The following is a 71,466-nucleotide window of genomic DNA, read 5'->3' as shown; positions in this document are numbered from 1 at the left end:
TATAATAGACGCTATTAAAGTTGTTAAGAGGAGATATGAACACAAAAACGTTTCATGAAGATCTTAATTGTTGGCTGCCAGAGCATTTGGCTGGAAAGAAACGAACACAACTTTGAGCATATTCCACTCAATATTAATTCATGCATTGAATACTTCAAAGTTTATTTTACTTTTTTTGAGAAGAAAGTTTCTTTTACTTGGTTATGCATATTGCTAGATCCAACTTTAGAGGAGGCATGCAATCTTGTGTTGACTCTTTGTAATTATTTATGGAGTTTGTCTCTATCTGTACATCACCACCATCATTTATAAGAAAGACACGATAGGGGTTTCCCTACTGTTTTTGCTATAGGAAGTGAGATTATGATGGCTATGGTACCAATGTTAACACATCATCTTAGGATTACCATTAAATATGCACTTAATCTTGTGATTAGAACACACCTTATGTGAAAGAATATGGACAAACCAAAATTATCAGAAAATATTAGGGAACAACCCATTGCGGAGACCATAGGTCATCGACAGTAATGATTTTATTGGTTTAGACGTGTAAGGTGTGACCAACACTAACTTGGAAGTGGCGGACATTGGTGAACAGTCTTATCTTGCATCGACACCTCTTTAGGATCGATAGTTAGGGGTGAAACCTACCTTACCGCTTAGATCGTTAGATCAAAATGAGATGGGGTCTAATTCCTTACACATCATGTGCTTAGGAGTCGAGGCGAAACGAAGTCATTGGTTTGGTGCCCCTAGACATGTGTCTGTGTGTGGTCATGCCCCCTAGACAACCCCTTTTGGCAGAACTCCGCCATAAGAGCTATAATCTAGCCACTTATATGTGATTGCAAGAATACCCAATGAGCCACCAAGCCATAGCAACCTCTTGGGGGATTTACAAGCACCACATTGCAAATGCACGAGATCAAATAAATCTAGCGAAGCTATGGATGGTTTAAACTTCACAACTTAACTAAAATGCTCAAATGGATCTCAAAATGTGGCACTCGGCCTCTATACATTATATATCTTGCTGCTATCACTTGCACATACTATTTCATTTGTTATTTTTTCAACTAATCTAAAAAGTGATCGTGTCATTTCGGACATATTAGTTTGACAAATTGGACAAAGATAGAGCATCCACTGTTAGCTCAAGGAACAAGTAGAGCTTCAAGACTTGGAGAAATCATCATTTGGTTTCATGATTGAGAAAGACTGACATTATGATTTTGGGATTAGTGTTTCGCCAAATGGAGAATTTGCGGATTTACTCTAGGGTTTAATAAAGTTGTATGTGATGTTCCTCCTTCATGCTAACTGGCTCAATTAGCTAAAATACATTAATTCTAGTGCTAACCATAAAAACAGAGAGTTCATTGGACTCAAATTATGTTAATAGGAGTTGACTAAAACTAATAGAGTTTACCATACAATTACCTAAAGAAATTAAGCACATGGCCATTTGCATCAACATAAAACCTTTAGGGATTAATCATAACCAACATAACATTATTAGCATTAGCTGAACACATTTAGCATTAAACATGTTCACCGGGTTCTAATGGAATCACTTTAGATCCTAATCATGAACAATTAGCACCAATGAGCGATTAATATTAAAACATGGGCTAATTGGGGTACTAACCGAGATTATGTGATAGAATCAATACCAATGGACTACTTTTGAAGAAAATTTCCACCCAAATGCTTCATGTTGTATCTGATGTGATGATTGCCATGTTGAGGATGTTCAACATCAGTTTCTTGAATGTTCCTTTAGTCAAGGATTTTTGTGGGGAATTGGCATTGACTAGAACAATGGTTTGAATATAATGGACACTATTGAGGATGCTAAGAGGAGATATGAACACAACCATTTCATGGAGATCTTAATTGTTGGCTGCTGGAGCATTTGGCTGGAAAGGAACAAACATATCATTGAGCATGTTCAGCTCAATATTAACTCATCCATTGAATCCTTCAAAGTTTCTTTTACTTTGATTATGCATATAGCTAGACCTAGGCTTAGAGAAGGCATGGATCTTGGCTTGACTCTGTAACTATTTATGGAGTTTGTCTCTATATGTACATTACCACCATCATTTACAAAAAAAATACACAATAGGGTTTTCCGTGCTGTTTTTGCTAAAAAAATGAGATCATGATGGCTCCGGTACCAATGTTAACCCATTTTCTTAGGATTAACACTAAACATGCTCTTAATCTCATGATTAGAACACATTTTATGCAGAATATTTTTGACTAACCCGGAATTATCAGAAAACATTGGTAATGAGTGGTCAGATGCGTAAGATATGACCAGCACTTACCTGGATCAAGGTGATGGGTGGTGGTGAAGGGTCTAGCTTGCTTCAACACCTCTTTAGGATCCATAGTTAGGGGGTGAAACCTACCTTACGGTGTACTCCCTCCGTTCCGAATTACTTGTGTTGGATTTGTCTAGATACGGATGTATCTAGCACTAGTGCTAGATACATCCGTATCTAGACAAATCCAACACAAGTAATTCGGAACGGAGGGAGTAGATCTTTAGATCAAAACGGGATGAAGCCTAATTCCTCCTTTTCTCTCAATTTACGGTGCTCAGGAGTCTGGGAGATGTTGCTCCTCCTTTTCTCTCAATTTGTTAGAACCAAAGATAAAAAATACGGATATGAAATGTACGATGTGGTCTGAATGAAAATGAAACTATATGGCAACTGGGTGTACTGTAGCGCTAGTGCTGCTCTGATTGAAGAATGAAGAAACGGTTTCTTGCTGCTGAGAAGTGGAGGCACTACCCTTCATCGATCGCACATCCGAGCAGCTCCTCGAGGTAGTCCGCTCCCAGGTCCTCCAGTTCCAGCACGCACGAAGCCGATGCAGCAGCTGAACCCTGCAGGCCCTGCTTCCTCGCTGCAACAGGCGCGCTCGTCTGGTTCTTCTTCTTGGGTTTGCGCTTCCTGATGCAGTGCCGGCGCTTGAGCGCTAGGGCAGGCGAGTCCCCCGCGGCGGCGGAGGTGGCGCCCAAGCCCAGCACGTCGAGCGACTCCTGCACGCGGTTGACAGGGAAGTTGAGCACGGCGGCGGGGCCGCGCAAGGCCAATGCGGCCTGGTCGTACGCGAGCGCGGCGGCTTGCGGGGTGTCAAAGGTTCCGAGCCAGACGCGGGCGCCGTTGCGCGTGGAGTCCCGGATCTCCGCCGCGTACTTGCCCCACGGCCGCTTGCGCACTCCGATGAGTGGATCCTGCTCCACCGCGCCGCCGCCGCTCGGCTCAACTGCCGTCACAGCACAACGATGCGTCATGGGCTCGCCGCCGCGCTGGTTGTTGGTGACGTCCTGCTCCTCCCATCCGGTGTTTGTTGTTGGTGCAGCAGAGGCGGCTAGATGCATGACGGCGCTGAGCTGGTCCATGTCATAATCATGGTAGTCAATGCCGCCGCCGCCGCCGAAACGAAGCTGCTGCTGGTGCGCGAAAGAGGAGGAGGACGGCTGGTCGCCGTAGTTGCACGACGGCGAGTAGGTTGACTGGTCATGATAGTGCGAAAGAGGATGTGGCTGAGGGAGGGTGAGGCTGCCGTACTGCTGTGGTGTATAGGTCAAGTCGTTGTAGGTGTAGTCGTAGTGAGGCTCCATGGAGTACGTACTGCACAACCTAGCAAATAAGAAGTATGGTAGGCCGGCCGGCGCTCTAGATCCTTATAATACAGTGGCGCGGCGCGGCGCAGGAGATCGATGGAAGGAAAAGTCGCCGGTCGTTACAAGTACTGAGGGCGTCTCCAACGGGGGACCTCAAATTTCCTATCGCATCTGTCCACGAATAGAGAGGGCCGCGGACACGAATACAGGAGGCTGTTATCTAATGTGAATTTTCATATAAACCGGATTAGGTTCATGCAAACATGAGAGATTTCATATAAACATGACGAAATTCATTACATTTGGCACATATTGCAACTAAAAAGAAGCTCGTCGGGCTCTAGAGTTATATACCTAAATTAAATGATCACCGGCACCCGTTCCCCATGTCCAGCACGGACGAGGAGGGGTGTGTCGGCTCGTCGCCGGCCGCATACTACATTTGGACATTGTTGTTCTCTAGCTGCCCACCGGCAATGGAAACCATCTCCTTCTTCTGCTCTGGCGTTAGCCCATCCCAGAGAAAGCTTTGGCACGAGAGGAATCCATGATGGAAGTGGTGCGGAGATGAGAAAGATATCGGAAGCGGATGACTACGGGTATGGCCGGGACAACAGTTTATATAACAATGGTGGACAATAGAGAGACGGACAGGTGGCGTGGGAGTAGCCACCTTGGCAACTGCTTGTCATTATTGTGAGTGGTAGACGGACGGACGGACGTCCGTTGTGTCGTTTCGGATGGAAAAGGCGCATGGGCGAGGAAGGGGGTTTGGATGGGTCAGGGCGGTCAGACGCGGGCGTGACTCAAGATGGCAATGGTACCCCGAAACCCGCGTCCCCGTGGGTTTTTACCCTATTAGGGGACGGGGATAGGCATCTTTTCATCCCCGCGGGGCTGTTGTTGGGCACATTATACAACCCGACACGTTTCATGGGTTTACACTCGTTTCGGTAGTCCCCGAACCCGAAACCCGGCAATACCCGCGAAATTACATTATTTTTTTTACCACCGTAGTCATCTTACCCCTGAAATCTTAGAGGCCCTGATGTGTTCACAAGATTGGATTAGAAACAAATATAAAGGTGTGTCTTTCTTTACATATCAATATAAAGTTTATCATTATCATGTTGCAATATTTCATAAGATGTTCATTACTACTTATCTGATTCTCATAGATGCTGACAATGAATAAGGACAAAGCTTTTGGAGTTGTCTTCAAGACATTCAAGAGGGAATGCAGGTGAAGTACAGGTACTTGCAAATTTCATATACTAATCTGCATATTTTTCTCATGTTTAACTTTAGCTTGAGCGAATTTTGATCTTCCCTAGGACTTGGCACTTTGATTTTGCATTGGAAGATTTGAAGATGGTCGTTTGGAGGCTTGGAGATGTGAAAGATGCCATGATGATTCCAACTTTAAAGTGATTTGTGAACTATAAGTTTTATTTTAGAACTTATATAGCTGTTGAACCATCTACTATTGTTTTTTGTTGAAATTTACTCAAGTTATGCAGCTGAAATGTTCTTGTTTTGCTTTTGAAATGTTATTCTTTGTCGTCACTATGTTTGTTTAAATATTTTGATTTTATCGCGGGTTCCTTGTGGGTTCCCCAAAACCCGATGGGTTTAGGGGACGGGCAAAAAAACTAGCCCCGCACACGGTGATGGGGACGGGGACGGGTTTGCAATTTTCTCGTGGGGATGGGTTTGAGAAGGCAAAGCCCGATGGGTTTCGTCCCCGTTGCCATCTTGAGGCGTGACAGTGGTCCAGACGCTCGCAAAGCCTTATGTTTATTTTTGATTTACGGGAAAAAGTACGTTCAAACCATTATACGAATAAATACAAGATCATATTGGTGATTTTTACGGTCCCAACAACGCGATCCATAGTATACGGGCGGTTTGAGATGGCCCTGAGCTCCATCAGGTTTCTTTTCTGTTTCCTCAATGTTATCTAGCTGTAGGATCTAGCGCTGCCCTGCGTGGATGGGAAATTGGGAACACTCCAGCTATGCGCACACATGCATTGACGCTCCCCTCTCCCCCCGTCTCTCTGTCCGCAGATAGAAAATAATTGCAGGTATAAATGGGCGCATGACGTAGGGCGGCTGAATACGACAAACCTGCCAGACGTCATCAAATTACTGCACCTATATACTCCTATAGTACACCGAGTGGTTCTTGTTCTGGGTTTACCAATGACGACGGAATCATACCAAAAGGTGTTTTTTGGCCTTATTGTCTTCCATCTTACTCTCTCTCCGTTTTCACAATTATAAGATGATCTAATTATAAAATGAGTATTCAAAACTATGTAAACGCATTTTAGTATGTTTGTTCACTCATTTTAGTACGTAGTTTATATTGTAATATTCAAAACATCTTATATTTGTGAAAGGAAGGAGTACTTGCTAATGTGATGGTTTTGTACATCCATGGATGCAAAGCCTCATAGGATTAACGTTCCTTTCAAAACATACCGCGTTGAAAATCGTGGCCAATTGACTTGGTGGTACATTAGCATAGGTTTCTCCCATAAATAAAACAAAAACTATGTCCATCGGAATCGGTTATTTTATAAAAATCATAGTCATTGCCTTGGGAAAATTCCATAACAGCTACCACCACTATTTCCACATTTGCTCTCTTTTACTTAATTTCAACTTTAAATTTCGTAAGTACATACTCCCACCGCTCCATAATATAAGTGCATTTTTTACATTACATTAGAGTCAAAAACACTCTTATATTATGGAACCATGGGAGTAGCTTTTATTTACTTTTTACTTGTTGCACACTATCTCTTTGCACTTGCAAATTATCTTTTGTTATAGAATTTAGGTAAAGCAAATGTTTGATGTACACAAGGTTGTATCATTGTGATACGTCTTCCACGTATCTATTATGATTGTCATGTTCATTCTATTTCTATAGTACTATCTTTTATACATACTTTAGGCACCCTTTTAGGGGGAGTGAGCCTAGCTTCACTGGTTATGGGAGTGGATGTACAAACCGAATACTTGGGGTTCAAATCCTCACGAAGGCAAATTTAGATTCCTATTTATTCTTGAGGACCAAACTTTCCTGGTACTCACGCATTTATCCTTGAGGACCAGGCTTGGTGCATAACCAAAATTAAAAATCGTAGTAACTCATACTTAAAAGACTATGTGCATCCCTAGTTGGTGCAGAGGCTGGGGAATTAAAAATTGTAGCAAGTGCCGCATGTAATTAAATTGCAGAAGATAAGATTCATGCAGCACATGTATTCCAAATCAGGACATCCAGACGTTTGAGCATTATGAGGGTGATCTTTCCAAGTTGTAGCGAGCTGCTTGTTGATAGCTAGGTAGTTTTCCCCCTTCCCCTCCCCCTCCCCCTCCCCCTCCCCCTCCCCCTCCCCCTCCCGAGTCGCCCCGCGTGCGACCGGGAGGAACCCCTAGCCGCCGCCAGCCGGGTCCCCCCTCCCCCCTCGCTACCGCCAGAGGGCCCAGCTAGGCGAAGCCTGGTCGGCGGCGGCGGGGAGTCCTTGTCCCCTTGTGTGTCAATCTTGGGGCGGGCCGGGGCAGACGGGTCGGGGGTGCCACGCTTGACGGCGGGCATGGCAGCGCGGCGGAGCGTCGGCGTGACGGGCGTCGTGCAGAGGGGCGTGCCTAGGAATGGGATGCAGTGGCGGCTCGACCGGATCTGGCCCTCCAGGCGGCGCGGACTGTAGGCGGCTGCCTCTACCGTGGCCATCCTGGCTGGTGGAGGTGGTGGCGCAAGTGTGGTGGTGTCACGGCGGGCTGCCAGGGCGTGTTGGTCTGGTTCTGGTCCGGACCCTCTAGTTGCCGCTTCCAGACAATGGCGGGTGGCGCGGGAAGACCCTCCGATGAGCTTTCCTGGTTGTTGGTTTTGGGTTTGTTTGGTGTCCCTCACTACAGGAATCAGCTACTTTGCCGTCCGCCACGGCGGAGACGGCAAAGGCATGAACGGCGGACGGCAAAGGCCTTTGCCGTCAGCCGCGGACGGCAAAAGGCTCTGGCAAAGTAGGCTTCGGTAAACAGCTACTTTGCCGTCTGCTACTGATGGCAAAGTCTTTGCCGTCCGCCGCAGACGACAAAGAGAGCGCGGCAGACGGCAAAGAAGGTGGACGGCAATAATTGCGCTGTCAGTCCGTTAAGTGGCTAACGGCAGGCCTTTGCCGTCCGCCGCTGACGGCAAACTTTCTAGTGTCTTTGCCGTCCGCCGTATGATGTCATCTACACGTCACTACATGGCAGGTTCTTTGCCGTCTGCCACTGATGTTAGATACTGCCTCTTTGCCGTCCGCCCCTCTTTGTCGTCCGCCCTTTTGCCTCTTTGCCGTCCGCTGGCAGACGGCAAAGAGGTGGGCCGTTAAGTTTTTCCCAAACGGGCGGGGGGTGGGGGCCACCTCTCTCTTTGTCGTCTGCCAGCTGACGGCAAAGATTCTTTGCCGTCTGCTGGCGGACGGCAAAGATCTGGCGGACGGCAAAGATCTGGCGGACGGCAAAGAGCTTCTTTGCCGTCAGCCTGATCTTTGCCGTCTGCTTTTTGGTAGCTGATGGCAAAGAGCTTCTTTGCCGTCAGCTAGCAGACGGCAAAGAGCTGGCAGATGGCAAATTAGCTGATTCCAGTAGTGCCTCGTCGATGGGTGCGCGGTTGCTGGTGGCTTCGCGTCACTCTGCTCCAGCTACCGTGGTGAGGCGACACGAGGTATGTGTCAAGTAGGAAGGTTGGTGGAGGGATGAGAGGTGCCGACGTGGTCGGGCCACCCGTCGCCGGCACGGGGGTTTACCGGCCGTTGATGCTTCCGCTCACCAGTCTCCCTAATTCCTCGCTGGAGTGCAGGCTAGGGCCGATCTGACATTGTTCTGGACATAGCGACTACCGGTAGCTTCGTCAGTCGCGGGCTGCCGGTCGGTCCAAAGCCATGGCCTTTGGCTGGTCCGGAGGGTGTCTGGTGCAGGGGCGGCGGCCCTAGCGGCGGGAGACACGTTGCTTGTGGGTGGGGAGCGTGCCTTGGGTGCGGGCGGGCAAGCATGGCCACGCGGGTGGCGTGGTTGTTGGTGTTCGGCAGAGCATGGAGGAGGGGTATGAGTTCTAGGGTTCATTACCTGTCTGGCTGTTGCCTGGCCGATGGTGGTGGCGTCCACGGGCGTGGACTCCTTCCTGAAGGCTCCATCGCGGCCTCTCCTCCTCTCCGTGTTGCTCCGGGTAAGTGTCGGTGTCAAAACCGGCGGATCTCGGGTAGGGGGTCCCAAACTGTGCGTCTAAGGTCGATGATAACAGGAGACAGGGGATACGATGTTTACCTAGGTTCGGGCCCTCTCTATGGAGATAATACCCTACTTCCTGCTTGATTGATCTTGATGTATATGGGTATTACAAGAGTTGATCTACCACGAGATCGTAATGGCTAAACCCTAGAATTCTAGCATGTATGACTATGGTAATGAGTATCTGTCCTTTCCGGACTAAGTCCTCCAGTTTATATAAGCATCGGGAGGATCTAGGGTTACACAAGGTCGGTTACAAAGGGAAGGAATCTACATATTCGGTCGCCCAGCTTGCCTTCCACGCCAAGGAGAGTCCCATCCGGACACGGGTGCAGTCTGTTGTTTTAGCATCTTCACAACCCATCAGTCCGGCCCATGGTTAACAGGCCGTACGTCCGAGGACCCCTTAGTCCAGGACTCCCTCAGTAAGAACTTGATCTTCGCGATCGGGCGGTGGCAGCACCTTGGTGTCATGTCCTTCTTGGAGGCACCGTCGAGGAGCCCATGCTTCATCCTTGTCCGGCTTCACTTCTTCACGGTGACTTGTGTTCCATGGAGGTCTCCGACGACTTCAAAGGGTCTTAGTTAGCTTGATTGTAGTTCGGTTGGTGTGTCGGTGTTCGGCACCTTTGTATATGTCTTGGGTGCGTGTGTTATGTGCGGTGTTGTGTGTTTGTATCGGCTTGCTCAGAATTAATGTGGTATTGGTTGCTTTATGTATAAAGCGGGAACCCTTTTTCGTCATAGCTAGGTAGTTTTGGTCCCTAATTGTTCAGCATGGAGCATGACGACGAGATGGCATAGAGACTGTCCTTGGCAGAGCTAGTAGAGAATTTTCACTACTAGGAAAAGGGCTATAGATAGGATTAACACTAATGGCGCACTAGGGAAATAGTGCGCCACTACTATATACTAATGGCGCACCAGTTGGTGATCTAGAAAACTGATGCGCCACTAGTGATACTTTTTTTTTCATTTTTACATACATATTAATGGCGCATCCTACCTCTGGTGCGCCATTACTAGTTCTAACTAGTAATGACGCACCAGATATGAAGTGCGCCAATACTGAATTTTTTTATTCTTTTTTTGCAAAACTACTAATGGCGCACCGCCTCACAGTGCGCCATTACTAGTTTTAAACTACTAATGGCGCACCCTGTAGAAGTGCGCCATTAGTATATATTTTGATATCATGAATATTTTTAAATATCATGGGCACTTTTTGATATCATGAATATTTTTAAATTTTATGGGCACTTTTTGAATTCATGAATATTTTTTCAAATTTGATGATATTTTTTTATATTAAATATGATAAAATATTGAATATTCATGAGGACACTCGATCTCGATCCCCCTCCATCTCGATCTCGATTCCCCCTCCATCTCGATCTCGATCCCACCCACGCCTCCTCTCCCCTCTTCATTTTTTAAAAAATAATAATAAAAAAGTGTAGACTACAATTGTTGTTAAACAATAATTATTACTGTTTTTATAAAAAAATATTACTGTTTCATATTCATATTCATTTTCTAAAAAATTATTACATGCAACAAAAAAATTACTTATGGCGCACCTCTGGCTGGTGCGTCATTGCTATATATAAAAAAAAGATTACTAATGGCGCACCTCTGCCCGATGCGCTATTGCTATGTAAAAAAAAGATTACTAATGGCGCACCGACCGCTTGTGCGCCATTAGTAAGATTCCCCCTAGCTAATTCCCTCCCTCTCGCCAGATCCCCTTCATCCCTCTCCCTCGCCCCCTAGCTAATTCCCCCCGCTGCCCCGACCCACGCCTTCGCCGACGACCCCCCGCACCCTCCCCCGCTCCACCGCCGCCGACGACCCACTGCACCCTCCCCCGCTCCACCGCCGCCGCCAACCCCCCGCTCCACCGCCGCCGCCGACCCCCTGCACCCTCCCCCGGCCCGCTCCACCGCGGCCGCCGACACCCCGCACCCTCCCCCGCTTTTTGATAATATTTTCAAATAACAAATTTGATGATATTTTCAAATAACAAATTTGATGATATTTTCAATTAAAAATAAAAACAAATTTGATGATATTAAAAAAAACAAATTTGATGATATTTGATGATATATTTTGTTCTAGTCCTCATGAAAATAACAAATTTGATAAAAAAAACAAATTATTAGATGCAACAAGAAATAATGAAAAAAAGAAGTTACTAATGGCGCACCAGAGGAGGGTGCGCCATTGCTATCAGAAAAAAAAGTTACTAATGGCACACCAGAGAATGGTGTGTCATTGCTATGAGTGTTTTTATGGCGCACCCCTCGACGGTGCGCCATTACTAACATTCCCCCCTCTATAGCTGGATACCCGGCCCTTCGCCCGATACCTCCTTCCCTCCCCCTCGCCAGATCCCCTTCCATCCCTCGCCACACCCGCTCCGGCTCCCCCGCGCCGCCGCCCCCGCGCCCCCGACCCGCGAAGCACGTGGCCGCTGGCCTCCCCACGACCAACCGAGGCGCCCAGGAGGACCGCCGTCGTCTTGCTCTTCGACTACGAGGACCCGGACGAGCTCGGACGCCCTCGAGCCACCCCTTCGACGCCGCCGCCGACCCCGACCCCTCCGGCGACTGGCCACGCCCGCCCAGGTACCTCTCCTCCTTCCTCCCTCTCCACCCTTCCTCCCCATTCCCTCCCTCCCTAGTTCTTCTTGCTATATGGATCAGAACATATGGAGCATTACTATTGCTATATGGAGCATTACTATTGTTCTTCTCTGAACCATTACCATTCCCTCCCTCCCTAGTTCTTCCTCCCCATTAATTTGCAGGATCAGAACAAGTTTGTAACAGGATGCTCTACGATGTTGATTAGGTGCATTACTATTGCTATATGGAGCAGCAATTTACTATTGCTATATGCTCTAGTTTGTATCAATGTGATTGTAGTTTTTCTTGTCATCAAGTTTAGTTGATGTTTATTTAAATATAGCTTATATGATCAGCCACTCTATGTATGATTGTGGCTTAAAGGTTCTGGAAGAACGTTTTTCCTTCAAATTCTATCTGGTGGCATTGTCCTAGACTCCCTAGTTGTGTTGTTAATTGTGCTTCTATTAAAATAATTGGGAGTTACTCACTGTACTAGAACTCTGTAGGTTGAATTTTGGTTAACTAATACTGACGTTATGAGAATGTAAGCACCTATTATTGCTACTGATATCATTGGCTCATTGCTGCCTTTGTGCAATGCAGAACTGTTAAGAGTGATTTGGAGGATTCAAGATTCTGTGAAGCTCTTTTGACATTTAAAACTCAGAACTGAAGGTACTTAATAAACTCAAAAGCATTGATGATAACTCTTGTTGCCTAGAAATAGAGGTAGTTTACATATTGCATTGCTGGTGTTTGTTTATGTTCAGAGTTTAAGCATGTGTAGTGTAGTGTAGTGTAGTGAGCTTGTTCTAGTGTAGTGAGGTCTGAACCATTGCACGATGTAGTGTAGTGTAGTGAGCTCTGAACCATGTTTAGTGTTGAGTACTTCAAGTTTACTAAACCTATTCATTTTTGTGGACTTAGTGAACATGATAAGACAAGCCAGATGCTCTATTTTTAATTAACAGTAATCCATGATCAGCAACAGTTTCTTTCACTAATTTTCAGTTAACAGCAATCCATGATTTTTTTTCAGCTAAAACTATTCATGATTTTTTGTTGGGTGACCTATTAGATCTGGAATGGAAGCTCACATAAGTTGAGCTGATTTTTGTCCATATGAAAGCAGAGGACCATATGGTCTGTGGCCTTTTCATCCATATGAAAGTAGAGGCACATTGTGGTGCTAGTTTGCTGGGTTTTGTCTCCGACCATCGTGTCATGATGATTTTGCAGGTACCCCGAGAGGCCCTTGAGTTTGCCGGAATGTCGATTAACTTCCGTTCCAGAAAATTCGGTTACTCCATATGTCTTATTTTCAGCAAAGGTCATGCTGAAATTTTCCGTGAATTTTAGCATGACTTTGCTAAAAATCGGACATATGGGGTACTTGCTACTAATGCATGGGCCGGGGTATCTTAGTACTTAATTAAGTAGGATCAACTGCCCCGCCATTCTTGCTGCATTAAACCATAGGTGGCAATAGAGCTAAGTGATTAGGCCCAACTTAGAATTCTCGTTAGCATCGATAAACCCTAGATGATAAACCCAACATAGGTGGCAATAGAGCCAAGTGATTAGTGCCAAGTGATTAGGCCCAACCTAGGGTGCCTCGGCATCGATAAACCCTAAATGATGAAAACTTAACTTCGCTTCTATAGGGTGCCTCGGTGTCGATGAGAACCTAAATGATGTACGCTTAGGCTTTTAGGGTGCCTCGACGTCGACAAAACCTAAATGATGAAAGCTTAGGCTTTTAGGGTGCCTCGACATCGACAAACCCTAAATGATAAAACCTTGGCTTTTAGGGTGCCTCGGTGTCGATAAGAACCTAAATGATGAAAGCTTAGGCTTTTAGGGTGCCTCAGCGTCGACAAACCCTAAATGATAAAAGCTTAGCTTTTAGGATGCCTCGGTGTCAACAAACGCTAAATGATGTAGTTTTGAATTATGAACGTAGGATATGTCATCATCATCATCGGACGACGAAAGGGACGACGAAAGTCTCCCGGCGGAGTGCGACTGGTGCCACGACGATCGAGGTCTGTGCGACATGCCTCACCTGGACGACGATTGGCGCTTCAGCATTAAGCTCGAGGAGACCTTCGAAGTTGAAACGGTACACAACGACAACAAGTGTTATTTTCATAATTAAGCATGACTTCAACTATTTCAACGTGTAATTTTCATCTTGTACAATTCGAGTATAGCTTATCCCATGCCATGCAAGACGCTATGTCTTGGAGAGGATGGATTTTAAAGACCATAAAATTTCTGAAACAAAGAAAATTCACCTAAGGACTCATCACGATGTGGACTTTGAAGTAAATCTATATAATTCTGAGAGCGTAACCCATTTTGGTTGCAAAAATTGGGAAGCATTTTGCAAGATGTATGGTTTTGAAGAGGGTATGCTTATCACCATGGATCTTGGTAATCCTGACATCAACCAAGACAATATGGACATTTGGGTCCTTGTTGATACGCCTCCAGTTCTACCGCTATGTGAGTTTCTCAAATATAGTTATTAGCTAATTTATATTGTTTATTTCAAAATAGTTGACATCTTATTTCCATTGACAGCTTATTTTATTGTTCAAAGAATGTGCGGGAGATGGTAGACAAAACCCACTACACCGATGGCTCCGAATTAACAACTTACAAGGAGAAAAATCATTTGGTCGGATTTTGTACTGACATTGAGAATTACAATATCTACAATCAAACTCCTCAATATTATGGTAAATACATGCCACTAGTGCATGTGTTCAACTACGGTAACTACCATGGAGATACCCTGGTAAGATTTTTACTATTACGACATTCGTGCATCTTTTGCATACTTCTAAAACTAGTACATCATTGCTAACTATGAAGTTATTACTATGTTTTTCAACAGATAATCCCAGAGAATTGTGTGCCTCATATGATGTATCTGAAAGGTAGTGTTAATGTTTTGAACATACAGCCAGGTCGTCCTACGAATCTCAACTGTCCATACGAGATTTCTAAAAGAAGTGGAGACATGAAAATCAAAGGATGGAAAAATGTATGGACAGTCGTAAGGAGCTTCTTGGAAGCAAAAGGAAGCGAAACGCAAGAATTGGAGACAGGATGATCTCCATTCTCCATAATGGAGAGTCAGGGTCTATATTGTTTTATGCTATTTTAGCTTAAATAGGGTATTTAGGTCCTGCCTAATACTGATGATCATGTGCTAAGAACAATTAAGTAGGGTTGGTTCGAAGACTATCAAGATGATGATCGTATGACTTGTTATGAATAACGAGTAGAAGTTGTATGATGATGATTAGTAGGACTTGTTAGGATTAGTATTACTTCCGACAAACTCGATACTCGTGGTCTCGAGACTTGTAATGTTTTATCTTTGTTCGGTCTTTTGAATTCGGAGACTAATATGATGAATTGTATTCGGAGACTAATCTTCTATTGTATTCGATGAATCTGCTGTTGCTGTGTGCTACTGTCTATATTCTGTCAAATAATATATTTTATAACATGTGCAAAAATCAGAAAAGTAAAAAAATAAAACCTAATATTCATACTAATGGCGCATCACTACAGAGTGCGCCATTAGTATGCCAAGTATACTAATGGCGCATCCATCCGCAGTGCGCCATTAGTGTGCCAAAGCACATGGTTAAATATGGCCCCTGGGAGGCACACTAATGGCGCACTGGATGGTGCACCATTAGTATACCAGATACTAATGGCGCACCAGTGGTGCGCCATTAGTAAAAATTACTAGTGGCGTGCTACTAATGGCGCACCGGTGATGCGCCATTAGTAGGCAAAACCGGTGCGCCATTAGTAGGCCTTTTTCTAATAGTGTTTATTGATGCTAATCGACCATGCGGATAGGTAATCTCAACACACTGGATGGTAGCTACCTTACCGCATCTCTAAAGTAGACTCTCAAACCATCCGCATTCATCTTAACTGACTTGTCTGAACATAGTCTTACATCCAACATGATACCCCATCGGTTCGTCGATGCATCAGGATGTCCGTTTCCCCGCAAACCGGAAGTAAACCAAGGGGCTTTGCGGGAGTCAGGACATCCACTGATCCACATGACGAATAAAAATCCACCACGTACCCCTCTCCTCTCGGTCAGATGGCGGAAGGCTGCTGATGCGGTTTGATGGAGGGATTAGCATGGTTGGCATTTGGCGGAAGCCACTAATCATTTTGTTTCAAAAAAAAATCCTTCCTTTTTTTTTCTTGAAATGCTCATTTGGCGGAAGCAACCAGGCTGGCTACTAGTTCATTTGGTGGAAGCTACTTGCTTCATTTGGCGGAAGCTAGTTAAAATGCTTAAGCAAGCTACTAGTTCGTGCTTCATTTGGCGGAACCTACTTGCTTCATTTGGTGGAAGCTAGTTCAAATGTTGAAGTACTTGACGGAAGCTGTGCTAGCACATGGATTAGTAGTCTTCCGCCAGACAAAAGGCTACTAATTATCGTTGTTATTTTTTAAGAGAATCACATGGTTATTTTCACATGTTTGGCAAAAGATATTTGGCGAAAGGTTATTTAGCCGAGCATGGATTAGGTTTAATAGAAGCGGATATTTGAGGTACAAGGTTGGATGACCGGTTTCCGTATCAGTGTTCGTGGACTGGTCCTCACCTGTCTGCAAACAGATGCAGTGTCCGATTTGAAGGTCAGCGTTGGAGATGCCCTTATGCTTAATTTGATTTCGGACTGGGTGTCATAAGTAACAAAGGGGATCCGTCTCATCTATCAATTATCCTGAATGATTTGACCATGTTTGCGAGTTAAAGTAAATCCTATGGTGTTGTAAAGAAACCATTTAATACTTACATCATTATCTTGTTATCACATGATTTGCATGGGCAAGTGGTCTTCATAACTTTTCGCTTATGAACCTCATATTTTATTGAAATTAGTGCAGGAGACAAGCATAGGCTTGGGCCCAATGATTCCAACAGAAACACCGCCAACTATTTATGGTGGTGAACCCGTGATTGAAGCAAGTTGCCAGGAATGTTTTTACTCCACATGGACGGCGTGATTCTGCGGGTTGGCCCTCCCCAACCGACGTCTTAGCATAGTTTTGTGTCTTCCGTGACTTCACTAATTCTTGATGCATATTGTTGTGTATGTGTGCGTCTCTGATGGTTGTGTGCATCTTAATTATACAGAGATCAAGTGTGTGCTTATTATGTTTGCATTATCTTGGGGTGACATTATGAGTCAATGTCATTTAAGAAAAATAGCAGCAGCATCCCCTGCACTAAACCATCATTTTGGTGTAAAGAGGTCATCTTATTTTCTTTCTCTTACTACCTAGCCCTATAGTGATAAAATGGGAAGTCAAAACATCGTTTTTGAGGAACACAATTATCTCTTGAAATATGCTTTATCTCACTTTATAAATAAAGCAGCCACTGCATCAGTACAAGAGGTGTTGTGCCGGGGTGCCAATATCGAGGCCGAGCTTTCGCAACGTGAGGGGGGTTATCCTAGGCAGATCTAGATAGTGGATGTGGCGTCTGTCTTACCGCTGAGGAGTGGCTTCAACGCTACGCTCCTACAAGGGCGAGTATGTATTTTGGTGGTAGCGAACTCGCGAGAAGTGCTAACATTGCCTACTTCCATACCATGGAGAATGGATGACGACCGAAGTGCTATATACCGTGTGTGTCTATGGGAAGGGGAGGTTGTTTTGCGGGATGCGAGGAACACAATTACATACGAGTACTATTATTCAGCTTTGAGGGACGAGGCGGCTTCCTCTTGTGCATTGTTATTGACAAGTGGTTACAACACCCAAAATTATGCGGATTAATGCTCGAGTCCACGGGTCGTCGCCGGTCCTTTGATCTTGTCGTCGTCGATGCATGCTTGCCGTGAGTGGTTTCCGCCTTGTTTCGCGCCTTGGCTCGTCGTACATATGCGTCATATCCTGAGGTTTTGATTTAGTTAGTACTAGTAGCGAGTACGGTCTAGTACTACTAATATGATGTACGCTAGCTTATTCAATTTAGGTGCCGAATAACATGATGTATCGAGGCAGGTTTCGACCCACTCCACTTGATACTACCACCACGAGGGCAAGTTGGCGAGTGGGCATTAGGTATACCCACTTGATCACGGATGCAGTTATTCATATACCACGAGCTTGCGTTACCTGATGTACGTGCCCTCTATAAAAGGTGAGGCCAACGTGCTGCTCATCACATCCATTGCTACTTCTCCAAACATCAGCAACCACCACCTAGAGCTACCGCGACCTAGCGAGCATGGCGCAGCTCGTCATGACGGCCACCCTCCTGCCCAAGCTGGCCAGCCTGCTCTCGCCGGAGTACAGCCTCCACCGGGCAGCCAGGGGCGAGATCATGTTCCTCAAAGTCGAGATGGAGAGCATGCAGGCGGCCCTCGTCAAGGTCTCGCAGGCGCCAATCGACCAGCCGCCGGACGTCCAGGTCAAGCTCTGGGCCAAGGAGGTGCGGGACCTGTCGCACGATCTCGAGGAAAGCGTCGACAAGTTCATGGTGCGTATACGCACCGACGGGCTAGACAAATCGCACACCTTCATGGGCTTCATCGATAGGAGCCTCAACCTCTTGACGAAAGCCAAGATCCGCCACACGATACTCACCGATGTCAGGGACATCAAGAGCCGCGTCAAGGAGGTCAGTAAACGGCATGAGACATACAAGGTCGACACAGTTCCTGCTAGGCCAACCACCACAACCACCGATAGCCTTCGCCAATTAGCCTTATACAAAAAGGCTACTGAGCTCATTGGCACCGAAGAGAAGAGCAATGAGCTGGTGGAGATGTTGAGAAAGGGCGATGAGGCGTCGGCCAAGCAACTCAAGATGGTCTCCGTCGTCGGTTTCGGAGGATTGGGCAAGACAACTCTTGCAAATGCGGTGTATCAGAAGCTTAAAGGGGATTTTGATTGTGGAGCTTTTGTCTCGGTGTCTTTTACTCCTAATATTGAGAAGATCTTGAAGAGCTTACTCCATCAACTTGACAAGAACTGGTATCATAATATCAACGAGTCAAACTGGGGAGAAGCAGAACTCATTACTGAAATCAGAGAATACCTTCGGAACAAGAGGTATGTGTTTATCATGCTCCTTGGATTTTTTATATGTTCTTCGTGAGTTCTAATTACCTCCTTAAATTGATGTTTGTGGTTAAAACGTAAGCTAGTATCCTAACCAACATTTCCTCGGTTACTTACAACTAATTGTGAGCATGTTCCTCGTAAGGCTAGATGTTTAAGAAATCAAATAAACAGCACGGGTAGTTAAGACTAATGGCCTATATGTAATCATGGTCGTTTGTATCATTGGCCGCAATATTATTCGTATTAGTCTTTCAGGCCAAACCGATATGAGCCTACTAACGTCTATTTTGAACCTTTGTGTGTGCTAGGCTAACTGTAACAAACATTGTGAGAACATAATTTACATAACTATGTACTTCTTATTTTTGCTAAAACCATTAGTATTGATTTAACAATTGTATTATATTGTTCTTTTAAACACTTTTAGATAATTCTTTTCTAGTTCATCCATTTCCTGCCCCTGTGATCATCTTTTTTTTAATATAATATCATATCCATAACTCCAAAGCAAGTAATCTTTGTACACTAGTTCTTGTAGAATTGTAATATAAAAGTAACCTAACTGTTTGAATTTCTACATTGTATTTAATGAATGCTTTCAGAAAGAGAAAAATTAAATTCCCTAAATATTGTGAAATCTTCAAAATTGAAACAATGTAGGCATAATTTATAATATTGTCATGTATTTTCGAATTTTAGGGACAAGTCTCGCTCAAGTCTAGGCTAGAATTGAATACATGTGCTTCTGTTTCTCAACACTTAACATAATTCATTGATTTTATTCTGGTATGTCATGATGTGTTATTAAATTTTACCAAGTGGATCTTAGATGTGTCAAGATGAAAAAAACGGTTCAATAGGTAAATGTAGGAGAATGAGCTACTTAGATTGTAAAAGACTAAATTAAAGTTTAAAATGGGTTATCTATAGCACGTCAGCAACAAAATTACAGGGTAAAATTAGTCACTTGGAACAAGGCTCTTATTGCGTGCCTTGCTAGCCTGACACTTCTAAACCGCACGAATAAAAAAGAATACACTCCATGTCCATAGTACATTGATATTTTTCTCTTCTGTGGTGAAAGCCATTTGTGAACAAATTTTTGATTCATATAGGTGGTACCGTCACTAAAGTCCTAATTGCACCCTTTTGTATTAACATGTTTTGCTTAAAATATCTCAATGGTGTTCAAATAACGAGAACATATAAAAATACAACCACTAATATATATGATCATTTGGTATTTTCTCATAGGTACATCATTGTTATAGACGACATATGGGATAAATCAGCCTGGAAAAATATTAGATGTGCTTTGATTGAGAATGAGTGTGGAAGTAGAGTAATCACCACAACCCGCATTCTAGATGTTGCCAAAGAAGATGGTGATGTTTATGAGATGAAACCTCTTTCTATTACGGACTCAAAAATATTATTCTACCAAATAATATTTGGAAAGGAATATGAAAGCCCTCATAAACAGTTGATCGAAGTATCAGAGAAAATTTTAATGAAATGTGGTGGAGTACCATTAGCTATCATTACGATATCCAGCTTGTTGGCAGAAAGACATGACAGTGCACACTGGTCCAAAGTGTACCAGTCAATGGGCACCGGGCTGGAAAATAATCCAGATGTGAATGGCATGAGAAGGATATTATATGTTAGCTACTATGATCTGCCTGCTCCTCTCAAGATTTGCTTATTATATCTAAGTTTGTATCCAGAGGATTGCATATTCAAGAGAAAATATTTAATATGGAAGTGGGTGGGTGAAGGTTTTATTCAGCCAAAACAAGGGGAGAGCTTGTATGAAGTAGGAGAGCAATATTTCGATGAACTTATTAACAAAAGCTTGATCCAGACAATGAATAGTAAATGGTATGGTGGTTTTGGTTTTTCAAAAAAGAAGGCAAGTCATTGTCGTGTACATGACATGGTTCTTGATCTCATCACTTGTTTGTCACAAGAAGAGAATTTTATGACAACATTAGGTGGTCATCAGTATGAGTCTTTGCCAGTAAAGGTCCGCCGACTATCCCTCCATACCAGCAAGCAAGAAGATGCCAAGGTGCTCTCTACAATGAATATGTCCCATGTGAGGTCACTTACAGTGTTCAAAAAATCATTTTCTTTGCTGCCACCACTTTCAAGCTTTCCACTCTTAAGTGCATTGGATTTAACCAACTGTAAGCAGGTGGATGATCACCACTCTATGCTTATATGCAGTATGTTTCACCTGAGGTACTTGTGGCTATATGGAACCTATATCACCGAGATCCCAAGAGAGATTGCAAATCTTCAACTTTTGCAGGTATTGGACATAGGCGAGACTGAAATAGAGGAGTTGCCATCAACTTTTGAACAGTTGTGTCATCTGGTGTACCTGCGTGTTAATAGTTGGATAAGAGTACCATATGGCTCTAAGAATCTGAAATCTCTACAAGAGTTGAAATCGGTGATTGTCATGTCTCCATCTGTCCTGATTGATCTGTCTGGGCTGACCGAGCTAAGGTGCCTTGATATGAAAGTCATTGGATGGAACAAGAGTTTTGAGGAGCCCTTCCGTCGCTGTCTATCTGGCCTCATCAATCTCCAAAGCTTAAAAGTAAATGGTCGTCGTATCACCGAGGATCCTGAATGTGGAAATTTATTGCTACCAGGACCTCAACAGCTTCGTCGCTTCATTGCACCGTATTGCAGGGCTTCTTCGGTTCCAAGATGGATGTCCTCACTCTCCTGTCTTTCATACATTGTAATCGTGTTGAACACACTGGGCGAGGAGGACCTTCATGTCCTTGGTTGCTTACCATCCCTCCGTCATCTCAACATGGATGTGTGCAGACACACACCACGACAGAGACAAGCATGGCCAGTCATCGGTGCTACCGGCTATCCGTTCAGGTGTCTAACAGAGTTGAGGTACGTTCAACACGCGGAGGTGGTTTTTGCACCGGGAGCCATGCAGAAGCTCCAGATTCTCGAGCTGCATCTCGGAACGCCGGATACCTTGCATCAGTCTGGGTATTTCGATTTGGGCTTGGAGAACCTCTCTTCGCTTCAACAGATAACTATCATGTTGAGTTTTTCTAAGGATCGGATGGGGGAGATGGAGGCTGCGGAGGCTACGCTTCGTAAAGCTCTCGACATGAATCCCAACAAGCCCACGCTGAATAAGGTAACTCAAACTACTACTGGACATCGAATTTTTTGAACTACTACTTAATTTGATCGAACTCTAAATTTTTTTTTAAAGAGCTCTAGTTAATTACCTTATGGTTAACTACTAATTGCTTTGAAAAATTTCAAAGTAATACTGTTTTACATTCCGTATACATCAACTTATAGTTCATGTAAGTACATACACTGGCAGTTTAGGTTGAAGCATGACACAGCTAAGTCAGTTGATTACTACAGTATAATGTTATTTCTCTACCATTTCGCTTTATTAGGTCACCGGTTGATTACTCATCCTTCAAATACCTTGTCTTTTTTTCCTTCAGTGGTAGTGTCCCTTTGCATAGCGTTGTCGATTCATTTCGAGCTACAACTATCACCGAGGTGTGCAATTTTGGATTTGGCATCGCGCGCAAAGTGTTGCCATTGTTGCTTGAAAGGGTCGTGGTGACGTAGTCAGATCTCCTGGCGATGGTCGTGCGAAGCTGGGTGGTGGTGGTGGTGGTCCGTTGCTGCTCACGGGGGCGTAGTGCTGGTTATTTCCTGGGATTTGATATGTTTGATGTTTTCACCTGTAATAAGTAGTGACCTTGAGCTTTTATCCAATGCTAGCAGGTTTTTGCCCCGTAGGAAATGTTCGAATTTGGGCATCTCCAGCGGGTTTCCTGCTAGTGCACCAACTTGTTTTTCGCCGGCTCGGGTTGAAACTGATGCCGACGGATCCAGACCGAACCCGGCGCCCTGCGGGGCGCCTGGAGGCGCCGGCACAAGAGAAAGGTCGCGTGGGTCCGCCCTTTCGGCGAGTCGAGCGTCTCTTCCCGCCGTTTCATCCCGCTTTTCCCCCACTTCTCTCCCATTCTCTTCATTCCTTCCGCCAATCTCCCACCCGCCTCCGCCGCCATGCCACCGAAGAAGTACGTCGCCCCCCGCGTCGCGGCAACCGTGACCGCCCCCGTCGCCCAACCGAAGCAGAGGAAGCCGAGGGCACCGCCATCCAAGCCACCGAGTATGACGAACGTCGAGTGGAGGGTGGAAGTTCAGCGACGAGAGGCGGTCATCGCCGACCAGCGGAACCGGGCGATCGCCAAGAAGGCCCATGACAACGCGGCGTGGGCGGCGGCGGCGGCTTCGGCGGACCAAGCCGAGGCCGACGCGACTCGCGCGGGGATGAGGAACCCACCCGGCAACCACGCCCAGTACGCGCCCTGGGGCCAGCAAGGCGTTGGTTCTCCGTCGCCGCAGCCATGGGGATGAACGCCCTCACCGGGCTACGCCGATGAGGATGCGCACGGTGGGTTCAACCCCAACGTCACCTTCCCCATGGACACCCGGCCCAGCGGACGCCCACGCCCGCCTTCACCGGCGTGCAGTACCCTCCATACAACTACTCGCCGCCCGCCTACGCGTCCTCCCCGACGCCCCCTCTCCGCCGTGGCGCGCTGCCCTTCTCGCACCTCGGCGACACCTACGAGACCGAGACCGACATGGATGACATCATCGCGACAAGCTCGGCCGCGGCCGCCGCGTCTCCCGGGTTCGCCACCCCGGACGACACCGTGGATCTGAGCAGCGGCATGGAAGACGAGCTCGGCTACGTCTACGGCGAGGAGGAGCAGGAGGAGCAGGAGGAGGAGGACGAGGAGGAGGAGGAGGAGGAGCCAGCGACTGTTCCGGCGAGGAGGAGCAAGAAGAAGAAGCGCGCGGCCAGGTCCGGCGAGCCGTGCATCAAGTGGGCGTCCAAGGAGGAGGAATGCCTTGCCGAAGCATGGAAAGTCGTCTGCCTCGACCCGACCACCGGCACAAACCAGAGCATCGAGACGTACTGGGAGCGCATCAAGACCGAGTTCGACGAGCGCCAGCTCATCGACCCCTACTTCAAAGGCGTCTACATGCAGCGCGGGTCGAAGGCGATGGCAAACCATTGGGGGCGTATCCAGGGGGCGTGCAACAAATGGCATGGGATCGCCGAGGAGGTCGCGGCTCGCCCGGAGAGCGGCGCCAGCGTTGAGGATCAGGTATGCCACGCCGGTCTTCCGCCTCTCCTCGCCGTGTGCGCCCGCCAACTGTTTGTTCCTCCGCGCATTTGCTGCGCATGTTCGCCTTGTATCGGCAAGGCAACAACGACGCCGAATTCAAGTACCTCTACGTCTACAAGCGCATAGACATGTGCGAGAAGTGGGCGGAAGTCCGGCGCACCCTCGACAAGGCCAAGGAGACCTGTAAGCCGGACGCGCCGACTGTGGACGCGTCAGAAGGGCGGCCGGGCGGCAACAAAGGTGCCAAGAAGGGGAAACACGCCGACGCGGCCACGCTCTCGAGTGCAGGAGTCCATCGAGCACTGCCTCGCCGACGCGCAAGCCCGGGCTGTCCTTCGTGAAGAGAAGACTGAGGCGCGGTGGTCGGCGTTGATGTCAAGCAGCGCCATCAAGCTCGACCTACTCCGGACCAACGTCACCATAAAGAAGAGAAACACCGACCTGGCTTTCCTGCTGGGCGGGGCGGACATACTCCAGAGCACCGACGAGGCGGTCAAGGCGTGGTACTTGACGGAGCGGGGCCTCATCCTGAACCAGCTTCCATCGACGACGCCGCCCACGCCGACGCCGACGCCAAGCCCGACTGATGATGAGGCCGCCGAGAACACCCGCAGCACAGAAGCCACGCCGACGCCGTCCAGCGCAGAGACCCCGCCAAGCCCGCGCACGCTGACGCCGCCGACGCCGGAGGCCGACCTCGCCGTCTGATGCGCATGCGCGTCCTTTCTGTTTGTTGTACGCCAAACTTGTGGCCGCGTGATCGCCGGATTTGTGGCGTCTATTTTGTGAGCGGGAATGATCTATGTTTAAATTTGCCGCGGCTGGGGGGGGGGGAGGGGGGGGCGGCGCCTGGGGGTGTGGCTGGGAGCTAGGTCACCCCCAGGGGCCAACCTAGCGCCGATTCGCTCCCAGGCCGCTCTTTTTCTGCGCCCTGGGGGGCTGAACGGTTGGAGATGCTCTAAGTGTGCAATCAGACAAACATCGGAATATTTCATAGCAAGCAACCATCGGCTTCAAGGTAATGTGACTGGCAGTCTGGCACCATCTTAGTAGTAAGTGGTGTGGGACTGTGAGTGCCATGTACACCGATCGGATGAATTCCTTTTGCAGATAGGGTGCTCAATTTGCCCACTATAATACCGAGAGTTGATTTTCGCTATCCGGCTCCATGGAGCCTGAAATTTTCAAAAAATCAACTACTTAAATTTCATAAAAATCTGAGAATAAATACACATATACTTATAGATGTATATTACATGTGCATAAATTTCATCACAAAATATGTTTTGATGTGAACTGTGCAAAAACAAATCATGTGTATAATATACTCCATGTAGCTCGAGCTCCATTAGCAATTTCATAAGCTGTTGGAAATTGATCAGGCTCGGCAGAGGTAGAAGAGGTGGTAATCATGGTATCATGTGATGATGCATGTGGGGTCAATGGATGACGGTCGTTAGCAGAAGATGTTGTTGTCTGGAGTTGAATGTACACTGACGCCATTTTTTGTTCCCAACAGTGCATCCTATTTTGACGAGGCCACATCAGGTAATGCCACGCTAGCTAGCATTCAGCTGCTGCTGTCTGCTCCTCTGTTTCTTCAGTTCAGAGTTCTCCACGGTTCCCACTGCGATGTACTCAAGAAAAAACATAGCGCGCTATAAAAAATGGGTCCGCCCCTTAAATTATGCTATTAGTAAAACATTTGTACACTAATTTATTTAACAAGACAATTCTCTACACATTATAACATGCTATTAACCGCGCTATAGCGCGTTATTTTTCTTTCAATGGATGTACTCCCTTCGTCTCAAATGCTTGTCTTAGATTTGTGAGGTAATACCATGGAAACCAATATCCCTCTAACTGGAACGACCAAGGAAAATACGACGCGCGCGCACATCGTACTCACCCAATGTTCACGTTTGAAAAAATGCTGGCATGGCATGCTCCGTCAGAGTCAGACCAACAGGCAACAGCCATGTTCCATTTATATCTGATTACGCGCAAGTACTCTGACTGGTGTGTGTGATCGAGCTGCGTGTCAATCGCAAGCTTGTGAGACAGAGACAACGGAAGATGTGATGAATGTATCTGTGACATGCAACCTGCAGAAGATAAGATTCCTAGCTACGTACTTAGCTAGACAGGCACCAAATCAGGTCAAGACGTCTGCATTATTAGCTGGGGAGATCTTGACAAGTGTTGACAGCGAGCTTATGTAGCCTAACTGTGACATACCAACTGCCAAGTCCTCTCCCGTTATGATCTGCAGGTGGGTACGTAGGATAGCCTTGGGCAGTTAAGGATGCTGTGAGCAAAGCTCAGTTCCTGCTCTATTTTTTATTTTCCTTTGTATTTGGTCTCTGACCTTCTCTATGTACTTGGCCGTTCTTCTTCAATGGAGTCATGCAGTCATCCTGCTGTCTTTAGCCACAATGGAAGTAACTTTAGCAATAACTTCAAGTCCAACTCAACAAATTTGTGTATGTGGCAATGAGTTAATGAAGAGAGAGGTAGTTGTAGTAACTTAGCTAGTTACTGTAACATCACATGTCCCAATGCAGTATGAGTCTATAACCTAATAAATGAAGCTTTGCATGACACCACACCTATGTTACTACTCACTATGAAGGCAGTAACATAGTCTAGGAATATGTGTATGTTACTAGTGTATGTTACTTGGACAAGATGAGGAGCGGGCAGATTCTGCCTAGCTTTGCCAATCGATCGAGCATGCTGACGAGATCCCAGAGCTACGCTATGCCGGCAGGAATGATGCACACATCTCTCTAGAGATCGACCGTTGCAGTTGCAGACGATGACCTCTCGCTGATCCTGAGTTTCTGATCCCATGACGAGACACCCATGGCATCCACCACGCACAACCAAAATTTTGGAGCAAACTGACCCTCACACAAGCATATCAAGAGCGGGTAGATAGTTTTGGGCCCAAGCTGTTGAGCATGGAACATGAGGACGAGAGTCCTTGGCAAAGCAATTAGCATGCATGAGGATCCCAACATGTGAAAGTATTCCGCAGGATCGAACATTTCACTTCCAACTAGTGCTATCACATAGAGCTGTGTCCTCCTTTGGTCCACAAATAATTCTGATTTGTTTCTCTCTTTATTCCTACTGCGTTCTTCTTTTCCAAGATCTATATCTTTCGCTTTATGATCAACTTTTCGTTGCCTATGTAAGCAGACTGCAGATTGGATTGGATAACAAAGAAAATGAGATCATGCATAAACCTTTCTCCGAGAAACAAGATGCGTGTGGACCGTTGAGAAGCGGATACTCCAGAAGAAGTGCATAACACGGATATAAATACTTCGCCGACTTTTGCATGCCAAGACACCTTCTGGCCAAAGGTAATCCAACTCGTTGGGAAGATAATCTAGCTGAATAGACACCACCGCCAAGAAGAGGCATTATATATAGTGGACCGTGAGATGCTCCTTTACGTTGCTTGATTACCCAAGATATGTTGTTTTCGAGAATGATTACCTAGGATATATGACCCTTGTCTTCCTTGTGTTCGGCCTTAAGTGAAGTTGCGCATGCACGTAGTTTTCATGACCTAACCTTGCCTCAAATGCTATTCCACGGCCGGACCGGTCATCAGTGAGCTTATAGCTTTATCACGATTCTTGTTTAAGCAAACATTGGGGGAGGGTAGGCTCCCCACCTGAATGTACATTACTTTGAAAGAATGTTAGGTTTACAATTACGGATGGCTTATTTGGCGTGAGGACAGGTAATCTTGACACTGGGTGATAGCTATCTTATGCTTAATTCAATTTCGGACCTTGTGCCATAAGTAGCAAGGGGGAGGGGGTCATCTACCAGTTCACATGAATGATTTGACATTGTTTGCAAGTTAAGTTAATAAATCCTATGGTGTTGTAAAAAATTATTGAACACTTCCGTCGTTGTCATCTTTTCACATGTTTTTCATGGGCAAGCCGTCTTCATAACTTTTGGCTTCTCGCCATTTAGTAGAGACTCCCACATTTTACAAAAATTGGCCTCAGGAGTCAAGAGAACGATGCTCCATTACGCTTGCAGATTTTGGTAGTGCGGTTCTCTTATGTTGGTCGATATGGTTGTGTAGAAATGTCGTCTTTGCTACCTATTTTTAATTAGCATGCATGAATAGGCTAAAATTGTGCACTTTACTATACTGCAGTAGTACATGAAGAGGGGGAAGGCTTTCTTTTACTTTGAACATAGCATGGGTTCCCCCCAAGAAAATGAAACAAGGAAAAAACTTTGCTTTCTCATTAATTAAGGAGTAAAATGCATAAGCAAAGGCCCAAGCCAGAATACAACTACTCTCTCCAATCAGAACCCCTGAATGCTTTGCCTCAGTGGTAAATCACAAACTTGCCTCCGTTTTAATGTTGTGAAGGATAATCCCGCTTCCGAAAGACTCGAGCATTACGGCCGTTCAAATTTCTCATGTTACAAGCATGAGAAGCGAAGTCATTGCCTTCTTAACACCTTCATTTAGGTTAACCATTTCGATCCACCAAGAAGCATGGAGTTGACCTCATGGGAACCATGTTCCGGAGCACCCCTCCCACCCACAACAAATGTATTTTACCAGTCAAGGAAAACCCTCAGATGATCTCTTTTTTTTTTTTGCGGGTGTAGAAATCGAACCCAAGACCAACATTTCGAACACTACATGGTTTGGGGTCATTTCATTCTTCTAAAATATATCGATCGAATTCAGAATTCAACGTGATTAAGTAGGCGGCACTAATGTAAACCCTGGTTAAATATGTCACGCCAAAGCGCTGGGTGTGTGGAAACAAAACAGCCTCCATTTTTTTCTTCCTTTTGCACATACGAGTATATGCTGGGTTTAGCCTCCCGGGTCGCTTCGAGCGAACTCCGGAGGCGCCGCCGCAGCTACCTTCGGAGGCCCTTCCACGCAGCCCCGTTTACCTTGCCGCCGCCGGAGGAGGCCGGCCGCCCGGCGGACGGCGGCGGCGGGGTGTCCCAGACCGTTTTTTTCTATTCTTTCCCCGGGTGATTGCCTTCCGATCTGGCTGTCGTTGTCCCATGCCGCTCGCTTCCTGATTTGTCCATGGCATGGTGTCTCCCGATCTGGCCGTCGTCGTCCCATGTTGCTAGTTTCCCGATCTTTTCAGATCTGGCAGCTAACTGGTGATTCAGGCTGCGATCTGGATGATCTCTGTGGCTTGGAGTATGATAAGGGGAAGCACACGGGGCTGGTTCATGGAGGCATATGCATACACATGCGTGGACATGCATGCACATGATCGGCGGCCGCCCAGGTTGCCGGCTAGCTACAACCCATGGTGCTGGCTGTTGGTGTCCACCTAGGACTATGTCATGGGAGATTGGATCTGGGACAGCGGCGGCCTCGCCATGGATTATGGCCTCCATCAAAAGTTTATGAGAGTTTCATCTCTGCAGATGTGATGGCTGACTTCGGCGGCGAAATGCAAATTGTGGACGATGTCTTGATGCAGAGGGATTGTTGTGCGGTGGCGGCGGGCATATCGCCTGTAGCTACTGGGATCGTGGAAAAGTGGTGGCGACAACACATGAATGACCTCGACGGTGGTGCTACTTGAGCACCCAGTCTAGAGCTCCGGGGTGAAAGCCTTGGTCTCGCCCGTGGTGGGTATACCTGACAATGGCGATGTTTTTACATCGTTACCCTGTTGAAGGCATTGTTCGGAATGCTCAGACTGATTCTTCAGGGTGAAAACCTAGATTCTAGTCTTGGATGGCTGGATCCGGTGACGGTGACACTTGAGTGTCGCTCCCTTCCTTAAGGTGTTGCTGTTGAAGAACGTCGTCGTCCGCGTGGTGTCATGAGATTGTCGGTGCAGATATGGTCATTGTTATAGTTTGCCGTTCGTGATTTGATCGCTTGGGGGCTTTTTTCTTTTTTCCTCGCCTACGCATAGCTTTGGTCTAGTATGACTTCGCTATTTGTCGGTTTGTTTTGTGTGCGTGCGTTTGTGTTGGTTGTGTGCATTTTAGCTATGCAGAGGTCGGGTGTGTACTCATTTATTTGTATCCTCTTGATGCTTCACTTTGAGTCAATAAAGTCCACCCTTTATCGAAAAAATATGCTGGGTTTTACCGGAAAGGAATGCATACTTTGAACAAAAGGGGCCGGAACACTCCCTTTGGACAAATCTTAACCGAACAAGAAATCAAAGGTCACATGACCACACCATTTGTCGACTGAGACGCACAAGAATGGTGTCCTTTCCTGCCGGCAATGGCCGAGGCAGCATCGACGGGCAGATCAAAATAAATACATATCATTTTCTCCTGCAGCAACGCATCATCTCCAGCGTCACCAACCACAGCACGCTCCGCCCCAAGCTCTGTGACCATGCGTGAGGAGAATAATATGCCGGCTCCTGGAACCATTATTTAACATCAGTAAAATGCATATCACGCCGTCGCGCACCGAGAAGAAGCAGAGAATCAGGGTTAGTATTCCTATGCGAAGATGGATGGTCAAAGCATGCAGGGCTGGTGGGTGATGGTGTGTGTCTGATCCTGCTCAATCATGCATGCAATAATAGACGTAATTCTTTAGCTTCGGGAGTCTTAAGTCTTAACTAAACATTCATGCGTACTCCGTATTATATAGTTCTCGTAATCCTAACTGGCCGCTTCAACATACGGAGGTATATATGTAGTGTATGTACTGGATGTTAATCGCCAAGGAAGTTCACCGTCACTTTCACGTGAACAAGCTAGCAGGTTCAGTGTTCCCTTGTGCAACGTCCGTAACAAGATGAAGCAGGATGGAGCACCCAGCTGATACTCCGCTTGCAGCTCTGGCGGAGCACACGGAGATTATAGTTGACCAGCGGAGTATAGTGTTCTGTTCTGACCTACACAGTTGCACTACGTTCCGTCTGAAGTTACCGAAAAGAAATGGCGCACGCTTCCAACGAGACGACTGCGCATAGCCGCCAGAGCTACTACCTGCTGAACCTGTCGAGATCACCACGGTGTAACAGTCGATCTCCGAGCCAACACGTTGCTGTCAGAGCTCTTACGCCAGGAGATCAGTCATACGATTTGTTGTCATTTGGCGGGCACCAACGCTTTGTCCTTCCCGAGGACCCTGTGTGTCAGCGCCCACAAGGACAAAGCCAGTCATCCAGAAGCGCGAGGTGACGAGGACTCGACTCATGGGCCAGCAGCCTCGCGGCCCACTCGCGATCGACGACTTTCCCAGTGGCTTGCAGGCCTAAACTGGGCCCGTTAAGGGTGTACGCTGATATATGCGGTGTGTGTGCGTTGCGTGTGGATTGGGAAAGGAGTTGGTGGCTTCGGCCATGGCTAGCATGTGGCGTGCGTGAGCTTGTGCATACATTCATGATGAATTAGCCACAGATCTGAGATCAAATACAAGTTATATCCTCACATCTGGTATCAGAGCCGTTCTACCCTGGAGATTCCCCACCACCCACACTGCACCAGATTCAGCGAATTGCGACGGCGGCAGGCCATGGAGGGGTTGTCGGCAGAGGGGCGCAACATCCACGAGCTCGTCAAATCCGCCATCTCTGATGATCTTGATCAGCGCCTCAAGGTACACAGCGAATACCTCCTCAAATCCATGACCAAATTGCTCCAGGAATCGACCAAAACCTTGGATGGCCTTATCACGGCACGCGTTGATGGTGCCCGCTCCGAGCTCCTCCTCGACATCGACCAGATCCGCGTGGAATTGGAGCGAGGGGACAAGGCCGACGGTGACGGCCGGATTGGAAGGCCCCCCTCATCAAGCAGAGATGCCGGAGAAGGCCGGGACACGTTCCTTCCTGGAAGGCCCCCCTCATCAAGCAGAGACGCCGGAGAAGGTCGGGACACGCTTCTTCCTGATTCTCATGGAGCTGGCAGGTTCAATAAGTCCAAGGCCCATAGCATCTACATTCCACCTCCGGCCAGGAACAGGCGTGAATTACCTTCTCCTTGGGAGTTTCAGTCTCCTCGTGATCTCATTACACTGGATCAGGGTGAGCAGTACAGTTCAGGGCCGAGAGTTGAGCTGCCGCGTTTCGATGGCTCGAATCCCAGATTGTGGCAAGCGAGATGCGAGGACTATTTCAAGCTATGGGGCACGCACCATAGCCGGTGGATTTCGTATGCCACAGCTCAATTCGAGGGGGCAGCTGCTCGTTGGTTGGAGTCTATACAGAGGAGAACAGCGGGGTTATAGTGGACTGAATTTTGCAATCTCCTGCAATCGAGATTTGGCCGCAACCAACACCAGAATTTGCTGAGGAAAATGTTCAGAATCGGTCAGACTGGTACTGTCGAAGAATATGTAGATCAATTCTCTGAACTGTATGACCAACTCACTGCTTATGAGATCAATCTCGACCCACTGCATTATACCACCAGGTTTATTGATGGGTTGAAACCAGGAGTCTGTATGGCCATTGCAATGCAAAAACCCAGAGATTTGGACACTGCATATGAACTAGCTCTGCTACACGAAGAGTTGGGAGAAGTGTCATACCACCAAGCCAATCCTATGACAAGGAGGAGTTCTGCATCAGCCGGACAGTGTGCTTATAAGTCCAAGAATGCAGAAGAGCGACGGCCATCAGATACTCACAGACCAGCAACAACTGAAGATAAGTGGGTATCCTTGAGGAACTTCAGGAAAGCAAAAGGGTTGTGTTTCATTTGTGGTGAAAAATGGTCCAAGGACCATCAGTGCAAGTCTACTGCACAGTTACAAGTTGTTCAAGAACTCATTGAGCAACTACAAAGCCCTGCTACCTCTCTGGATGAATCTGACAGTGATACTGATAATTTGATGATGCTATCAGCAGCTGCTGTAAGTAACAGTGCGTCGAAGTTGTCCCTCACCTTACCAGTACTTCTACAAGGTGTTGAGCTCAGGTTCCTAGTTTACTCTGGAAGCACTCACTCATTCTTGGACAGTTCTCATCAGCATGTGCTTCCAACAGTAACTGCAATTAAGGCTATCTCTGTCAACATTGCAGGAGGAGGGAAGTTGAGCTGTACACAGCAAGCTAAACACTGCCAGTGGAGTTGTCAGAGTCAAAACTATGTGCATGATTTCAGAATCCTAACTCTTGGGGGCTATGATGGTATTCTGGGCCTCGACTGGCTAGCCAAGCATAGCCCAATGTACATCGATTGGGAACAGAAATGGCTCTCCTTCCAGTATAAAGGCACTACTGTTACCCTACAAGGTGAATTACCTGAAGAGTGTGCATTCACTGTCATGGCAATTTCCCAAAACAGCACTGCTGGGAACAGGGAGCAGTTACCAGAGATACAAGCTCTATTGGACAAGTATGCTGAGGTTTTTGTTCCACCAACTAGTTTACCTCCCAAAAGACAATATGACCACAATATTCCCCTGATACCTGGAGCTCAGCCAGTGTCCATTCGGCCATACAGAATTGCTCCTCACCTGAAGGTTGAAATGGAAAAACAGGTAGCAGAAATGTTGCAGGGAGGGTTAATTCAAGTGAGTAACAGCCCTTTCTCTTCTCCAGCACTAATGGTCAAAAAGAAGGAAGAAGGAGCTTGGAGGTTGGTCATAGACTTCAGACATGTCAATGCACTCACAGTGAAAAGCAAATACCCTATCCCTGTTATTGATGAGCTCCTAGATCAACTTGTTGGTGCTTGTTGGTTTTCTAAATTGGACCTCAGAGCAGGATACCATCAGATCAGACTTGCACCAGGAGAAGAGTTTAAAACTACCTTCCAGACACACACTGGTCACTATGAATTCACTGTTGTGGCCATGAGGCTGACTGGAGCTCCTAATACATTCCAAGGGGCAATGAACACAGATCTAGCTCCAGTCCTGAGAGGTGAGGATCCCTGTGCTGTATGTTTCTTTGATGATATCCTAGTTTTCAGCAAAACTCTCAAGCAACATCTCATACACTTGGACAAGGTCTTGGGTATTCTGCTAGAGAAACAATGGAAGGTGAAACTCATTAAGTGTGATTTTGCCAAACAAGAGATTGCTTACCTTGGTCATATCATAAGTGACAAGGGGGTTTCCACTGATGCCAGTAAAATCACAGCTGTTAAGAACTGGCCAACTCCTACTGATGTGAAGCAGGTCAGAGGATTCTTGGGATTAACTGGGTACTACAGAAAGTTTATCAAAAACTATGGTGTGATTAGCAGACCCCTGACTGAATTGTTGAAAAGGGGCGCTATATTTGTGTGGACTCCTGCTACTGAATTAGCTTTTCAAACACTGAAGCAAGCTATGATTCATGCTCCTGTATTAGCTCTTCCAGATTACTCCAAGCAGTTTGTGATGGAAACAGATGCATGTGAAGTGGGTATTGGGGCTGTTCTCATGCAGCAGGATCATCCAATTGCATTTGTTAGCAGAGCCCTAGGTCCTAAGAACAGAGGTCTTTCTGTATATGAGAAGGAATACATGGCAATATTACTAGCTATTGAACAGTGGAGACCATACTTGCAATTTCAGGAGTTCATTATTAAGACAGATCAAAAGAGTTTGGTTAATCTGTCTGATCAAAGATTACACACCCCTTGGCAGCAAAAAGCACTCACCAAAATGATGGGCCTCAACTATAAGATCGTGTATAAGAAAGGATCTGACAATTCAGCAGCGGATGCTCTTTCTAGAAGGCCTCATGCAGATTCTCTGCTGCTAGCAATATCATGTGCTCAACCCAGTTGGATAGATGAAGTTGTTAGGAGTTACACAAATGATCCTAAAGCACAAGAGTTACGGTGCCAACTGACCCTGCAACCGGGCTCCAAAGATAAATTTCAGCTGGTCAATGGGTTAATAAAGTACAAAGGTTGCATCTGGGTGGGTAATGACAGCACCTTGCATATCAGAATTTGTCAAGCTTTTCATAACACACCTTTGGGAGGGCACTCTGGTTTCCCAGTTACGTATAAGAGAATTCGTGCTCTCTTTAAGTGGGTTGGTATGAAGAAGGTTATTCAGCAGTTTGTGCTATCTTGCTTAGTGTGTCAGCAAGCGAAACCTGAGTGTGTGGCCTACCCGGGACTGCTATCACCATTGCCAGTACCTGCCAAGGCCTGGGCAACAGTGACAATGGACTTTATCTCAGGATTACCTCCTGCAGGCCAGTTTGAGTGCATTATGGTCATCATCGACAAATTTACAAAGTATGGCCACTTTGTTCCTGTCAAACACCCTTACACGGCCCAGAAAATTGCCGATCTCTTCCTGGACAATGTCTATAAGCTTCATGGCATGCCGCTGTACATTGTGTCAGACCGGGACCCTATCTTTACCAGCAATTTTTGGCAAATTTTGGTCAAGAAAACTGGAGATGTACTTAACATGAGCATTGCATACCATCCGGAGACTGACGGCCAAACCAAGCGAGTGAATCAACAGGTTGAGTGTTTCCGGAGATGCTTTATCAGTGCCCACCCCAGCAAGTGGTCCAAGTGGCTTCCCCTGTGTGAGTTCTGGTACAATACTAACTGGCATTCAGCTCTCAACAAATCGCCGTTTGAAGTTCTTTATGGACATAGCCCCAGGTATTTTGGGATATCAGCTTCAGATACGGTTGCTCCAATTGATTTGCATCAGTGGTTGGAAGCCAGGGAGGTTGTGCAACAATCAGTTCGTCAACACTTGTTGCGTGTTCAGCAGCGAATGAAATGCCAGGCTGACAAACATCGCACGGAGAGGACATTTGAGGTGGGTGACAAGGTGTTTCTCAAGCTCCAGTCTATGTGCAATCGTCAGTGGCGCACTGGGCGAATCATAAACTTGCATTCAAATACTTTGGGCCTTTCCTCATCCTGGAGAAAATTGGAGAGGTGGCTTACCGGTTGCAATTGCCAGCAGCTAGTAGGATCCACCCCGTCTTTCATGTCTCACAACTGAAGCGCTTTGTGCAACCACAGTATGAGGTACTTGATTCGCTCCCTTGTGCTGATGCTCATCTCCAAGTTCCTGTTAAGATCCTGCAGGAGCACATTCGGCGATCGGACAATCGTTTCGTGGCTCAAGCCTTGATCCAGTGGAGTGGTGGAGATGCATCGACAGCAACCTGGGAGGACAAGGACTCGCTTCGCCAGTTGTTTCCACGTGCCCCGGCTTGGGGTCAAGCCGGTTCTGAAGGAGAGGGGGATGTCAGCGCCCACAAGGACAGAGCCAATCATCCAGAAGCGCGAGGTGACGAGGACTCGACTCGTGGGCCAGCAGCCTCGCGGCCCACTCGCGATCGATGACTTCCCCAGTGGCTTGCAGGCCCAGACTGGGCCCGTTAAGGGTGTACGCTGATATATGCGGTGTGTGTGCGTTGCGTGTGGATTGCGAAAGGAGTTGGTGGCTTCGGCCATGGCTAGTGTGTGGCGTGCGTGAGCTTGTGCATAAATTCATAATGAATTAGCCACAGATCTGAGATCAAATACAAGTTATATCCTCACACTGTGTCCTGTCCTCTTGGTTTTCCTTTTAATCATTTGTCATTTTGGTTGTCTATTTGACAGGAGAGGAGGCGATCTCAAGGTGTACTAAAAATTAACATAGTAGCTGTACACAAGTTGATTGGATTATTAATTTGGGTAAATCGATTTTGTTGGAGAAGTAACAGCTGGAGGAGGAAGAAAGGAGGGTTGTTGGAACCTAACCTAAATGGCACAAAAAATTGACTTACCCAAAATAATTTGGTCCCAAGTTGTTTAGCATGGAACATGACGACGAGATGGCATAGAAACTGTGTCCTTGGCAGAGCAGGTAGCATGGACCATCAGAAATTGAGATGCTAATCGACCATGCATGTTAAATTATGCGTGCAAAAGTTGGCCCAACCAACCATGGAGATGCCAACATGTGTATGTATTCCGTGGGAGGGATCGAACATTCACTCGCAAACACTACACCACATATAGCTTGTGTCCTGTTTTGGTCCACCAATAATTCCGAAAATTTCTCACTTTGTTCCTTTCCAAGATCCGTCTCTTACTTTATTATCATTAACCTTTTCTCCCATGTAAGCAGAGTGCAGATTAGACTGGATAACAAAGAAAATGGGATCATGCACGGAGAAATGGCAAACTTTTCTTCAACAAGCATGATGCGTGTGGCGCATCGAGAGGCTGAAGAAGTGCATCCCATGGATATAAATACTTCACGGATTTTTGCATGAAAGATCTTGTGGCTGAAGCAATCTAACTCGTTGGGAAAGATAATCTAACTACACACCACCACAAAAAGGATGCATTATGTATAGTGGACCATGACATGCTCCTTTACGGCCGGTGCTTGATTACCTAGGATATATGACCCTCTGTCTTTCTTGTGTTCGACCTTAAGTGAAGTTGCGCATGCATGCACGTCGTTTTCTTGGCCTAACATTTCCTCATATGCCAACCGATCGGCACCCATATCGGTCATCGATGAGCTAGCTTGATTAATTGTGATTTTGGACCGAGTTTAATATTCCCTCCATCTCAAAATAAATGTCTCAACTTTGTACTAACATTAGTACAAATTTATACTAAGCTTGAGACACTTATTTTAAAACTAGGGAATAAGTAACAAAGGGGTACAAATTCTCATGAATGTTGTAATCCTTTTCAAAAATTATAAGCTAATATAAAAAGAATGATTTAAGACTTACGACTCGTCTTCTACTCACATGTTGTGCGTGAGCGCGTGGTCTTCATAACTTTTGGCATCTCACCGTTCGTGGCTTCTTTCACATTTTATGAAAATTGATTGCCAAAAGTTATTGGTGGTCGATTTTAGTAGGTGTGGTTATTGGTGGTCGATTTAGGTTTGTATTTTAATTTGCAGCCGGGTTTAATTCTTATATATTAATTGGTTACAGTATACAGCAATCAGAGAAGGGGGGAGGGGTTTTATTGTTACTTGGATGATAATATTTGGTTGCCGCCCAATGGCCACATTTCTGAGCATCCCTGGTAAGTGGACTATTGGGCCCGAATATTCTAATGACTTTGGAACAGTTTGAGTCGTACACATACTCAATTAGGGCATTTTCATAGCCAATACTCAAACCGCCCGCATATATTGGATCGTGTGATCCAGACTTATTGTGTCATTCAACGCGGGCTTGTATCGGTCCGTCGAGCGGTTTGGACGCACTTTCTCCCGTAAATTGGAGACAAAATGGGGGAAGAGGGAGCTTTTCGGGAGTCCGGACAGCAGCCATGTAGGACTCCAACACCCGAGGCCCACTATATCACCCCGACTCAAACTTGATTGCCAAAGGTTATTGGTGGTCGTTTTTGTAGGTGAGGTTATTGTTGTCGATTTTAGTAGATGAGGTTATTGGTGGTTGATTTAGCTTCGTGGGGTTATTGTTATTTGGATAAAATATTTGGTTGCCGCCTAATGGCTGCATTTCTGAGCCTCCATGTTAAGTGGACTATCGGGTATAGATATTCTAATGACCTTGGAACAGTTTGAGTCGTGCACATATTCAGTTAGGAGGGTATCTCCAAAGCCAATTCTCAAACCGCTCACATATGTTTAGATCACACAGGTCAGACATGGTGTGACATTCCAAGCGGGCTTGTATCTGAACGCACTTTCTCCCGTAAATTGAAAACAAAGTGGGGGGAGGGGGGGGGGGGGTTGCGGGCCACGTAGGACTCCAACACCCGAGGCCCACTAAATCCACGAATTTCATATGCAGGAGTGGAGGGAGGGATCTTCTGGCAGCAAGTGCATGAATCGTTTCAGGCATGAAAGCACATTGTGCCCTACGACAGGCACATCATCCATGAACGCAATGTGAGGTCGTTGGTGTATCGATGGTACGCCATCCAACCTCTGTCACCAAGTTTTGTGACGTTGTTGGTCAGCTGGAGGCAAGATTGCCATTGTGCGCGGCAGAGGTGGAGATCGTAAGTTTTGCTTCTTCTTGCTCAACTTGTTTAAATCATTCATTCACTCAATATTGCTCTACACATTGTGTAGCCTGTACGTGTTGTCGTGATGTACCACGGGAAAGAGGGGCAGCCATTTACGTACACGCTGTTGGATGAAGCTGAAAGGGCAGTATGTGTGGGATGACATGATCCGTTCATGAAAAAATTGTTAGACATCCGGTTAAATCTCGTAGAATTTGGGACATTGTTGTACTTGCATGCTATGTATGGTTGATTTGTGCTATTTCCTATCCGAATTTTGATTATCGACCGGTTTGCATTAATTCTGGCCGCTTAGTTGAAACCTGTCTTGAAATGCATGTGGGTAGTGTTTGATGGCCGTCTTCGGCATCTGTGTCCGCGGACGGATTCTCCCTGTCCATGAACGGATGCAGAAAATTTGTGAGCCAGTGTTGGAGATGCTCTTAAGACATAAATGCAATTTCTATCATTTTTTATGCTTCTTATATGCTGTCATGAGAGATGGTAAATAGATCCTAAATTCCTGGAAAAAAGAAAGAAAGAAAAGTATGCCGCCCCAAACCAGCCGGCGCCGGCGCGTGAAACGGTGAAAGCAAACGCCCTTCGGATTAAACTGGTCCCTTTTTGCACATGCCCGGTATATACTTTGAACCAAAAAAGGGTCCCTATCTACACTCTGAAAAATGCTGAGCGAACAAGAAATCCAAAGGCCACTTTGAGCCGCGCGTGTATGCCTGACCATTCCGTCTATCAGCTGAGCTGAGCGAGATGCACGAGGACGCGTGCGTGCATGGCGTCGTTTCCTGCCGGCAATGGCCGTGGCAGCAAGAGAAGAATGCATCACCTCACCTCCAGCGTCACCAACCACAGGACGCTCCGCCGGTCCGGCGCCCCCTCACCTCATGACCATATGCGAGCGGCACCGGTTGCATCGTCCTGAAAGCAACAAAAATGCATGCCACGCGCGCAGCAAGAAGAAAGAAAGCAGAGGATCGGGCTAGCATTTCTGTGCACGGTCACGTACTGTATGTGCGCCAGGTGATGACGATACTAATTGGTGATCGATCTTGTGTCTGATCCTGCTCAATCATGCACTTGTCGATAAGCATAAAGTAGTAGTTACATCCTCTGTTTCTAAATATAAGACGTTCTGGCGGACTTGGAGATTCTTGCCTCCTCTCTCTCTCTCTCCAAGCAGGGGCGGATCCAGTATTGATCATGGGTGTACATCAATTTTTTCTGCCAAAAAAATCATATATATATAGGAGTATGACAAAAATCGTAGCCTACGTGCTTGAGATACGATATGTAGTAGCCCACTTGTGGCCGACAAGCAAATAGCCCATCGGCAACATGCCTAGCAGTCCACGAGCATAACCAGCCCCTTGAGCCCACAAACTACTTCGCTCGGTCTTTGCCTAAAAAAAACTATTGTGCCCGGTCCAAGCCAGGCGAGGGTGAGAGTTCAACAAAGCCGCCGACACCGGACGGGATGGATCCGTGCAGTGCCATGCCCGCCGCTGCAGATGGGATGCTACAGGATAGACAGTTCGCACGGTGGGGATCGATGAGCGGCGCGGCGGCCGCCGCCGAGGTCGTTGAGGGCCGGGGATCATGGGGCACGTCTCGGTCTTGTTCCAGCTGCCAACAAACTCAATATCCAACCCTAAGGTGATTAGGTGAAGCCCCTCCAAAGTTTCATTCTGAAATTGCATTTGTTGACCTGTACATGTGTAGCTTCTGTTTGGATTTAGAGAAAGATAGCTTTGTACATGTCATTTTGCTGATCTGATTGATTTCATTAGTCGACCTTCGAATTGAGTAACAGAATGAGGCCACTGTCTTTGAATTGTAGGCAATATAGCATCAGAAAACAAGGGGAAGGCCATTGATTTGAAAACTTTATATTGCCATGAACCATTGGCTTCACTGCTAGGGTGGGATTTTTGTTTTTTGAACATCCAATGTTCAATTTCTGGATCCGCCAATGTCTCCAAGCAGAGGTTCTGAAAGCTATACTGATAGCATGCATGAATACTGTATGGGCTCTGCTTGCATTCATGGGTTAAAATTAGTTTCGGTTAGTTTGGACTCAGCTAACCCAAAAATATCCAAACATGAGGGTTAATTTGGGTTAGATGCATCCAAAAAATCTAACCCACTCAAGAGATGCTTATTTGGGTTAGTTCTTCTCGGGACACTAAAAAACACATTTTTCTCTCGCTCTTCCCGCCAACAAATCCCTCCCCACTTCCTCGAAGCTTCTTGTCCTCTTCCTCCCTCCCTCTCGCACCGCCCGTGAAGACGCCTTGCCGTATCCGCGCTCCATCTAACCCTGTCATCCAAACACCTCTTTTGCTAGAGTTAGTTCAGGGTTAGAATATAACTCTAACCTCTAACTGAGTTGGAGTATTCAAACAAGGCCATGGTTGTAGAGGAGAAAAATATACTGATACTAGCTCTTGGTTGTAATGCGGCTCCCTGATCGATCGGCTGGCGCTCCGCCTGCAACGCAACGCATGCAATGCAACAGCAATGGCAAGCTAAGGTGGGCCTTCCGATGAAGATTTACGCGGGAGCTGTCGGTCCGTGCCGCTGTTTCTGGGCTACATGTGTATCCTTCGTTTAGCTGGCCTGGCATGGCAGCGACAAGCAAATCCTTTTGCCGAACTTGCGCGGCTGAATCTAGCTCTGGCTGGCCACAGAGCCTTGTGCACACGCTGGGATACGATGCGCACCCTGTGCTGTGCAATCAGAGCTGAGCACGTTGCTGTCAGAGGGATGGGATGGCGACGGGCGCACGTGCGTGCGTCAGGAGATGAGTCATCGGATGCCAGGACGTTGCGTCCAGTGTCCTGTCCTTTTGGTTTTCCATTTTTTTTTATTTTTTCTCTCTCAGAAAGGCAAGCGGGCGCTGTCCATCTCAAGTGATGGTAAGAGCCAAAAACAAGAAAAAAACGCAGGCGTTGAAAACACAAGGAAATAATGCAGCAGTCGCAGCGCTGCGCACGCCACATTCACCGCAGCAGCCAAGAGCCTCGGCGGCGGCAGAGGATTTGGCCCATGTGTCACCGTGATCATCGAGTTGGTCTCCACTATCTTGCAGCGGTGGGTGGGGCTTGTGTGTTGTCGAGGCGGCCCGGATCCGGATGGTTCCCCGGCCGATCGATCCACCCGCAGCACAGTGTCCTCGTACCTTCACCACTATGAGGCCAAATTTCGTGTTTTGACCCTTTTCGTATAGAAATTCAGGATCTGATCCTATTGAAAAAAAAATCGGGATCTGACCCTTTCGCTACTGTCAGGGGTTCTGGCGGTAGAGTTAGACATCCTACCGGCAGGGTGCGACAGAGGGGAACGGCAACCGTTTGCCCGAGCTGACGTGGATAAGTACCCTACCGCCAGAGACCCTGGCGGTAGCCTGTCTAACCCTACCGCCAGAACCCCTGGCGGTAGGTGGTTGCTGGTTTTTGCCTCGAAAAGTTTCTGTAACGAAATATCGAAGTGCACTGGCGGTAGGTTGTGTGACCTTACTGCCAGGGTCCATGGCGGGAGGGTCATGTGTTTTATGAGTTTCAATTTTAATTGATTGCTTCTTTTCAAAATCAATATCTTTTCCCATGAAAGTATATACTCATTTCTTTTACCAGGAAAGTATACTCATATTGACAAGAACAAATGGCATGAAGTTAACTTAATGTTCAAACTGAATAGATAATGAACAAATGGCATTACAAGAGGCACATAGTTTCATTATTCATCGAGAACATAATTGAAAGACACAAGACAAACCAATAGGACGATTTGCTGATAAGTTCGAAGAGCGGGCATACATCATCATCTTCAGAGCTCCTCGTATGTTAGCTCGGGCCGTGGAGACAGAACGGCAGCGGATCCACCTGTTCAGGCGGAGGCGAAATGCTGGTCGGCATCCGACCGTTCAAGCACTCCCACCTTGCCTGCCCGCTGGAGTTTTTGCCTCCGCCCTTCCCCAGTTGATGATATCGAACGCAGATGCACTTGGGGGCGGCATCCTAGCTCTCTCCTCCGCATTGCTCTCGAAGTAGATTCTCCGGCCCAAATTGCTCAGGAGATAGTTGGTGTAATTCTGCGCAACTTCAATGCACGCTTCCCGACGGACACGCAGATACTTGGATCTGCCTCCATCTTTGCCTTCACTTCCTTCCACTCCTTCACACTCTGCGACCAAGACATGACATCGTCAAGGATCCGCTCTGCCCTCTCGTGCCACCGCATTGCCCTCGTGGCCTCTAGGAGCTCGTCTGAGACAGATCCCACCGGCTGTAGCAGCTCAGGGAAGGTCTCGTACATGTACGAGAGCGGCATCTCTGAGGAATGTGCTGGAGAGGAGTAGGAGGAGCAGGCGGTGATGGAGTCGGCGGTGCTTGCTCCAAGCTTTCGTACCTAAACATATAGATTCATCACACAAAGGTTAATAACCTTGAAAAAAAATCTAAACCTAGGGTTCATCATGTGGTCAAATGCATCATACCATATCATATTTCTCCAACCACATCCAGCATGCATCATATCTCCAATATTCATCATATCATAAAAAAAATTAACACAAAAAATTATGAACTAGGTTCATCTTGAGGGTTCAACATTTGTTCTCCAACTATATCCACTACTTGCATCATAGCATATCAACATGCATCATCATATCACAATAAATTCCTCCAACATGCATCATACCAAAAAAAATCCTCCAAAAATAATATGAACTAGGGTTCATCTTCACATAACCATACCAACTAGTGACTAGAGTTCATATCTAACACAATATAACATCTAGAATCAACCTAAATCAATTCTAGGGTTCAAAATAATTAAATCTTGTGCAAAAAGGGGAGTGATTTGAATCAAATAATGCGATGAATCGAAAGCTATTTGACTAAAACTAATTGAAGGGATCGAAGGAGCTTACTTTGCTTTCTTCGGGGCCATCTCGATCCGCAAAAACGGTGAACAAACGACGAAGATCAGAGGGGGGAGTGGAGGAGATGAGAGAGGGGGCGAGAGGAAGAACTCCTTTGTTCTTAGAGCGGCTGGTTGGGGGGAGAAGGGGGAGGGGTGGGGCGGCCCACGGCTTATAACTGCCCTAAACCCTACCGCCAGAGGTTCTGGCAGTAGGGTTAGACATCCTACCGCCAGGACCAGCGGCGGTAGGGTGGGACGGAGACCGTTAACGCTGCTGACGTGGATAAGTATCCTACTGCCCCAGGTTCTGGCGATAGGATGTCTAACCCTACCGCCAGAACCCCTGGTGGTAGAAAAAAGGATCAGATCCCGAAATTCTTTCCAACAGGGGTCAGATCCTGAATTTTTATGCGAAAAGGGTCAAAACATGAAATTCGGCTACTCGTGTCATCCTGTTGGCTAGGATAGCTAGCCCATCCAGATTTAAGTCATGAAACGACCCGCGGTGCTTAGAGTTCCATTCTATAAAAATATGCCTTCAAAGGCTAGTCCTGAATAATCTTGTGTTTTTTTTTTATACTCGGCAACTTGCAACATGAACTTGGTCGGTCCCTCCAAGCCAGGAGAATAATGCCACGGAATATCGCGCACCCACCCACACGCACACGTAGATAGCCCCATATAAACGGTGCCCTACCCCGCTTGATGTGCTCAAGAACGTCCGCTTTCTTTCTTCTTTTTTTTTGCTGCGTCTGCGTGCCGTTCGTTGGCTAGCTCGCAGCTGCACGCCCGTGGCCGTGGCAGACGGCGGTGTGCACAAGCCAGCGAACGGCTGCTTTGACGAAAGCGTGCGGGCGGACGTGGGTCCATCACCTGGCGCACGCATCCGACGGCCGTGCGTGCGTGTAACCAATCACACGGTCAAAAGCTAACCGGCGAGACGAGAGCCTGTCGAAACCAGCACGCTAACGACGTCCCGACTCCAAGGGAACACGTCGCCGTCGGAGGAATGGCGACGGGCACAATGCCAGGAGATCAGTCAGATGGTTTGTTGTCATTTAGGCACACGCTGCCCTCGGTTACATTTTTCCAACCTCCGCTCGAAATTAACCGTCGTTGAAATAGGTGTATCTAAACGCGTTTCATTGTGAAGATACGCTCATTACACTCATTTCACGGACGGTGTTTTGGTACCGGCTGCTTAGGTTAACGGTGCTCCGGTTATCTGAAGTTTGCTGGTTAGACTTACCCATGGCATGCATGTAAACCGATAGCACGTATAGCAGGTTGACCAGCTGAATGGTACTCTCTGCCTGTAGCACTGAGGCCTTTTTCAGTGCTCTATCGTGGATAGGTGCTAAGCATGTCATATAAGCGAAAAAATGACATGACACAACATTTAAGAAGGGAAAAGAGTACTTAGATGACCCTAGGAAGAACCAATGCCAAGCGCGAGAACCTAGGCAAACCACTTGAATTAAACAATTTAACCAATGCATGAAAGACTTTAGGTGCTAACTCATTAGACCTCTCCCAAAGCATTGGTGCTAAAGTGGGGTGCTAAGTGCATTAAAATGCTTAGCAACTAATGTCCCTAATGTACTAAAAAAACTAATGTCCCTAATGCATTGGTGCTTAGGTTTTGTAGCTAAGTCTCCTCTATTTAATTGTTTAATAATAAAACTCCTTCATGTATTGGTTGGTAGTCTTTTTGTCTAGATCCACGTGCTTAGCATTAGTTCTTATTGGAGTCACCATAATGTTCTATCTCCTCTTTAAATGCTTTGCCACATCTATGAGTAACTTAGAATAGTAACATGCATATGTTACTAGTCTATATTACTACCTCCACAATGGGTAGTAGGCTGGTCATAGTGGAGAGTAACTTAGACTAGTGTCATACATATGACACTAGTCTATGTTACTACCTTCATAGTGCAAAATGTCATAGAAGTAGTATCATATATGATTGCATTTATTAATTTATAGACTCAATATTTTTTAAGAAGCGCTATGTGATGGTAACATAATATGTTACTCCAAACACCTCTCTCCTTATTAATATATGTATTGTGTCATGCATCACTGCATTTATTATGTTGTAGACTTATTTTTCTTGATATGTGTGATGTTACAGTAACTAGCGCTATGTTACTACATGCCTCTCTTTCTTCATTTATTACATGCCACATCATCTATTTTGCCTAAATAAGTGTGATGTTACCATCTATGTTACTTCCACTATGGGTTGGAAGAGGTCTGGCGGAGCAAGCTAAGATTACAGTTGACCAGCACTGACTCGGAGCAAGCTAGGATTACAGTTGACCAGCTTTATATTGAAATTAGTACAAAGTTGAATCATCTATTTTGGAACAGAGGGAATATGTTCAAGTGCCGTCTCAAGTTACCGGAAAGAAACGCGCACGCTTCCGACGAGACTGGCGATTTCGTGTTTTGACACCTTTCTGAAAGTTAATCAAGATCTGACCCTAGTTTGTAAAAATGTCAGGATCTGACCTTTTTGCTACCGCCAGGATCCATGGCACTAGGGTGTAACAACCTACCGCCAGGGACCTTGACGGTAGGAAACGCCTTTACTGCCAAACAGGCTGGCGGTAGCCTGTACACCCCTACTATCAAGGTGCCCGGCGGTAGGTGCGAGTCCATACTTATAAAAAACTTCCGGTAGGGTGTGCAACTCTATTGTCAGGGACTTTGGCAGTAGGCTGTTATACCCTATCGTCATGGATCCTGACGATAAGAAAAAAGACAAATCTTGAAATTTTTGTAAGGCAGGGTCAAATCTCTGAAAATGGTCGAAATACGAAATTTAGCCGACTGACGAGCGAAACACGTTGCTGTCAGAGTACTTACTACGTCAGGAGATGAGTCACACGATTTGTTGTCATTTGCCGGGCACCAAGGCCTTGTCCTTCCCGATCGAGGACGCTGTGTCCTGTCCTATTGCTTCTCCTTTCATTTTTCACACCGTAATTAGTATCTTTTTTGTTGCTTCTGAGAGAGGCGCTGTCAATCTCAATACATGCACAGTAAAACAATTGTGTAGCACGCAGAGGCAGGCGTTGAAAACAGAAAGAGAAACGGCGTGCAGAAGATGGTGTGATCATCGAGCTTGGTAGATAATCACAATCTCGCAGCGGTGGTGGACGTGGCCGTGGGTGGGGTTCCTGTGCTGTCGGGGCGGGATGCTTCCCCGGCCGATGGACCTGCCGCCTGCCGCCATGTCATCCTCCACGCCAGCCACCGGGAGAAGAGACGAGATCTCAGAGAATAATCCCACGGAATATGGGGACTGGGGAGCATGCACCCACGCGACCGATGGACTGCACAGTGCCCTCGTACGTCTCGCCACTAGACAACGCGACGTGAGGTGAGCTTCATCGGTCCCTCCCTCCACTCCACGCCGGCCGGCCGGCCACGGGACTGGGACTGGGACTCGGAGGAGAATAATGCCACCGAATAATATCGGCGTCGGAGCGCACGTAGACGCAGCGCAGGTGGATCCTCCACGCCCCCAGCAAAACCCGGGCCAGCCCCACCCCGCTCACGGTGGCGGTGGCGGTGGCGGGCACGACGGCCGTTTCCAACTCCGGCAAGAAAAACAAAACAGAGCCGTGAGGTGAGGTGAGGAGGAGTCCGGTAGTGAAAAGTGGGCGAGGCGCAACGGCCGGTGGAAAGCGAAACGAAACCCCGACGCCAACGTACCACCATAAATCAATCCCCAGCCCACCAACGCAGCGCACGCAGGCAGCCGACCGAGCCCCCACTCCACCCCAGAGCAGAGCCGCGAGCACACCAGCAAGCAGCAAGCCAGTTACGCTCGACACCGCGGCACTGCTCGGCTCGGCCCCCTTCTCGCTCGCGGGAGCACGCGGAGAGGCCATCGAAGATCGGCCGACCGCCGGCCGGCGAGCGATGTCGAGCCACGAGGCATGCTGCGGGACCATGTTCTGGGTGTACCTGCTGTCCTGCGCGGGGCTGGTGATGTTCGCGGGGCTCATGTCGGGGCTCACCCTCGGCCTCATGTCGCTCAGCCTGGTGGACCTGGAGGTGCTGGCCAAGGCCGGCACCCCGCAGGATCGCCGCAACGCCGCCCGGATCCTCCCCGTCGTCACCAACCAGCACCTCCTCCTCTGCACGCTCCTCATCGGCAACTCCCTCGCCATGGAGGCGCTCCCCATCTTCCTCGACTCCCTCCTCCCCTCCTTCGGCGCCATCCTCATCTCCGTCACCCTCATCCTCGCCTTCGGTGAGGTGATCCATCCACCTCTTCCGATTTTACATTCCGATTCAGCAGCGCTCTGTTTTTCCCCCTTCTTCTTCTTCTTGTTCCTGACCTGGTGATTTGATGGTTCGATGGACCCTGCAGATCATGCCGCAGGCCATCTGCACGCGCTACGGCCTCAGCATGGGGGCCAAGGCAGCGCCCATCGTCCGGGTGCTCCTCGTCGTCTTCTTCCCGGTGGCATACCCCATCAGCAAGGTACTACGCCCAATTTCTTCCCCTGTCTCCTTGCAAGAATCCATCCGGGAGGAGCAACTGCCAATTCTGAGTGCGCGCAGTCGAAATTGGGCTCAGAGTTAAGGCATCCCAAGTGGGCGCCTGCCTGCAACTGCAAGTGGGATGTCGATCATGCTCCCTCATCAAACTAATTTGCCATGCTCATCTAGTCATCAGAACTACCCACACAGGTCAACATGCCCTGTTTATATGAATTGTTTTGTACTCCTACCTACTAGTGACTAGTTGTCGCACTGATTAAAATCTCCGCGCAACGAGCAAGTAATCGGTGGCCGAGAAATAAGGTCCGTATCTCGCTAATGCCAAACTAAATGAACAGAAAATGCACTCCTCTACATGTGCATATGATTGAGTTCTGCTGACTCAGGTTCAGTATGAAAGCATCTTCAGTTTTGAAGAACAGTTTTTTTCTTTAAGAACAGTTACTTGGCAGTTTTACCATTTCCCTGCTAAGTGTTTCTTATATGAATCGGTTATTCTTAAGGACCGTATTTTGATAAAAGAAATGTGAGTTTATTACTACTGACGAACGATCTGTGATCAATCATGTACGTTGATTTTTATAGCACACGCTTAGCCAGGGTAGTTGCATATAGCTTTCATGCCATTTCAGTGTTCTTCCAATGCAAATGATGGGCACTTCTATGTGTGTCCGAAAAGAAAAGAACAAAATGTGTTCCCCCCCTCTTTTTCGTCGATTTTGTATCTTGCTTCATTTATGTTTTGTTTTTCAGCTGTTGGACTGGCTATTGGGAAAGGGCCATGTTGCACTTATGAGGAGAGCTGAGCTAAAGACATTGGTTGATATGCACGGCGATGCGGTCAGTTCTATTTTTATTCACTCTTTCGTTTATGATAAGTAGATGCCATCTTCACTTCTTCAGTCCAACATTTATTACTCTGTTCCAATTTCTCAACTAGTATTATAAGTTGCATACATACTTGTCCTGCAATAAACATGAGCCTTGTATGCATTTTCATTTAAAACAGTTTAAAACTGCAAAGCCAATCAGCACAACAAACAGATGTTTTTTTTTTTTTTTGCGGGGAACAAACAGATGTTGGTATAACAGCGAAGAACAAAATAAAAAAAATCCCCGTCCAAGTGCCCATTATGAGTTGTATATATTCAAAGCACAATTTGCATTCATGGTAACTTAATTTCTCTGTACAGCCTTACAGGAATTAATTTACTTTATTTGATTAGTATTTTTGTCTATATTACTTGAAGCCCTGGAAAGTTAGCTCAGGATGATATACTTTGGTTCATTAGATTCTAGATGGCCATGTCATTATACAGCACTATAACCCTTTGTTAGAAACATTGTGACTGCATTTCTATATGTCCCCAATCTCCTCATGGTTCGATATTTAATTATTCTTGAAAGCTAAAGTACTAGGGAGTAGGGACTAAAGTAACTAACTAACTATTGTTGCTCTCCTTAGACAAAGATACAAACTACTACTAAACTATTGTTTTTCTCACTTTGTTCGTAGGCTGGAAAAGGTGGAGAGCTGACTCATGATGAAACTACTATCATTGCAGGAGCATTGGAGATGACTCAAAAGACTGCAAAAGATGCCATGACTCCCATATCTGAAACCTTCTCACTTGACATAAATGCCAAGCTGGATGTGTATGAATCTTCCAATTTATTGTGTGTTTTTATCGAATATATGGTACTGATGCTATTATTTGTCTCTTGATAGGCATACGGTGGGTATGATAATGACCAAAGGGCACAGCCGTATTCCTATATACTCTGGAAGACCAAGCAATATCATCGGTCTTATATTGGTGAGCTCAGGTTTTCATGAATTAATTGCATTGATTGAGAAATCCTATTTCGTTAATTAGGTTTATTCCGCTACGGACTCCATGTTATGAACTCTTAGCGGCATCTTACAAATGGCGAATAATTTTGGACTTGCAGTTTCCAGAGCGGTGTCTTAACAACATTTTGTACCATTCCTCACAATAATTACTGTGAAATCTTAAGATGATTGCGCAACCAGATATCTGAACCTGCTAATCTTTGTTTGGTTTAATACATCAGTCTTTTGATCAAAGAACTGTGGTGAAAACTGAAAATCTCCACTATAAATTCATCACTGCTTTTCGAGTTGTCATTTTCAGAAGAAAAAGAAAAAAGGTTACAGGGGTGGGTGGGGGGCTATGTCGCGTCAGGGACACCTTTTTTCCAAAAAAAAAAAAATCTGATTTTCATTTCTGTACAGAACTTCTCCTCTGAATATATGAAAGCAGCACTTCTGTTATTCGTAAAAAAATGTCCTTTTAGAAGCTGACTTTTTTGCAAACACCAGCCTGTGAGTAGCACATGGCCATTGAAAGTTTGTTTTTCAATTATTGTGGAGCTTTCATGATCATGTACAGAGTTGTGTAATGAAGTATAAAGAGTGTAGAAACATGACACCATCCTGAACACCAATCAAGCCTAGCTTTTCCACTTTGAGTGATGTATTATTTTGATCTGCTAAAAAGTCTCTCATTTTAGGTAAAAAACTTGCTTACTTGCCGACCTGAGGATGAGGTGCCCACTAGACATGTTACTATCAGAAAAATTCCAAGGTATCATCTTTTATGACCTTGTTAAATTTGTCTGGTGAACAAATATGATTCTGCCATGCATGTATCGTATGGACTTAGGCGTTTTGGTTGATAATCTATCAGCACCAACACTGAAGCATGTTCAGGAATGCTCTGTATTATGCTGCACATGTACTAATTTAAGATTGTTTTCCTTGCCATAAAAAGTACCTAATTGCATTCCCAGTTTTTTTGTGTGGTTTAAAATTGATTATATTTAATGGCTAGTAGTTCTAAGTTCTAGAAAAAACGGTAGAACAGATGATACAGATTTTGAAGGGGTCAATGTCCTGAGCTAAAACAGAGTGACCCCTTTGGGTAGCGACAAATTACATCAGATTTGAGCAATTTTAATTTTGGAGAGCATACAAGCACTATTTTGCCCCTAAAAAATCCACGCTGTTCGTTGAGGTTAAATTATGTACTCCCTCCGTCCGGAAATACTTGTCATCAAAATGGATAAACGGAGATGTATCTAGACGTATTTTAGTTCTAGATACATCCTCTTTTATCCATTTTGATGACAAGTATTTTCGGACGGAGGGAGTATATGTTATCGAATCAGTGTGCATTATTTGTCTTGTATTCTCATTCATAGTTTTGCTGTGTTTTCTGTACATCAGGGTGGCTGATGATCTTCCTCTCTATGACATTCTAAATGAGTTTCAGAAAGGTCACAGCCACATGGCTGTGGTTGTTAAACGCACTAAAGAAGGAGCATCTGTTGAAAAGAATAACAGTTTTACAGCAGATTATAAAATGACCAATGGACATGCTCATGCTGATGGTACATGTTTCATTCACCTAGTTTCATTATTTGATTATCCTTGTCAACTACTCCCTCTGTTCCTAAAATACTCCCTCCATCCCAAAATAAGTGACTCAATGAGTCACTTATTTTGGGACGGAGGGAGTATAAGACGTCATTTTGGTAGTTCAATTGAACTACCAAAACGTCTTATATTTAAGAACGGAGGGAGTACATGTCTTTCAAGTAAATGTGTATTATCTTCCTTGGCTGATAAGTTGTGTGTACTCTTAGGTCTGGGTCTGTCACCCTCACATGTCAACACTCCCGGAAGTCGTCGAAATAACAATGACAAATACAGTAAGAAAATTGAAAGAAAACGGGACAACATTCTTGATTTTAACACCGATCCACTTCCTCATTATTCAATGGATGAGGAAGCGGTGGGAATAATTACAATGGAAGATGTCATGGAGCAGCTGCTGCAGGTTTGACTTATTTTTGTTAGAGCCTCTCCTTATTTGGGAAATTATTTGGGGTACATTGTTGCGTGATCATATTTTCAAAACTTAATGATGCCTTTTGGATTTATAGCCTAATTTCATCATAAAGTGGCAAGTTTTACCCATGCCATGTGAGAACGGCTTGCTTATATTGCTTTATTGTATTTCTTATTCTTGACAACATTTTGGTCATCCTCACGAATCTCAAAGCCACAAGTCGTCCTCAACATTAGTTCACGAAAATACAATTGTAGTACTAATTAAGGTGTCATCCGACCGTTAATAAAGCCTAGGCATTGTCCACAGGTTTACAGGGTTATATTGTTTGGCATTTTCTCACATTGCTAACTGACTTAAATTTCTCCCCTCACAGGAAGATATCTTGGATGAGACAGATGAGTATGTTGATGTGCATAACAAGTAAGTGGCTCAGTGCTGGTACTTTGCATGTTTTATTTATTTATTTTTGGCGGGGAAGGTGCTTTGCATGTTTAATTGGTATAGAGGTGTAACTTTCCTTCGTTTCGCAGGATCAAAATAAACATGTTACCGCCAGGCAAATCATTGTCGCCTCTTATATCTCCTAGTGGTGGACCTCTGTCTCAAGGACTAAGAAAGACCCCTATGGCTTCTCCGCTGTCGCCATACCATAATGGCGGCTCCATCTTACGTTCCCCTGCTGCAAACCATGCTCGATCCCCTGGGACTTTACCGACAGCCTTTTCTCCTGGGAGGTCACCGGCATCTCAAACCCCCGTGCGCAGTTCGCCGACTTCAAGTTGGGTGAGTAGTAGCAGTTTTGTATACCAAGTGATGGTTATTCATGATTTTTGTACATGCTTTGTTTTCTTAAGAAAATCCCTTGAAGTTGTAACAACAATCTTTTTCACCTCATCCTACATGCCATGGTCATTGTTCTGGTTCTTCCTTTTACAGGTCTCGAGGAATTCGTACCGAAATCCGTAGAAATGGTGGTGAGAGCTAATGCCAAAGAGCTCCAGGGGCAACAATCCCAGTTGAGATCACTCCCAAGATCAAATGAAGGCATTGAAGAGTGTAGGGGTCAAAGAATGAAGACCCCACAGCTCTCTGCTTTGTTGCTGGTCCTTGTTTATTTATGACTTTCTTGTACATATATATGTGTCCCTTAGCATCTGAACCTGAGTATGGATGAGCTCTCACCACCTACTGTAGACGCCCTTTTTGCCAAACTTGTAGCAATCATTGCAAAAGAAGAAAACTGCAGAGAGAAACGACGTAAAAGAAACGCATTCTGTATGTATCGCGCATCTGCGCATCTGTGCTGGTATTCTTGTTTGTCAGCCGCCATTGTACTCACTCAAACTCAAGTAAAGCAGCTGTTGGTGCTAGTACTGCTGGTGGCTGCCCCCATTTATGTAAGAACTGTACAAGCTTATGTTTCTAATGAGTTTCACTGGCAATACGCATTTTTCTTTTTGAAAAGGGGATAGCCCGGCCACTGCATCATACGATGCACACAACCATTTTATTAAGCAAAAGTAAGTCCAAGTCACCGAGTACCAAAAGGTTTATAGCAAAACACGCCCAAGTCGGTTCAAAATAAGATTACATAGCTCATATAAGATTACGTAGCTCATCCACATGATCTGCTGCTCTGTCTAAACGTCCCAGATGGTTCAGCTGAACGGTTACCCTGTCAGCATCAACGGGATGCGACTGGTCAGATGAATTACTCCCATCCGTTTCCAGGTCCGATGCTAACCCGTCTGCTATGAGTGAGTATTGATTGTGTGTATGTTAGTTATGGTCAAGGTAACGGGCGAATGAGGCAGCAGCAGCCAGCGACTGGGCAAGTACGTACGTAGGTGCGGTGGTTCTGTTTAAAGCGTCAAGTGCTTGTTTGACACGAGAAAAATATCTAAAACTCCAGGGAAAAGGGAGAAGGGAGTGTATTTCTCTCAGACGCCGGGAAAAGAAAACTGAGTATGCGGGCGTGCCAATGTACCGTAATACACAAAGAAAAAGAGATACGGGAACATGTATTTCATTAATCACATTGGAGAAATAAAATTACAATATCCCATAAAAAAAGGTGCGCTCGGTGGCTACTAGCACGGCCAAGCTGGCTGTGGCGATTGTGTGATTTCCTGGTTCCCGGGGCCTCGGAAGGCTCCCGGTTAATTACTCCCGCGGGTTGCTCCGCGGGATACCTCCGATTGAGCTGTGTGGTCATTTTCGTCGTCTTCGCTTCGCGTTCTCCATGCATGATGATGGCAATGTGTGTGTGTGGGCGGCGGCAGAGCCCGTGTCCTCGTCGGTACACGCGCCGCAAGTAGCGTGGCCTTTGCGGTGGCCGCGCTTGCCCTTGTCGTCGTGCCTCGTCGGTCTTGACGGCGTTGGAGGAGTTGTTGTTGGGGTAGCATGGATCGCGCTCGGCTCAGACTTCTCGACGACCAGTAGCTTCTCAGGGTGTGCAAGGGGCTACGCCTTGCGGGAGTAATTGTCGGTGGAGACCATCATCGGTGATGACCGTCGCGTTGCTCGCGCCAGCGTGGCCTGAGTGGTCGACACCCCGTCCCGGCCAGACGCTGAGTCCACGGCAGTCGGCGTAGTCAAGGCATCATCTCACGAGATCATAGATGAGCGGTGTTGTTGTTGAAGTCGTGTCGCCCTGCAGCCGCGCCTTGTCCTCGGGCGGTGCCAACCTGCTCGGCTCCGGCCTATGAATGAGCGTGACGCGTGTAGCAGCGGCACCGCGGCAAGGCACCATCTTCACAAGCAGGATACAGGCGCCGTTGTAAGGTGTCATCTTCACGATGTGGCGTCACTTGCAGGGACTCTTCCTTGAGCGTGCGGCGCCACGAATGTACGACGCTGTGACGAGCTCCACCTCTTCTTCTTGAATGATGTAAGACGCGCTGAAGCGAACAACGACCAGCGGTGAGCATGCCACCTCGCCATTGGCTACGTGCATGGCCCATGCATGTGCAAAGGCCACTTACGTAGTGCACTGCCACACATTCAAACGTACTTAATGTTCAGCTTCATTCTTCTATAGCATTTGATGTAGACGAAATCCTCCGGCTGGAAATGGACGGCATGTGCGGCGACATCCCGAGTACCACGTCCATTGCTTCATGAGGTGGTGAGCCAAACGGCCATCTTCACGCCTTAGACGCACACGAGTATGTATCAGGAGCATGCCTTCTTGTTCTTGTGTAGACCACTTCATGATGTTTGGCTGGACTAACGTGACACCATCACCAAGGCACCATCGAGTCCGGGCGAGATGAAGGATAGGCACTACCCCGATGCCAAATGGGATCTCGTTTCCCTTGAAGGAGACGCGAGCAGCACCGTCATGCCACGTGAAGGAGTTGGTGATGTTGACATGGTCCGCGGCTTCGTCCTTCATGGTACCGGCTCGTCGAGGTGGGCGAAGGGTGTGACGGGTGATTTGAACGCCGGGAGGCATCGTGGCGAGCACCATGTCGTGGTCCTCTGCGTGATGAAATGGAGGTGAGCAGTGTGATGGCGAGTTCTGCGTCGTCGACTTCTACGGCACCATCTTGATGAAGTGAACGAATGGCCCGACGGCGAACTCCAGATCACCGTCTTCAGCGGCGTCCCTCCAGCGCGACGAAGCGGACGACGGGCTCCATAGAGCGGTGAGGTTGACCTACGTGTCATCGACCTCCAAGGCACCAGCTTGACGATATTGACGGTGGGCGGCGCCGTGACGTGCCCTGTGTCATTGTGTTCCGTGGCACCGTGTGACGAAGTGGGCGCGAGGAGTGGGGGTGGTCTCCGTGGCATCGGCCTCCATGGCGCCGGCTTGGCGACATCGAACGGTGGGCGGCATCGTGGCATGCTCCGTGTCGTTGTCCTTCCACGGCGCCTCGTGGCGAAGTGGGCGTGAGTGGTGATGGTGACTTGTGTGCCGTTGGCCTCCATGGAGCTAGCTTGGTGAAGAATCCGGTAGGGAGCACCACGGTTGGCTAAACGGCATCATCGTCTAGCGGCGATGAGTGGAGGGCGGCCATCGTGGCGTTGACCTCCGGGACATCGACCTCGATGGCGTCAGCATCCATAGCGCGGGCTTGGTGAAGACGAGCTCCCGCGACGCGTCGTCCTCATTGAGCGGTGATGAGTGGGGATGGCCACCGTGGCGTCGACCTCCGTGACATCGACCTTGGTGGCGTCAGCGTCCATAGCGCGGGCTTGGTGAAGATGAGCTCCGGCGACTCGTCGTCCTCATCGAGCGGTGATGAGTGGGGATGGCCACCGTGGCGTCGACCTCCGTGACATCGACCTTGGTGGCGTCAGCGTCCATAGCGCGGGCTTGGTGAAGATGAGCTCCGGCGACTCGTCGTCCTCATCGAGCGGTGATGAGTGGGCGTGGCCACCGTGGCGTCGACCTCCGTGACACCGACCTCGGTGGCGTCAGCGTCCATAGCGCGGGCTTGGTGAAGATGAGCTCCGGCGACGCGTCGTCCTCATCGAGCGGTGATGAGTGGGGGTGGCCACCGTGGCGTCGACCTCCGTGACACCAACCTCGGTGGCGTCAGCGTCCATAGCGCAGGCTTGGTAAAGATGAGCTCCGGCGACGCGTTGTCCTCATCGAGCGGTGATGAGTGTAGGTGGCCACCGTGGCGTCGACCTCCGTGACACCGACCTCGGTGGCGTTAGCGTCCATAGCGCGGGCTTGGTGAAGATGAGCTCCGGCGACGCGTCGTCCTCGTCGTGCGGTGATGAGTGGGGTGGCCACCGTGGCGTCAATCTCCGGGGCATCGACCTGGCGACCTCGACGGTGGGCGGCGTCGTGGCGTGCTCCGTGTCGTCCTGGCCGAACCGTCGTGACGAGACGAACCGCAGGTGGTGATGACGACCTCCTCGTCGTTCTTTGTGGCGCTGGCTTGGTGAAGACCATCTCCGGCAACGTCGACTTCATCTTCCGGTCCGGCGGCTCCATCTCCGACGGGGTCCGATCATGCGAACATTGCTTTTGGCAACGCTCCTGACCTGTGTGCGTGCATGCTATATGCAAAGAAGGAACAAGGAAAGGGGTGGGTTAGATCAAAGTTTTACCCTCGGGGAAGGTGAGCTTCTCGTCCATGTCACAGCCGCCGAGCTCCCTGTACGCCGGCCTCCTCTCTCCGTGTATGCCGGCTCGGGTGCCTGCGTTCTTCCTCCTGCCGGGTATATGCGAGCCGGTGCGTGAGGGAGTTCCTCTGCAGGCTTGCGTGATGAATGAATGGAGTGTTGCGTGGTGGATGAACGGGTGCTTGAGGTGTTGTGCGATGGATGCGTGCTGAAGGTGTTATGCGATTGCCTTCAGAATGGGTGTGTACGTGAGTCCCCTCTGCGTAGCTAGGTGTGTGTATTTATAGACAGGAGATGGGCGACCCGGCGGATGGAGACGGGCCAAACGTCCCGATTTTCTTGGACTAGATATGGATGCAATCTCCCCGAATCTTATCACCTCGCTGATGTTTATCTTTCTTCTTCTTGACGCGTACGCCTGCACACAGAAAATGAAAACCGTCTCATGCGTACCTAGCTACCTGACTGACGGTGGGCCTGGTTCCTTCGATCGCCACCTTCATGCTTATCTCCGGTGTTTGCTAGTTGAAATAATCACAAGTATTCAAGTACGTATACGCGCGCTTGCCGGCCGGTATATACGGTACTTAAAGAAATACGCATACTATATGTAATCTTGTGGGCGCGCCGTAGATATGGACTCAGCCTTCTGATTGTAACCTGCATGTGTGTATAAGTCTATGCCACGGAGCATCAAGTGCAAGTATACATTGGTTAGTACGTGAGCAAACTCAAAATGCATGCACGTACCATTGCATCGAGAATTGCCTAATGCGTGTGTGTACGTATACACTCAATATAAAACATAGATGTGCATAACTTGCAATTAAAAGAAAAAAAAAATACATTTATACTTATATCTTCTGAAAATAGTAATCACAAAAATACGTCGAACAAATGCCCACTCACCAAAGAAAGTTCGAGCGCGTAGCAGGTCGGACTTTATTTGGTGATGAGTTTTTTTTTGGCGCATCATACGTGTGCAGCCTGATTCGCATCATAACAACCTACGTATATTTTCTACAAACGGCGAGGTTGTTGTGATTTTGCACGGGCGGCCAGGGCTATAAATATAGCTAAGGGCCCGTGCATTGGCCTCGCACCCACCTTCCTCTGGCGCCGGCCATATACTGAGATCCGATTGTGAAGACGTGCTCCCATCCGGCCGAAGTTTTTCCGTCCAGCCAGGTATGCTGTTGTATGCTGCTGCTAGCTAGTCTCTAACTGTTTCCGCCTCCGGCGGCGAGCGCCGACCACAATGACTTCGGCGGACGCCGCGGCCTTTGAGGCTCCCCTCGCTCCTCTATACACTCTGTGCTAGCTCCACCGCTTCGTCAGCTCCGTCCGGCCGGCTCCACCATTGCTTGCACGCGTATCCTGCACGTCCTCTAGATTGTACCTGTGTGGAAAATAAAGAGGAAAAAGGAAAAGAAAGAGATAAGAAAAAAAAACAAAAAAAAGGTTGCCTTGCCATAACCGTGATAAGGACGGTAAACTCCTGGTCTTCGTTGATCATTGTAGTGCTCGGCGCCACCGCAACACACCATCGCCGCCGAGGTAAGAGACTTCTCCTCGCGTGAACAACATGTTGTGGACGCCATGTACACCATGTAGGCACGTAGTTGCAGGTATGTTCTTCCGTACGCGCATTCTTTAAGGAGTTCGTTGCGATCGCCCAACGGACGATGCCAGCCGACGAGACAGCTCTACTTCGTCTTCATTTCATGGCGAAACATCATGCCTTGTCCTGAAAACAAAATAGATTTTACCAAGCTTGTCGTGACCGCCTAATTGCTGTGGTGTCAGACGACTAGATCAGAGGGTTTCACAGATTCATGCTGGCCGCACTGGCGCATTACACTGCTCCCATTATCTTCATATGATGATGTAGGTGAGGCGTCAGTAGACCATCGATAACTCTGCTTCACCACGAATAGTGTATCGCCAGGTGGTATGTCGGGACACCATCAGCCTTATGGATGATCGAGGGATGATATTGCCCCCAAGCTTCATTGTTGTTGTAGACAGGGTGCCGGAGTGACATCGGCACCTCCTGAGCTCAGGTGCTTCTTTCCTACATCCATTGTTCATGTTGGTACAGATGATTGCTTGCCGGGATGCCATCAGCATAGCAGGTTGACGTCAGGATATCATCGACGTCCACAGGCGTACGGGGTTGCCCCGATGCCTGTGTTGTTGGTTGGTGTAGAGACTCGACGTCGTGTTGGCGTCAGCAACACCAAGAAGTACCTATTCATTGCCTGCAAAAGATGTTGGGGAAGCGCAACGACTAGAAATACCCAACAAAAGAAAGCGAACAAGGAGGAAGAAAACAAAAAGGAAGGTTTGGTTGGGTTTTAAAATGTTGGCTTTCCCGTTATACACCAGCTATGGGTGTGACATCCGAGAAGGCTACCAAAGGACTTGTCATCGGGAATCGTCGAAGTACCATGACGATTACAAATCAACAACTGGTTAAGCCTCAGTGTACGTGTATGAAGACGTCGTGTTTCGGGATGCTTCCGAGAGGCAACAGAAATTCATATTCTAGCCCATCATCATGCGGCGCCATACCCCCTGTACATGCCTCATGAACCCAGAGACTTGGGTATGGTAGGTTCAGGGTGGATGGTTTTGGAAGAACAGCTTGGCGATTTTTCTTCATGCCTTATCGAGGGGTGGTGAACATCTACCTTCCGCCTTCTTTCCAGTGTGTCTCTTACTGCTTGGGACAACTTGATTGCTTCTTGGACTCTTGTGTTTTTATTGCTTCTTGGAGATTTGGGATTGTTTTTTTTGTGCGGATTGATTGATTGCCCGTGGACTTCATGGACTTGCTTGAACTTTTGTGGATTCTGCTTGCACTTCTTGATGATTCTTCTTCCATGACTTCTCGAAGACCCACCTTGAGAACTTGGAAGGCACCTGTTCACCTCTGTGGACTAAGAAAAACCCTCATGCACTTTATCTGGAGCTCTTTGGTGGCATATCCCAGGGTTGTCATGTGGCTTCGCACAGAACCAACTTGCATTGGGCCAGGTAGCCACCATGAATCTTTTCCTATAGTCTCCCCTGGGATACGAGCCTCCGAGAACATGAAGCATGACAGGAAACATGAAGGGTGCGGGGTCTCGGCACTCAGAAGTGCCCAAGTAATCATCTCCGCTGCCTCCGGAAGCATGCACCTGATACGTGTCGTGCATTGGGGGTGTAGGAGCCGCTCTGCCTGCAACTTGACACATTGTGCCACCCTCCGACGAGTCCTAGGGTAGCCGAAACTTCGATCAACAGCATGATGTGGTAGGGGAAAGCCAATTTTTTTTGTTGGACTGAGTCCGTTGAAATTGGGGAGACCAAGAAAATATCCACAACATGCAATGAAGAGTGCATCATGGATCTGATAGCCCACTAAAAAGGGTCTCCCCAAGGAAAAAAGGCAACGAAAGAGACAACACTTTAAGAAAAATATTTTTTAAGGAACCTTCCGTTGATTGGAGGCATAGGCTGGACTCCTTGGGAATCAATCAGCTGGTATGCACCCCCGTCGTAGACTTGCTCGACGACATATGGTCCTTCCCACTTTGGCTCGAACTTCCCTTTCGTCTTGTGCGTGATGACGATGGGTCGACGGAGCATAAGGACCAACTCGCCCTTCCGGAATATGCGCTGCTTGACGAGCTTGTCGTAGGCTCTCACCATGTTCTGGCGGTAGAGCTCCAGGTTTTGCACGGCATGAAGTCGCTCCTCTTCAAGGGCGTCAAGCTCCTGAAAACGAAGTTGTACCTGTTCATCTTGGGTGAGTCCTTCCTGGAGAGCCACCCGTAAAGAAGGTAGCTGGACTTCCAATGGCAGTACGGCTTCACTCCCATAAACGAGAGAGAATGGAGTAGCCTGTGCTGGGGTACGGACTGTAACGCGGTACGCCCATAAGGACTCGAAGAGACGATCATGCCAGTCTCTCTTGTGTCTTGTCACCGTCTTCTTGAGTATCTTGCCGAGCGTCTTGTTGAAGGCTTCGATCGCCCCATTGGCTTGAGGGTAGTAGCCGGTGGAGTAGTTCCACTTGATCTTGTACTTCTCCATGAACCTGTACATCTTGTTGGACTTGAATGCCTTGGCATTGTCAGAGGTGATGCGGTGTGGAATCCCAAAGCGATATCTGATATTTCGCTCTAGGAACTTGATGACGTTGTCGCTCTTCACCTCCCGTAGTGGAACGACTTCCACCCATTTGGAGAAGTAGTCTGTCGCGGCGAGGATGAAATGATGCCCCCGGATGACGGAGGGTCGATGAGGCCGATGACGTCGATTCCCCAGGCGTCAAATGGCCAAGAGGGAACTGTAGGGTGAAGCGGGACCGGCGGCTGGTGCTTGAAGTCGCCATGTACTTGACAGTTGTGGCATGACCTGGCCACCCGAAGGCAGTCCGCCATGACGCCGGGCCAGTAGTATCCTGCAAGACGTATGCTATGATACATCTTAGCTCCTCCTTGGTGCCCGCCGCAGACTCTATGGTGCATCTCCTGGAGGATCTTCTCGGCTTCACTTTGATTGACGCACCGAAGTAGCACCTCCTGTCCATGAGACCGCCTGTATAGGACACCTGCTTCATAAAGATAAAAGGGGAGTCGTCGTTGTAGTTGGCGTCTCGCGACGGGGTCGTCGGGGAGACTGCCATGCTTGAAGTAGTCGAGGAAGGGCTGCAGCCACTCGTCTTCCTCCATGGTGTTCGTCATGATGGAGTTGACTTCGTACTCCGCCGGGATAAGCTCCAAAACAGCTGGGAGGAGCCACCTTTCTTCAATATTTACCTGCATGGTTTTATTATCTGGGAGCACCAATGCTGCCGCTAGTTTTGCCAAGGCATCAGCAGGCGCATTTCTGCTTCGTGGGACATGGAGCACTTCAACATGTTGAAATTTTTCCATGAGGTTCCGGGCCGCAGTGTAGTACGACACCAGTTCAGGCTTGCGAACCTCGTAGATGTCATTGACTTGACGAACAATGAGCTGGGAGTCACCAAAAGCCCGTAAAGAGCGGACATCCATGGAGAGCGCCAGGAGAAGGCCGAAGATGAGCGCCTCATACTCTGCCTCATTATTTGAGCATTCTTCTTTGAGGAGGGAAAATGAGTGATACATCACCCCTCCTTGCGCCGTCTTGAACACCAAACCTGCGCCTGCCCTTCGTCTTGGGGCTCCATCAGCATCGGCCTCCATGCGAGAGGCGCCGTCGAAGTAGAGCTCCCACGGTGCGTCGAGGTCGACGGTGAAGACCTCCTCATCAGGAAGATCAGTGATGAGAGGGGAATCATCTGGCACCGGGTGTGCCGCGAGGAACTCCGCCAAGGCTTGCCCTTTGATTGCCTTCTGAGGTACAAAAGTGATATCGAACTCCATCATGAGAAGCGCCCATTTTCCCAGTCGTCCCATGAGCGCGGGCTGACTTAGCACGTACCTTACGGGGTCCGCTCTTGCGACGAGCTGGATTTGGTGCTTTAGCGTGTAGTGCTTCAACTTCTTTACCGCGAAGATTAGGGCCAGGCATAATTTCTCTATTGCAGAGTAATTTCGCTCGGCCCCCACCATGGTGCGGCTCAAGTAGTAGCAGGCCACTTCCTTCCCTTCGTCATTGTTTTGGGCGAACAAAGCACCCACCAAAGTAGGCTGCGCTGCAATGTATAGAATGAGTGGGCGCCCCTTGACAGGAGCTGCCAAGACAGGTGGATTAAGGAGGTACCTTTTGATATCATCAAAGCCGCGTTGGCATCCTTCATCCCACACGAACGGAGCTCCTTTCTTCATGAGGCTCGCGAAGGGTTGGATGCGTCCGGAGAGGTTGGAGATGAAGCGTCGGATGTACGCTAGCTTCCCTTGCAATGACCTCAACTCCTTAAGATCTTGGGGTGGTGGCATGTCGATGATGGCCTTGATCTTCTTAGGCTCGATCTCTATGCCTCGATGACGAACGACAAAGCCGAGGAAGAGGCCCGACTGAATGCCGAAGGCACACTTCAACGGGTTCATCTTGAGTTGATGTTGTCGTAGCTGCTCAAAGACCACTAGAAGATCTTCTAGATGATGCTCGCGTTCTTTGGTCTTGACCACCATGTCGTCGACGTAGCACTCCACCGAGTGGTGGATCAAATCACCAAGAATGTACGTCATGGCACGCTGGTAAGTTGCGTCGGCGTTCTTCAATCCGAACGGCATGACGACGTAATAGAAGTTGCCCTTTGGGGTCCTGAAAGCGGTGTCGATGGCGTCATCCGGATCCATCTTGATCTGGTTGTAGCCTGATGAACCGTCCATGAAGGATAGTGCGCCGTGTCCCGTGGTGGAGTCGACGATTATCTCCGGGATTGGCAAGGGAAAGTCATCTTTGGGGCAGGCTCGATTCAAGTCACGGAAGTCCTGGCAGATTCGTATCTGCCCATTCTTCTTCTCCACCGGGACGATGTTGGCGAGCCACCGTGGATACTTGACCTCTTTGATGAAACCTGCAACAATTAGTTTGTCTACCTCAGCGATGACATCACCTTCGAGTTCCGGACGCAAGCGTCGCGGTTGCTGCTTGATAGGACGGAATTGTGGGTCGATGGCCAGCTTGTGGGTGGCGACACGAGGGTCCAACCCCGGCATCTCCTTGTAGTTCCAGGCGAAGCAATCTCGGTACTCCATCAAGAAGCTTCGGTACTCTTCTCGCTCCTCTTCTGTCAGCATGGCGCTAATAAAAGTGGGGCGTGGATCATCTTCAGTCCCGAGGTTGACCTGCACAAGCTCGTCAATGGTCGGCTGCCCTCCATCCTCGAGTTCTTGGGGTGCTGGTGTGGAGATGAACTCCTCATCATCACTTGACTCGACGTTGATGGGGTGTTGTTGATGAGGAAGGATGGGCGAAGTGTCAGAGTCGTCGCTCGACGAGACCGACGTGGCATGGCAGTTGACTCGTGCTTCGTCGTCGGGCTCCTCCCCTTTATCTCTAGAGACATCGTAGGTGTAGCATTTTGTCGTAGGGCGGGTCAGATCGCCAAGGACACATGTCATGGCATGCTGATATGTTGCACCAGCATTCTTCAACCCGAAAGGCATGCTGGTGTTGTAGAGGTCCCCTTCTAGCATTGGTCGCCCTTCGTCTTCTGGTTCTCGTGGTGTTGGCGCGGGGCCAAGCTTCCCTTCATCGCTAGGGGCATCGAGATCGATGTAGCCGAGCCCAAACTTTGGTTGGGCCTTGCCTTTTTGCTTGAAGAGGCCCTCTGCTTGTCTCCACCATTCTTCACATATAGCCGGCGGTGGAGGCATCCTGTTGTTTCGACGAAGAGTGATCCCGGCCTTCTCCAGCAAGCGAACCATCTTGGGCTCAGCCTTCATCGTGTGTAGCACCTCCTCTGGGTCACTGCAAGGTTTGGGAAACTCACATATAGAATCACATTGTTTTACCTGGGGAACCTTGTAGAAAATGGTATGGACTCCACATCCGGGTGAGTTGGGAATCGCCCAAACCTCCAACGGAGAAGCCACTAAGATGTAGAGTGACGGGGGCTGCACGCCTTGAGCTCCCCTTGCGACTTCCTCCATCTCTTTTATTCTTGTTCTAACCACTCCTGGTGCGGGCGCGGGTTCCTCCTTCGGAGTCCTGCGTGCCTGCAACGTGATGGTTGGTGGCGCATCATTGCTGCCTATTAGCATCTTTCAACCCTCCTGGGCACCTGCAGAGCTTCCAAGTGTTAAACAGCTAGGGGCTCGGTGCGCCGAGGTCGATGAAGAAGGGGTAGCCTCCTGACGAGGCGTCGTTGCCGACCTCAGGTTGGCTGACGTTGATGTCGGGAATCTTGCCTTCAATAGTAACGGGGCTGTTGGAACAGGCTCAAAAGATCCTGTCCCACGCGAGGTCGAAGTAGAGCTCCCGATCTCTGCAGGGGAAGAGCGATTGGAGTCGTGGCGCCCTGTTGAGGATGATCGCCTACGTCCTTGGCTCCTATGGCTTCGCGGGAAGGAGTCCTTTGCCCCGGAAGGTGAGCACGGCATGAGGAGGCGCTTTATCTCGGCCGCCGGTGCCACACCTGGCTTGATCAAGACATCAGCCGAAGGTGTCATCCGCCCTAACTGCTGATCGCTGCTGTGACGCCCGGGTAATCAAGCTACAGTAACCCTCTGGTAATGATGCCACGTCACCTCGATTATTGTTGATAATCTCGCGTTAGTTCAGAACCGATCCAAATTCAAATTTGAATTTAAGTCAAACAATAAAAGTTTTCAAACATTAAAATAAAAATGTTTGGTTTGTACTAAATATTACAAAGGTAATTATGGTGCAACAAACCCATTTTTATAAAATGCCTAAGTAATTTAAAATGATTTAAAAACAGAAAAGAAAATAAATAAAAGAAAGAAAAATACAAAAGAGAAAAAAAAAGGAAAAGGACCCCCCGGGCCAGCCGACCCAACAGGCTGGCCCATTCGGCCACACCGACCGGTCCAACCTCTCCCCTCCATAACCCCCCACCGGGGGGAAAACCCTAACCCATCCACCCCGTCACCCCCACTCCCCACGCCTCTCCTCTCCCCTTCCCGATCCGATCTGGATCGGGGACGAGCCCGCTCCCCCCCCCACCTCGCGACGCCGCGCCCCAACCTAGTCGCCGGGCACCCCATCGCCTCGACCCCGCGTCGGCCCCCCCCTCCTCTCTCCCGATCTGGGTCGGGATCAAGAGGAGGCCACCGCCGCCCGGAACCCCCTTCGCCGGCCTGCTCCTCCACGACGACGCCGTCCTTGTCCCCCTCCACGACGGCCCTCCCCGACCTCCACCGAGCACACTGCCCCGTTCCCTGCTCCTCGATGTGAGCTCCGCCTCGCCCCGGCCTCTTCTCTCTCCCTCGCTCCCTCGCCCCGCGCTCACTGCGTCGACGGCCGCGCCCCGGAGCCCCTGGACGCGCCCTGGCCGTGCGCGCGCACGCGTCCGCGCACCCGCGCTGGTCTTGCCCCGCCCATGGCCGCGCCCCCGCGCTCCCTCTCGTCCTCTCCCCGCACCCGACCATGCCCGATGCGTGCTCGTTGCGCGGGCACAAGCCCGTGCCGCCCGTGGCCCCCTGTCGACGCCCTGCGCCCCGTGCGCCCACGCCGGCGCCGTCCGCTGCTGCCGGCCCGCGTACGCCCCCCTGCTTCCCTGTTGTCCCGCGACCCCCCCCCCCCCCCGCACCGGGCGGGTTCTGTCCCAGCTCCCGTGCACCGTCGCCATCCCCGTCCTCCGCCCGGTTGGCGTCCGGCCTCGCCGTGGCCACCGGCCTCCCCTGCCTTGACGACCTGCCGGGTCCGCCGCCCCGCGGCCCCCTGGGCATGTGCCCGCTCGGGCTATGCCCTGCGCCCGACGCCCGTTAGCAGCCACTAGCACCCGAAACCCGCAAGGCCCCTGTGGGCCAATGACATGGGGGCCCAGCCCCAGAACGTTAAAAAAAGGGAATTGAATAAATAAATAAATAAATAAATAAATAATGAAATTAATTAATTAACCAATTAATTGACTTAATTAATTCTGATAAATTAACCAAATAAGATTATTTAACCTAATGATTAGTTAACCTAATCAACTATTGTTAATTAGTTAATTAATTAGTATGACGGTGGGGCCCACCCACTAATTAATTTTGATTAAATTAATTAAACTGTTTAATTAAAATGTGTCACTGACCAGTGGGACCCACTGGTCAGGTTGACCAAGTCAACTATGTTGACTGTTGATGTCAGCATGACATCATGCTGATGTCATTAATTCATTTTCGAATTAATTAATTAATTAATTAAATTCTAGAAATTAATAAAATCTTTAGAAAATCATATCTTTTAATCCGTAACTCGGATGAAAATACTTTCTACATGAAAGTTGCTCAGAACGACGAGACGAATCCGGATATGCAGCCCGTTCGTCCGCCACGCACCCCTAACATATCAAACTCGCAACTTTCCCCCTCCGGCTCCTCTGCCCGAAAACGCGAAACACCGGGGATACTTCCCTGGATGTTTCCCCCCTTCACCGGTATCATCTCATACCGCTTTAGGGCACCTCTAGCACCGATACGTGTCTTGTCATGCATCGTTATGCATCTATTTGCTCAAATATTTATTGTTTCTTCCCCCTCTTCTCTCGCTAGACACCGAGACCGGCGTCGCTGCTACCCAGTACGACTACAAAGTTGTCGACCCCTCTCTCTTGCCAGAGCAACCAGGCAAGCCCCCCTTTGATCACCAGATATCGCCCACTCTTCTCTATACTGCTTGTATTAGAGTAGTGTATCATGTTACTGCTTTCCGTTATTCCTATCCTGATGCATAGCCTGTCCTTGCTACTACTATTGTTACCATTATCTGCTATTCTACTGCTTAGTATAGGATGCTAGTGTTCCATCAGTGGCCCTACACTCTTGTCCATCTGCCATGCTATACTACTGGGCCGTGATCACTTCGGGAGGTGATCACGGGCATATACTATATACTTTACACAATTACATTACCTGTGGTACTGTTCGGAGTTGGGGGCTGAAGGGGCAGGTGGCTCCATCCCGGTAGAGGTGGGCCTGGGTTCCCAACGGCCCCCGACTGTTACTTTGTGGTGGAGCGACGGGGCAGGTTGAGACCACCTAGGAGAGAGGTGGGCCTGGCCCTGGTCGGTGTTCGCGGATACTTAACACGTTTAACGAGATCTTGGTATTTGATCTGAGTCTGGCTATTGACCTATACGCACTAACCATCTACGCGGGGACAGTTATGGGCACTCGACGTCGTGGTATCAGCCGAAGCCTTCGTGACGTCAGCGATTGAGTGGCGCGCGCCGGATTGGACCGTAAGCCCGCTCTTGTATTAAGGGGGCTAGTTCTGCTTCCGGCCGCGTACGCAACATGCAGGTGTGCAATGGGCAATGGGCCCAGACCCCTGCGCCATAGGATTTAGACCGGCGTGCTGACCTCTCTGTTGTGCCTAGGTAGGGCTGCGACGTGTTGATCTTCTGAGGCCGGGCATGACCCAGGAAAGTGTGTCCGGCCAAATGGGATCGAGCGTGTTGGGTTATGTGGTGCACCCCTGCAGGGAAGTTAATCTATTCGAATAGCCGTGATCTTCGGTAACAGGATGATTTGGAGTTGTACCTTGACCTTATGACAACTAGAACCGGATACTTAATAAAACACACCCTTCCAAGTGCCAGATACAACCGGTGATCGCTCTCTCATAGGGCGACGAGGGGAGGATCATCGGTTAGGATTATGCTATACGATGCTACTTGATGCTACTTGGTGAACTTACCATCTACTCTCTCCTACATGCTGCAAGATGGAGGTGGCCAGAAGCGTAGTCTTCGACAGGATTAGTTATCCCCCTCTTATTCTGGCATTCTGCAGTTCAGTCCACATATGATACCCTTATTCCATTTGATACCCATGCATATGTAGTGTAGCTCCTTGCTTGCGAGTACTTTGGATGAGTACTCACGGTTGCTTTCTCCCCCTTTTTCCCCCTTTCCTTTCTTTCTGGTTGTCGCAACCAGATGCTGGAGTCCAGGATCCAGACGCCACCGTTGATGACGACTACTACTACTCGGGAGGTGCCTACTACTACGTGCAGCCCGCTGTCGACGACCAAGAGTAGTTTAGGAGGATCCCAGGCAAGAGGCCTGCGCCTCTTTCGATCTGTATCCCAGTTTGTGTTAGCCTTCTTAAGGCAAACTTGTTTAACTTATGTTTGTACTCAGATATTGTTGCTTCCGCTGACTCGTCTATGATCGAGCTCTTGTATTCGAGCCTTCGAGGCCCCTGGCTTGTAATATGATGCTTGTATGACTTATTTTATTTGTAGAGTTGTGTTGTGATATCTTCCCGTGAGTCCCTGATCTTGATCGTACACATTTGCGTGTATGATTAGTGTACGATTGAATCGGGGGCATCACAAGTTGGTATCAGAGCCGACTGCCTGTAGGAATCCCCCTTCCAAACTCCTTCGCCGAAGTCGAGTCTAGTCATTGAAAAAGTTTTTACTAACATGGCTGTGCGGCTTACGGGCCCATGTTGCCATTGGGTGGTATTAGGATCTTTTATTCCTCGACCTCTACTCTGGGACTCTGACCTCTCTTCTATTCGGGTTAAATGATTTTGCTAAAATCTAACATTAGGATCTCGTTATCACTTTCACCTGGAGAGCCCCTTATTACTGTTGATCGTCTGCTGCGCGTGAAGACCCTGAAGATACTCTCCGCTGTTAACCAGAGAACTTGTGTTCATCGCGTTTGCAATTCCCCTTCCACCGTCAACCCTTATGGGTAACTACTTGCAATTGTTATTCTTACATTCATCCCCAGTTGGTATTGTTATTACAAGATACCCCGAAATTCTCTCTGTTGTCCCGAGAATCCTTTGATCTTACTACCTTGCTGTTCTTTGCCACAGGAATACCACTATGGATAATTTCTAGCACTCACCGGATATTTGCTCATTCCCAGTTGTTCATGTGTTTCACAAAAGTCTTCGAGATACTATTCGATCGTTCGAAAATCCTAAGCAGTCTATTGCTCTTGAAATTCTTGCTTGCTTGCATTATGTTTAATCCCATAAGTCCCGTAATCTTATTGGCATCCCTTTTCATTATCATTTTGAGTCCGTTGATTCGATTTGTTGCGAATGCTCGCAATCCTCAATCAGATCCTAGAATTCTTCCTTCCGGCTCAGACGTCATTTTAAACATGAGCTGGTTCTCGCCAATCAAATTATCGTCGATTGTGCCCCTAAGTATATTGAACTTATCCATCCTTGATCAGAGCGTCTGCTTCTGATCCTTCGCTTTGTAAATCATAACTCCTTTGCAATTGAGCTCTAAGTTACTCAGTTGTTTCTATAATCCAATGTCTTTGCATTGATTCTTCCTCTGGTTGTGAGCCGATACTCACATCAGATCCTTTATGGACCATCAGAACCTTGTTGGATATTATCCGACAACGTCCTTCATATTCAATCACTTTGGAAGTTCTTTCCCTGATGCATAATGCCTTCAGTAAATTGTATCCTCTCGTTTTGTCACCCATGCTCTACTATCGAGCTTATGTCATTTACTATTGAAGCTTGTGGTATAAGTTCCCAGGATGCCCCAATGGGTTGAACCAACGCCTTCCCTAATCTGTGTGAACCCGAAAGATTTCGCAGGTCATACTTATCTGGTATTTCACCAGGTAAAACTTTCAACAACTAATGTCATTTTCGGAATACGAGAGGTGAATGAAAGGTTATGCATTGAAGAAGTGGGAGTCGACCTTGAACCTTTGTGTTCATGCCCATGGACACAATGTAGATCCTATCATGGAAGCTTCTTGTAATAATAACTATTTCGTTGATATAATATCATTTGGTATCTGTGAACTGATCCTATGCAATCATGGTTTCGACCATATTTTCTCTTTGATCCCATTTCTCGGACAAGTTAAAGCACTTGTATTTTGCAAGTCAATACACCAGTCCAACCTCTACCTTGATCTACAATCGAGTATTACCCTCTGGTATCTCGAGTATATCTAAGAACTGTGTTGCATCTTATGAGTCTCCATCAGCTATTATTTCTCACCGATTCCAATTTTTCATGGGTTATGAGTTGTTAGTCGCTCAAGAACACCGGTAAGTGAACCGATTCCGCACTCTGGTTCGATAACTCTAAGTAATATTCGTTGCTTATGAGTTTAATAATCCTTCAAGTCATTCCTAGCCTGATCGGCTATACCATTATTGGGCTAATTTTTAACTATGCTACCTGGTCCTGCTTCACGGAGCACAAATTTCGACAGTGAGCTAATCTTATGTCGATCTTCTTTGTCATATCATTTCTCCTTGAATAGCAAACTTGATTTCGAGTTTGTTTCATACCCATGGTTCGGATAATTTTCGCTTCACCGTTCCTTTTGCTTGATGTCATCGATGATCGATTATATCCTCATGAAACCCCTCGACAAGTGTGTCGTGATCATCATCAACATTTTGACCCCTTCCAGGATATCAATTGAATTCATGATGGGAAACACCATTCTTCCCCCTCGATGATTTGTGTTATCATCGGCAACTTTCTTGCCTTCCCCAACACAAACTTGTTCATGATTGTGTTGTACCTTGATTTCCTTGCTATCTAGCTTAGGTTATGTTCTACCTTGTAGTATCACTGTCTTCTATATCAAGAATGTTG

General features: G+C 47.6%; 3 protein-coding genes and 2 pseudogenes across 9 annotated transcripts; 3 read left to right on the top strand and 2 right to left on the bottom strand.

Annotated features, from left to right (window-relative positions):
* Positions 1 to 2,709: 2,709 nt before the first annotated feature.
* Positions 2,710 to 3,643, bottom strand: LOC125507280 (ethylene-responsive transcription factor 15-like). The gene has a single exon (XM_048671911.2). The coding sequence runs from the start codon at positions 3,641 to 3,643 to the stop codon at positions 2,804 to 2,806; it is 840 nt and encodes a 279-aa protein (XP_048527868.1). The 3' UTR covers positions 2,710 to 2,803.
* Positions 3,644 to 17,800: 14,157 nt separating this feature from the next.
* LOC125511319 (disease resistance protein Pik-2-like) lies at positions 17,801 to 27,604 on the top strand. 7 transcript variants are annotated; one of them, XR_015602991.1, is made up of 4 exons: positions 17,801 to 18,683; positions 19,950 to 21,873; positions 25,291 to 25,456; positions 27,116 to 27,604. XR_015602991.1 is itself a non-coding variant. In XM_087522168.1 (4 exons), the coding sequence occupies exons 1-3, from the start codon at positions 17,857 to 17,859 to the stop codon at positions 25,440 to 25,442; spliced, it is 2,766 nt and encodes a 921-aa protein (XP_087378294.1). In that variant the 5' UTR covers positions 17,801 to 17,856; the 3' UTR covers positions 25,443 to 25,456; positions 27,116 to 27,599. The 7 variants fall into 7 exon arrangements, 6 of the variants coding, with proteins under 6 accessions (XP_087378294.1, XP_087378293.1, XP_048532619.2 ...); XM_087522168.1 differs by having other exon boundaries at positions 25,428 to 25,456; positions 27,116 to 27,599; XM_087522167.1 differs by lacking the exon at positions 25,291 to 25,456 and having other exon boundaries at positions 27,116 to 27,598.
* On the top strand, positions 23,965 to 25,045 carry LOC147973636 (uncharacterized; annotated as a pseudogene).
* A 15,169-nt stretch (positions 27,605 to 42,773) lies between the features above and the next one.
* On the bottom strand, positions 42,774 to 47,679 carry LOC147973635 (uncharacterized; annotated as a pseudogene).
* Positions 47,289 to 53,631, top strand: LOC125511318 (DUF21 domain-containing protein At2g14520-like). The gene is made up of 11 exons (XM_048676658.2): positions 47,289 to 48,049; positions 48,165 to 48,278; positions 49,052 to 49,138; positions 49,815 to 49,954; positions 50,028 to 50,115; positions 50,834 to 50,907; positions 51,549 to 51,712; positions 51,968 to 52,161; positions 52,550 to 52,596; positions 52,707 to 52,959; positions 53,113 to 53,631. Exons 1-11 carry the CDS (start codon positions 47,711 to 47,713, stop codon positions 53,140 to 53,142), a joined length of 1,530 nt encoding a protein of 509 aa, XP_048532615.1. The 5' UTR covers positions 47,289 to 47,710; the 3' UTR covers positions 53,143 to 53,631.
* The last annotated feature ends 17,835 nt before the right edge of the window (positions 53,632 to 71,466 follow it).

Source organism: Triticum urartu, chromosome 5A (genome assembly GCF_056163025.1).
Source record: "Triticum urartu cultivar PI428250 chromosome 5A, HENAU_Tu73, whole genome shotgun sequence".
Lineage (NCBI taxonomy): Eukaryota > Viridiplantae > Streptophyta > Magnoliopsida > Poales > Poaceae > Triticum > Triticum urartu.
Note: the sequence above shows the minus strand (reverse complement) of the source record. Positions and strands in the feature narration are given on the sequence as shown.

What these genes read in the sequence shown, in the direction of transcription:
- LOC125511319 (XM_048676660.2), top strand. Translation starts at nt 17,857, where the DNA reads ATGGCGCAGCTCGTCATGACGGCCACCCTCCTGCCCAAGCTGGCCAGC. An exon ending in GAATACCTTCGGAACAAGAG is followed by an intron (nt 18,684 to 19,949) that starts GTATGTGTTTAT and finishes ATTTTCTCATAG; the next exon opens with GTACATCATTGTTATAGACG.
- LOC125507280 (XM_048671911.2), bottom strand. Translation starts at nt 3,643, where the DNA reads ATGGAGCCTCACTACGACTACACCTACAACGACTTGACCTATACACCA.
- LOC125511318 (XM_048676658.2), top strand. Translation starts at nt 47,711, where the DNA reads ATGTCGAGCCACGAGGCATGCTGCGGGACCATGTTCTGGGTGTACCTG. An exon ending in TCATCCTCGCCTTCGGTGAG is followed by an intron (nt 48,050 to 48,164) that starts GTGATCCATCCA and finishes TGGACCCTGCAG; the next exon opens with ATCATGCCGCAGGCCATCTG. An exon ending in TGGCATACCCCATCAGCAAG is followed by an intron (nt 48,279 to 49,051) that starts GTACTACGCCCA and finishes TTTGTTTTTCAG; the next exon opens with CTGTTGGACTGGCTATTGGG.